Here is a 66,275-nt window from a genome sequence, read left to right as displayed (position 1 = left end):
TAATCCCGCCCTCCCCAAGAGGACAGATCAAACCAGTCGATGTGCATAATCTACATCAGCCAAAGTAAGCATGATCACTCCCCAGGCCATCTTGTTACCCCAGCTGGGGTCTGTGGAAGATTCTGACCCCCACACCCTGCCTGTGGGTTGCCTCCCCTTGGCCCCAGACTCAGGGGACCGCATAGGCGGACGTTGGGAACACTTCCTGTGTGGTGGCCGGTGGTGCCCGCTGGACCAGGTGGGCCAACGGGGGAACACAGCTGGGGCCGCCTCACTTCCTGCCTCAGGAGGAGGCACCTCTCAAGGTCTCTTGCCCCCACCCCCAAAATAACACCCCCGGAAACAAAGCTGCCCTCACCAGCTGCAGCCTCCAACTCAGGGGACGCAGGACAAGGGGGGGGGGGCGGGCGCAGCTGCCACTGTGGCGCCTGCCCCGCTGGGAATCACCCCCACCCCCTCCGCTGCCACCTCCCCGGCATTCCAATCCCCAAGGGAGTGACCCGCTGCCCCAGGGTCCCAGACGCCCGCTGAGCGCCTGCAGACCTGCTGGGGGAGGGGGCGCTTTGCGAGGTTGGGTGACAGGGACCCTCTGGCTCCCAAGGTGCCTCCAGTTTCACCTCTAGTGACTGTTTTTTGGGAAAGGGCTGGTTGCCAGGACAACAGCCCCCACCTCCACCCAGGAACAAAGGGGCAGCCAGGAGAGCCAAGAACGGCATGTTCTGTCCCCGCCAACGTGACTGCCACATCCTGGCAGCTGGCATTCGGAGGGCTGTGCCCTGAGCCGCCAGGCCTGGCCACCCCAGACAAGGCTACAGGGTGTGGGGGCGGTTGGGTGGGCAGCCACAGCCCAAGGGATTTAGTTCCTGGTCAGCCTGCCCAGGGCCTCTGTTCTTCCTGTACATTCTGACAAGGAAGTCGCCCGCTCTGCCTGCAGGACTTCAGGGGAGGGGTCAGACTTCCCTGCTGGATGGGCCGCCACGGCCTGGGGTCGGGGGGACAAAGGCCATGTGGCGCCTCCCTGCTCTCCAGACTCTGGACCGGGCATTCCAGGGCTGGGGGTGCCCATTGGGTCCCGCCTGGCCCAGAACAGGACAGCCCAGGGGACACTGGGTCTCAGAGTAGCTCCCCTCCCCCAAACCCGCCACCACTGCAGCCATGGGGGGGGGGGGCAGCTGGCAGCTGGCGCCACGAGGGCTGGGGGTGGGGACGGGCCAGGGTCTGCATGTTAAAAGACCCCTGGCTTCCTGCAGCGATGGGCCTGGAGGACAAAACCTGGCCTTCTTTGCCTCTGGCCATGCAGCCACAGTTGGTCGGACTGTCCACTGACCGACTGGAGCTGCAGTGTGGGGAAAGACAAGAGCAGGCCTGTCCTGGCCTGGATTTAAGACTGCCAGAAAAAATACAGGACATGCAGGTAAATCACTCATTTTTTTAGCATAAGTACGTCCTTTGTGATATTTGGGATATACTTATGTTTTTAAAATTATGTTTCTGGGCCTCCCCGGTGGTGCAGCGGGTTGAGCGCAGCACCATGAAGCTGTCCACAGCCTCTGCAGCACGGGTTCAATTCCCAGCTGGCCAGGCAGAAACCCACATGGCGCGGCAGACCTCTCCTGCCTTGCCTGCTGCTCCCCTCAGCAGTGTCTTTGGTCCATCTGCCTGTTCTGTTCCCTGTTCTGTCCCTGGTGAATTCTCTCACCCTCCCGCGCCTCTTACCTGTACCCCAGCTCTTGTATATTTATATAAATATATAAATCTTTAAAAAAAATTATGTTTCTGAAAGTGACATTTAAGTGGTGTCCTGTATGTTTTTTGAGAAATCTGCCGTCCTAGGCCAAGGACTCAGGGAGATGCAAAACAGCTCATCCTTGTGCCCACACACTTCTGCTCTGCTGTTCCCAGCTTACGGATGCCCTGCTATCTACTCCCCGATCTCCAGGTCTCTCATGCTGGAGCCCCAGGCAGAGGCCTGAATTAACCACCACCTCTGAACCATGGCCTGACTGTTCTTTCTGCAGTCTCTCTCCCAAGACCCCATCACTTGCAGACCTGACCACAGCCATCAGCTCCCACCTGCCCATGCCTACCTATATCTATACCCATCCTGCTTCCATGAGGCACCACTCCTTCTCCAGAATCCAAAAATTGCTCTCTTCTGCTCCTACAATAAAGGCCAAAAGCCTGCACCCCTTCCCCAGGGGCTCAAACCAGCCCTTATTTCCAAACCCCAGCCCCGGTGGTTTCCCACATATATCCTGCTCTCTTGTCCTCAGGCATGGGCCACTGCATCAGCCAGTCAGGTCCACTCTTCCCCTGCCCATAGCTTTCCAGGCCTCCTACTTCCTTCCAAGAGAAACCCAGGTCTTCTCCACCACCCACAAGGCCCTGCACAACCTATCTCTGTCCCCTTCCTATGCTCACATCCTCCCTCTCTCCCCCTTGCTCACTCTGCCCCAGCCACATGGGCCTCCTGGTTCCTCCAATTCATCAGGCATGGTTCTGTCCCAGGACCTTTGCATGTACTGCTGCCTGGAGCACACCTCCTCCAAACACATGGTTCAACAGCCTCCCCTACTCCAGGTCTCAGTTCAAATGTCACCTCCTTGGTGACAACCCAAGAGATCTTTCAAATGTTCTAACCTGCCCTTGCTAATCCTGCTCCAGAACCTTCTGCAGTACCTCAGAGCCCTCAGGACTCTGTCAGCCTACTCCTTCCAGCCTAATTCTATCTCCGTCTCGCTTTCCTGACATCCACCCCATGTTGTCCCTTCCAGCTCCCTACATCTATGTACTCTTTGTTCCCTCTGCCTGGAACAGCTCTCCAGCACCTTCACCTGCCTGATAACTAGCTCCTTCCTTCCCCACATTCATATTTTAGGCCTCAGATTAGATATAATTTCCTCAGGGAAGCCTTCTAGGAACACCCCCACCCCTGCACCTGGGTGCCTCTGCACCCTCCCATCATAGGCCTGGTCAATGTCCATTTTATCCACCTGGTCATTAGTCTGCTCCTCCTTCAGACACAAGAGATCCAGGGCCCACAACACTTTTAGGGATCCACAAATAATTTTATTTAAATTTCTCTTAAAACCAGGGCATCCCTGGTGGCGCAGGGGTTAAGACACAATCTATGAAGCTGTCCGCAGCCACTGCAGCACGAGTTCGATTTCCAGCCAGCCGGGGAGCTACCCACATGGCACAGCAGACCTCTCCTGACTTGCCCTGCTGCTCCCCTCCGCAGTGTGCTTCAGTCAATCTGCCTGTTCTGTTCCCCACTCTGTCTCTGGTGAATCCTCTCACCCCCCACACCTCTGGCCTGTTCCCCAGATCTTGTATGCATAAATAAACAAATCTTTAAAAAAATAAAAATAAATTTCTCTTAAAACCAGAAGAAAAAAAGAAACCACCAATGCAGTTGTAAAAGATCGTTTGTAATATTTTTTTTTTCATTGAGAGAAAGGCTTTAAATGGCAAAAGTGCTTTGGGCTCGCAAAAATCTTAATATGGTCCCTATGGTCCCATTTGCCTCCCCACAGGACTACGAGTGCGGTGAGGGTGAAGGTCCAGACAGGGTCCCTAGGGCTCATTAGCATGGGCCCAGCACACAGCACCCACAGCAGGTGCATAATATGACTGTGCAGCCAGTGAATCATAGGGGTCTCACGGTCACTTCTGTCCCGGCTCGCACATAATAGGAGATGCCTGATAAATGTTTGGATGCAAGGACGGAGGGACGGTCAGAGGACACATGGCCGGACACCTGGATCAGGAAGAAAACAATTTGGGATCAAGCAGCGCCATCTTGTGGCTAATGCTCTCCTGCTTGCCCCTCTCCTAGGCTGGGAAGGAAAGTTAGGTTTTCAGAGCACTCTGACCCTGGTGGAGAGAAAGAGAGTGATGGGGCTAAAGAGGGAGAGGGAAGTGAGAGATTATGTCAGAAACAAAAATCTGGAAGACAGACAACGCAGAGCCCAAATCCCGTGGCACCCACTTAAGTAAGAGCAAGTTACATCGCCTCTGATCCTCAGCTTTGTCATCCAGAAAATGGGGAAAATCATTATCAGGCCTTAGAAATTTAAGAAATAGCTCAAGATAACGTATAGCCTCCTGCTCTGGGGCTCTTACACAGGTGTGTGACCCTCAAGGAGCCACTCCCCCCACCCCAATGGGAGATGGTGGTCTCCCTGTCAACAAGACTGGGGCAGAGAAAAGGACAGGGGTTTTTGGGGTAAGGTCATCATCAGATTGAGCAAAAACAAAAATAACCAAAGAAAAGAATGTCCAATTCAATTTAAATTTCAGATCAACAGAATCGTTTTCCAGTATATCCCAAATATTGCATGGAATACATTTATTAGCCAAAAATTAAATTCAAATTTAATTAAGCATCCTGTATTTTATTTGGCAACCTTAGCCTGGGTGACAAACAGGTGATGCCACTTCACCCCAAGGGTTAGATACAGTCCTAGTTGGGTTTTATTTGGTCCAATAGTTTTCTAACAGGTTACTTCCACACTCTGGAATCCCCTTAGATCTTGGAATCTCTGAGGTTTTGGTTTATAGACCAAGAATATAAAGAATACTTGAGGGGGATGGGGGATTACAAGTAGTAGCAGCTTCAGGAAGAGGTTGATCCAGGAGTCAGAGAGCCTGAGGGTTAGTCCCTGCACTGCCCCTGGCTGACCATCTCTGGGTCTCAGTTTTTGTTTTTTTTTTTTTTTTAATTTAAGATTTATTTATTTATGTATACAAGAGCTGGGGTACAGGCCAGATGTGTGAGAGGGTGAGAGGATCCACCAGAGACAGAGTGGGGAACAGAACAGGCAGCCTGACTGAAATACACTGCCGAGGGGAGCAGCGGGGGGAGACAGGAGAGGTCTGCTGTGCCATGTGGGTTGCTCCCTGGCTGGCCGGGAATCGAACTCGTGCTGCAGAGGCTGCGGATAGCTTCATAGTGCGGTGCTTAACCCCTTAACCCCGGGTCTCAGTTCTCACGAGTAACATGGGGATGGTAAAGGTAGATGTAGTGTTGGGAAGGTTAAGTGGCCCAAAGTGGGCCAGGAGGGCAGAAGGCACCCTGGATATCACTGCACTTCGGTGATTAAAGTTACTCATAAAGCTGGGTCAGGTTTGGCTCCAGCAACCCCAGGCCGGGGGGCAGAGGCACAGGCCTCCGACGCCGCGGGGCCGACATCAAGCGACCATGTCTGTTCTCGCAAATTCAGTTTGGCCACTACAGAAAGGGGGGCCAGGGAAACCCAGATCTCTTATCGTATTCCCCTCCAGGACCGCACTGCTGGGGCCCCTAGATGGGGAGGGGAGTCCTAGGCTGGATTAGGGGTCGTCCAGGGGTCTCCTCGGGGGCGCGAGGGGGAGCGCGGGGCCCCGGGTCCCGCCCTCTTTGGACTCTCTGGCTGCTGCACGTCCCGAGCCCGGGGGGGCGGGGCCCGGGGCGGCACCCCCACCCCCGGGATTGGCCTTCCGGTTAGTCACGACCACGTGCCGGTCCCCGGCGCATAAAACCCGCCCTCGCCCCGCCCGGAGGTTTCCAAGTTGTCCTGAGGCTCTGCGCGCGCGCCCCGAGCGTCCCGTCCTGCGGTGAGAGCCCGGGGTGTCCGCTGGCCGTGTCGGGGCGGGGCCGACTAGTCCTGAGCCCCCCACCCCGGGGAGGGCCTTCGGGGGGTTTCGACTGGGGTCTGCGGCCTGGGGGTGGGTCTTCAGCCCGGGCTGTACCCCCCTTTCTGCACCGCCCCTGGCCCCTGCCAGCCGCCTGCCCAACTTCTGAATCAGGCTCAGACTTTCACACCCAATTCCTGGGACTTTCGCGGCTGGGCGGGGGGAGGGGCCGGGGTGGGGGTCGTGGGTCGGGGTCGGGGGGCAGGGGAGGGGGTTGGGGGGCTGGAATCGGCAGAGGGCGCCAAAGTTCCCCTCGGAACTGATAGTCTCCAGGGTTGAGGGCTGTATCCTTCATCCCAAGTCACAGCCCTTTGAATGTGAAGTGTGCGGCTTTGCCAGCGCAGTTGGGAGGCTGGAAACCTTCCTTCCATCCGTACAGGATTCCACCTCCTTGAGCCTTCGGAGAAAAGACCCCCTTCCCACTCCGACCAGGGGCCGCCCCTTCTGCCCAGCAAAGCCATCCTCCTCCAAGGGGTCTTGCCCCCGGGATCCTGGTCCTCCCCTCCTCACCTTCGGGCCCCCTGGCTGACTCTGGAGAGGTCATGGGCAAACCCCGCCCCTTCCCTTTGGCGGGTGTGGCCAGGGGATTGCACAAGGCTGGCAATGTAAGGTCTACCCTTTATCTGAGTCCTTGGGACCTTTGTCAGGACTAGATGAGGGGCCTCGGTCCCCAGGAACTTTGGAAGTTGGATCTCAGCAAGCCCTGGCCGCAGCTGGGTGATTGCTGGTGCCACCCAGCCCCAGCTAGCTCTCGCTGCGCTAGCAGCAGGCTGCCCACCCTAAGGATTTTAATGGAGTGCTGAAATCTGCAGTGGCCGCTCTTGGTTAAGCTAGTTCCAGGAGGAGTTGATGGACACAGGGGTGGGAGGAAGGGCCTCCATGTCCTGCCCAAGCAAGCTCAGACTCCAAGGAAGGTGAGAAGAATAATAGGACTCAGGTGATGATCCCCAGGGCAGGTGTGCCTCCTGGACCCATATCCCAGTTGGGGGGGGTGGTCTCTGTAACAAGCAGGAAGCTCATCCCTGGGTGACTTCACATGTCTGCTACAGTGAAGTGTTCTCTTTGTTAAGCATCCGCTATGTGCTAGGCATGACACTGAACACCACACATGAGCTTCTTTAATCTGCAGGATTCTGCCTGGAATAGTTACCCCCATTTTACAGATGCAGCAGGTTAAACTCCGGGGTGGGGGAGCTGTCTTCCCAGGCTCCCCCTCCTAGTGAATTGCAAACTCAGGGGTAAAAAACCTGCTTTGAACTCCAGAACCAGTTCCCTCACAATATCAGTTTGCTTGGATCCACTTGGAAATTGCAATACCACCGCCAGGAGCCGGACTCCCTTTCTCTGGAAGGAAATGCTCAGAATCAAGGACGGAGGGTCTGTATAGGCTCACCCCAGAATTGTGTGAGGAACCAGCCTTCGAGGCAGGTTCTTTAGCCTTAGGCTAAGCACCACCTTTAGCCTTGTTTTACAGGTGAGAGGAAGCTCTTTGCACATTGCATGGGTATGGAATCAAGTCTGATCATGCCAGGCTGATCTCACCTCACCTGGCCAGGAAATGGAGTATACTGGTGACTCCCATCTCACCTGAGCCTTAGATTTGCTCACACCTGCATTCAATTCACCCAAACAACCTCCTGAGCTCTTTGGGGTCTGAGTCAGACGAGACCCCTAGTCTGACTTGATTGGGGCCAGGTATGGTAAGCTCAGCGTTTTTGGGGGGAACAGGTAATATTATATACCTGATTGAAAAATCAGAGACCTGCCCTAGCCACCTGATCTTTCTCCCTGAAAGGTGGGCACTGTTCAGTTTCCTGTTTCTTTAACAATTCTGTGCAAATACAAGCAAAAACTTCCTATTCATACTTTTGGCTCTTTTTTTTTTTATAGAGGACAGGTTTACTAGGAAAGGAAGGAGGAAGAAAAAGGAGTGGCACCAGCCTGTCACAGGCAGGCAGGAGATTCATACCTTTTGTCTCTTACCAGTGTCTTAGTCTTGTCGATTACATTAACTTTCTATACTTTAGACACCTCTGTCGGCTACACTGTTATCCCCTTCTGTTGGGGCAAACAGGTTGTTTCCAGTGCCTTGTGACACATGTATGCACATCCCTGCCACGTGGCAGCATAGGTGTGGGGTGGCTCCCCAAGGGAGCTTTCTGGGTCAAAGGGGAGATGCCTCTTTGGTAGCTTATTGGCAAACTGCTCGCCACAGAGGTTTTGTACCAAACATAGGTGACTCCCCTGACGGTTGATTGGGTGAATGGTTGGAGGGCTGTGCTCAGACTTTGCCCCTCAAGTGTGGCCCTAGAATCAGCTGCTTCAGCTCCACCTGGGAGCATGATAGAGCTGCTCTGCCCGGCCCCTCTGCCACATAAGCCCCCGCCCTGGAACAGCCCTCCGGTGCATGTCAACGGTTGAGCGGCCCAACTCTAGGAAACAGGGGTTCAGCAGGCAGGTGTGGGCCCTGGCTTCTGCTGGAGGGTGGGACAAGAGTGGTCTACCCTGACGAGTCCATCTATCCGCAGTGCCTGCTTCTGAGAAATGTCTTCCAACGAGGCAGAGGCCACTGCCAGCGCTCATGTGACAGCCGAAGAACCGGCGCAGCAGGTGAGGGAGCTGTGGGATCTGTGGAATGAAGCCTGCATGCCAGGGTGCCCTGGCAGGGGGCCAGGGAGCTGCTGGCAGCCTTTGGAGGTCAAAGGTATCTTTTTAAATAGTTGGGGGAAGAACCATCATACGAACCGCTAACAGGGACCCCACCAGCAGACAGGGATGTGAGAATTGGGAACCTCGAAGGCTCTTCGACTGCAGGGGCACAGCTCTGTGAAACTGCCTGTCTGCCCCCCAGCCAGATGTTCAGTGTCTGAAGTTTCCTTTGGGGTCCTCCTAGGAAGTTGGTCCCTAGTCTCCCTCCCCATTTAAATAAAGGCCCCTTTTAATAAATACATTTATGCAGGCACATGTCATTCATATACCATAAAATGTACATGATAAAGGGTAAGGCTTTAGGAAGCTTTGCCAAGTTGTGCCCCCACCATACAGCTGTGAGCTATTTTTCACCTGCATAGAGGGAGGCCCGCCCGTCCCCATTACTGCCTCTCCCCAACCTGCACCCTGCCACTGCTCTTGCTCTCTGTCACTGTGGATTTGCCTGCTCTGGGCATCTCACATGAATAGAGACACATGATGTAGCTGGCTTCTTTCACCAAGCACAGTTTTGAGGTTTATCCACCCTATAGCAGGTGTCAGTGCTTCACTCCTTTTTAAAAAATACAGCAAAAATTTTATCCATTTTGAAATGTACATTTCAGCAACACTAATAGGGTCCATTCACAATGGTGTGCCACCATCCCACCAAGTCTAGAACTTTTTACCAACCCAAATGGAAACCCCATAATCCTTGATAGCTACTCCCTTCTCCCTGCAACCACCAATAAGTAGAACCATAAAATAATTTTATAAAAGTGGAACCTTCTATTGTGGGGACCTCTGGTGAGTGGACTCACATGGTATTTGTCCTTTGTGTCTGGCTTCTTTCTTTCTTTTTTTCATTTTTTTTTTTAAAGATTTATTTATTTATATAAGAACCGGGGTACAGGCCAGATTCACAGGAGAGTGAGAGGATCCACCAGAGACAGAGTGGGGAACAGAACAGGCAGACTGACAAAATACACTGCTGAGGGGAGCAGCGGGCATGACAGGAGAGGTCTGCTGCGCCATGTGAGACCCTCGCAGGCTGGCTGGGATTGAACTGGCGCTGCAGAGGCTGCGGACAGCTCCACAGCGCTGCGCCCAACTGCCTGCGCTACCAGGGGAGGCCCTGGCTTCTTTATTTTAAAAAAAAATATTTTTTATTTGTTTATGAATACAAGAGCTGGGGTGTAGGCCAGAGGTGCGGGAGGTGAGAGGATTCACCATAAACAGTGGGGAGCAGAACAGGCAGATCTACTGAAATACACTGCTGAGGGGAGTAGCAGGCAAGACAGGAAAGGTCTGCCTGCACCATGAGGGTCACCTCCCTGGCAGGGGATCAAACTCATGCCTCGGTGGCTGGGATAGCTTGATAATGCTGAGACTTTAACCCCTGTGCCACCAGGGAGGCCCTGTGTGTGGTTTCTTTCACTCAGCACATTGTCCTCAGGTCCAACTGTCAGATTTTCCTTCCTCTTTAAGGCTGAATAATATTTTACTGTTGCACCACATTTTGCTTATTCATTCATCCATTGATGGACACTTAGGTGGCTTCTACATTTTAGCTACTGTGAATCATGCTTTGTGAACATGGGTGTGCAAATATCATTTCAAGACTCTGCTTTCAATTATTTTGGCTTTCTACCCACAAGGGAAATTGCTGGATCTTATGATAATTCTATTTTTAACTTTTTGAGCAAGCACCATGCTGTTTTCCACCACAGCTGCACCATTGAACCTTCCTTCCAGCCCTTGCACTGGTCTTCCCTTTTCTCCATCTTTACTCTTGTTAATTCTGGTTTTTGATAGTTGTCTAAAGGGCATGACGTGATGTATCACTGTGGTTTTATCCACATTTCCAGAAGGACTGGTGATGTGGCATCTTTTCACGTACCTATTGGCTACTTGGAGGCTGTGTTTTTTCAATATAGTGATACCCCTTTTTCTTTATCCATTCACTAGTTGATGAACTGTTCCCACTTTGGCATTATGAAAAGGCTGCCACAGACAAACGCTTTTACACTAATGTCATGCAGACATTGGTCTTTCTGTCTGCAGGGTAGATTCCTAGGAGTGAAATTGCTGGATCATATGTCAACTTATGATTAACTTCTGAAGAGACCATGTAACTTTATGGATAAACCCTGGAGGCACAGTCCAAATCTGTCACTTGCTGGTTGTGTGACCTTGGGTGACTTCCTTAAATCACTCTATACCTCAGTTTACCTCCCATAAAAATTGGACTAACTCTCTTCCAGGACTGGAGATTAAGCAGCTTAAAATAAATTCTGATAACAGTGAAGTTAACTCTTTTGCCAGGGTTTCTGCGCACATCATCTTTAAAATGGGTAGGAAGAAAGATTTCCCCGTCTACGGAGGAGGGAACGAGGCTCCAAAGGGTTGCCTGGCCATTCAGCAACTCTCCCGTGCAGTGAGAGCCGCCTTTTTCAATATGTAAATGAGCAGGTGTGGCCGTGTGTCAGGAAAACTTTATTTACAAGATCAGGTGTCTGGAATATAGTTCAGTCATATAAAGGAATGAAGTTCCCACACACGCTGCAACCTCAGTGCACTCAGGACTGATGCTCGTGAAACAAGCCAGACACAGAAGAACACACAGAGTGTGACCCACTCCCAGGAGGCCCCTGGAGTCACATCCATAGAGACAGGAGTAGATGGCAGGTGCCAGGGGCGGGGGGGAGGGGAGGGGAGTTGAGTTAGTGTTTAATGGAAACAGAGCTCCACTTGGGCAAGAGGAGAAAGTTCTGGAGCTGGAGGGTGGGGAGGGTCGCACAACGGTGGGAATGTGCTTGATGCCACTGAGCTGTGCCCCTGAAAATAGTGAAAATGGTAAATTTTGTTATGTGGATTTTACCAAAATTAAAACAAACGAAGTACTGGCACATGTGACCGGATGGATGAAACCAGGGAGGGGAGCCGGGTGCAGGGGACCACGTGGGCGACGCTGTTGGCGTGAAATGTCCAGAAAAGAAAATCCATAGGCACAGGCAGCAGATTAGTAGTTCCCGGGGTCGGCAGGAGGGGAGAAACAGATGTGGGGTTTCTTTCTGGGGTGATGCAGAAGTCCTGGAACTTCTGCAGGGGGTGTCTGCACAGCTCTGTGACTACAGACACACCTCAGCTCTTTCGGGTCCGGACCTGTGAAATGAACACCCCCATAAAGTGGGTCACGAATACCAGGGATTTGCAGTCTATGTAGAAGTTAGGTTTCTGCTGGAGTCTATGACGTGTGCAGTAGCATATATCTAAAAAGCGACGTACACCCTAATTAAGGATGACATGGATGTGAAGCGGACAAGGGCTGTCACGATAAGGGTGCCACCGGCTTGCTGGATGCAGGGTTGCACAAGCCTTCAATTTGTGGGGGAAAAAAAAAAGGCCTAGATATCTGCAAAGTGTAACAAAATGAGGTCTGGTCATACACTGAAAACCATTTGGCTGCCTTTCAATTTTTTCCCTTATATTTTTCTTTTTAAAAATGTTAGGATTTTAAAATTTTCTGATTTTTGTTATTCTAAAATTTTAAAAAACTTTTCTGTCCTTTTCTGAATTTTTTTTTTTTTTTTGGAACTATGCGCTTTAAAAATGATGACATTTTGAATGCATGAGCTGTATCGCCAAGCTGTTAGGGAAAATAAGGATAGAAAAAAATCAGGTGACGGGCCATACCTGGGCTGCTGGCTCTAGAGTGCTGCCCCAGTTTGAGCCCTGAGCTTGTGGTGGGGAGTGGGGATGGATTGGGGCTGAGGATGGGTCCTTGTCTCTTGCCCTGCCTGGTGCTCTGTGGCTGTGCAAAATAAATGAAATGCAGGAAGTATGTGACCAAACCTTGGAGTTCCTAACTTGTGCAATTGTGTGGGTGCAGAGTAAGAGTGAGCCGAGCTTTCTTCAGTCTGGAAAGGGACCAAAACTGTGGGGCACCCCAAGTTTCGGTCCCAAGCCTGAGCTGCTTCTTCCTGCAGCCCAGCGTGGTGGACCGCGTGGCCAACATGCCCCTGATTAGCTCCACCTGCAACATGGTGTCCGCTGCCTACACCTCCACCAAGGAGAGCTACCCCCACGTCAAGACTGTCTGTGATGTGGCAGAGAAAGGGGTGAAGACACTCACAGCAGCTGCTGTCAGTGGGGCACAGCCCATCCTCTCCAAGCTGGAACCCCAGAGTGAGTAAAGACCTTCCATGGCTGTTTCGGGGGGTCTGCCCCAACCTCAACCCCTGGCCCTGTTCTCCCAAACCAATACTAGCTAGCTTTCCCTGAGGGATACTCATGGGCAGGGGTGCATACCGGGTAATAATGGCCAGTTTCTGTCTTGCCCGTCTCCTGCAGTTACTTCAGCCAGTGGATATGCCCACAGGGGGCTGGACAAGCTGGAAGAGAATCTGCCCATCCTGCAGCAGCAATCAGAGAAGGTAACTGACAGCCCCAGTTAGGAGCTCTGGGGTGGCGGCTCAGCTGAGCCGGGACCATCCTAGTCCACTTTCACTCTAGTGGACCAGTGTGATAGCTTCCTCCCTGACCCCCTCTGTCTGTCCCTACCCTCCCTGAACCTACTCCCCTCTGGGCAGCCCTATGAATTGTCAAAGTGCTAACCAGATCTTCTCCAACCCTCCTTGTGTTTCCTGCCTTGCCCAGAACAAAAGCCAAAGCTCTCCGCCTTGATTGTCCACTCCAGCCACGCTGGCCTCTGTCCTCTTTGCTCATAAGTACCAATCACGGTGATGAAAGCAGAGTCCTTGCCCTTGTGGGACTTTCATTCCAGGAAGTCAGGGAAGCAAAGATAACTAACAGTCCTACCCCAGGACCTTTGCACAGGTGGTTCTTTCTTGGAGAGTCAGTCTTTCAGGTCTGTTTTAACCTCGCCTCCTTAGAGCCCTTCCCTTCTCACTGAAAGAGGTCCCTCTAGCTCAGTCCTGTTCAGGAGGACTTTCTCTGGTGCACATGTTCTTCCTGTGCATCTTCCACTATGGAAACCACTAGCCACATGTGGCTACTGTGCCCTTTAGAATGTGACCAAGGGGCCTCCCTTGTGGCACAAGGGGTTAAAACATAACCTATGAAGCTATCCACAGCCACTGCATCACGAGTTCGATCCCTGGGCAGGGAGATACCCACATGGCACAGCAGACCTCTTCTGGCTCGCCTGCTGCTCCCCTTAGTAGTTCTTGTATGCATAAATAAATCTTTAAAAAAAGAATAGAATGTGACCAAGAAACTCAGTTACTAATTTTAATTATTTTAAATAGCTAACATGTTTTTTTTTAAGATTTATTTTATTTATTTATGCATACAAGAGCTGGAGTGTAGGCCAGAGCTGCAGGGGTGAGAGGACTCACCAGAGACAGAATGGGGAGCAGAACAGGTGGATTGACTGAAATACACTACTGAAGGGAGCAGCGAGGAGACAGGAGAGGTCTGCTGCACCATGTGGGTATCTCCCTGGCCTGGGATCGAACTTGTGCTGCAGTGGCTGTGGACAGCTTCATAGTGCTGAGACTTAACCCCTTGCGCTACCAGGGAGGCCCAGCTAACTAATGTATTTTAAATAGCTAATTTTAATTATTTCAAATGAAATAGCCGAATGTAACAGTGGCTCCTGTGTTAGGCAGCACGCTGCTAGCATGCCACATCAGATGTTTTGCTCAATAGCCTCACTGAGCTGTGATTCACATGTATTTAGGGTCTACAGTTCAGTGCTTTAGTATATTCAGATTGCCTAACTATCACATTAATTTTAGAACCTCTCATCACCCCAAAATGAGGCCCCAGACCTCTTCGCTATTATTCTCCTTCCCACCAAATACCCCCGCCCCTGACAACCACTCATCTCCTTCCTGTCTGTCTGCGCCTGTCCTGGACATGTCTCCTCAGTGGACTCACACCCCGTGTGGCCTCGTGTGTCTGGCTTCGCTCCCTGAACATTGTGTGCTCCAGGCCCAGTCACACTGTAGCTGTGACAGCATTTCTTGCCCTTTTTTTTTTTTTTTGTGGGACCCTCGCTAGTGGCGGGGGGAACGAACCGGCGCTGCAGAGGCTGCGGGCAGCCTCGCAGTCCGGCGCTCAACTGCTGCACCACCAGGGGAGGCCCATTTCTCGCCTTTTTAAGGCTGGATGTTACCCCAGTGTCTGGAGGGGCCACCTTCTGCTTATTCATTCGTCATGGACACCTGGGTTGCACCTTCCTCTGACCACTGTGAATCACGCTGCAGTGAGCAGGGCATACAGGTCACACTGGCTTTTCAGGAACACTGCAGATAGCAGGGGGCTTGACTGCTTGTCTCCCCGCTGGGGTGAGACTCTGCTATGTGCTCTGTCTGCCCCCCCTCACGCAGCCTGGCCCAGTGAGACAGACGGTCATGCTAGATATGCCTACTTGTGTTCCCTCGACGGGGAAAGGCCAGCCGCCACTCCTGTTCCTCCAGGCTTTCCGCTGAGACCACCAGGCGGTGGTGGCCCTGTTGGCCGAGGACATCCAGGCATGTCCCCTGGCAACATCCTGTCTATGCAGAGACAGACTCAGCTAGAAAGAGTGGAGCAGGATTTGAACCCAGAGTCTCCGGGGTGGGGGTGTGTCCTGGCACTATGGGGTGTTGGGCAGTATCCCTGGTCCCGCCCACTCAATGCCAAGAGCACCCCCAATGAAAGAAATGTCTCCCAACATTGTCAAGTATTCTCTGGGGGAAAACCCTCGCCCTGTTGGAAACCATTGTTCTAATTGACTTCATGATCAGTGTGCTCCCGGGTTACTGACTTGCCAGGAGTGGGCCCTCATTCTGCCGTCACGATGATGCAGTGCTTGGGCCAAACCTTGTCCTACGCCGTGTCTTAGTCAGCTCGGCTGTTGTAATCAAGTGCCACACGCGGGTGGCCTCGGCAGCAGACATTTATTTCTTGCAGTTCTGGAGACTGAGAGTCCAAGGTCAAGGTGTGGGCGGGGCTGGCTTCTCCTGAGGCCTCCCCCTTGCTGGCTGTCTTCCCGTGTCCACTCTTGGTTGTCCCTGTGCGCCCGTGTCCTCACTTCTTTTTTTTTAAAGATTTATTTATTTATGCATACAAGAACTGGGGTGCAGGCCAGAGGTGGGAGGGCTGAGAGGATTCACCAGAGACAGAGTGGGGAGCAGAACAGGCAGACTGACTGAAATACACTCTGAGGGGAGCAGCGGGCTAGTCAGAAGAGGTCTGCTGTGCCATGGGGGTAGCTCCCTAGCTGGGGATCAAACTCATGCTGCAGTGGCTGGTAATAGCTTGATAGTGCTGTGTCTTTAACCCCTGCACCACCAGGAAAGCCCCATGTCCTCACTTCTTATCAGGACACCAGTCACACTGGATTAGTATGACCTCATTGAGCCTTACTAGCCCCTTTAAAGACCTCATTACCAAATGAAGTCACATCCTATGCTCCTGGACTTGGGGTTTCAACATGGCTTAGCCCACAGTGGTACCAACAGCTGGAGGCACAGAGAGGGGGTGGCCTGGTTGCCCAAGACATGCAGCCGGAAGATTCAAGCCAGGGGTTGGACCCAGACCATAAGCTCCGGAGGGCTTGGTCTTAACTGAGACACCAGACTTGATCTTGATCCTTGGGGTCACTCTGGAGCTGGAACCCCTCCCTTCAGCCGTCCTGGATGAAGGGGTGTGAGGCCAGGGCACCCGGTGCAAAGGGAGGGCAGAGATGCTAAAGCTGCCTCCCCTTCCTGCAGGTCCTGGCAGACACCAAGGAGCTTGTGTCATCCAAGGTGTTGGGGGCCCGAGAGGCGGTGTCCAGCACAGTGTCCAGTGCCAAGGACACTGTGGCCACCCGCATGACAGAAGCAGTGGACATGACGCGGAGCACGGTGCAGAGTGGTGTGGACATGACCAAGTCCGTGGTGACCAGTGGTGTCCACTCGGTCATGGGCTCCCGCATGGGCCAGATGGTGCTGAGCGGAGTGGACACAGTTCTGGGCAAGTCTGAGACATGGGTGGACAACCACCTGCCCATGACAGACGCCGAGCTGGGTGAGTGTGGCCCATGGGCCTGGGTCCCCTCTCCGCGCTTTCCAACTTGGGGATTCTCCCAGTGGCCACCGGGAGGCTGTCACTGGCTGCCCTCTTGTGCCTGTCAGCTGTCCTGGCTTCTAGCCCACAGGGACCAGTTCAGTCTCCTCCCCTTGGGGGCCCCCAAGTCTGTCCTTCCCACAGATGCCATTAGAGGGCACCTGGGAGCTTCTTCACAGTCAGTCTTCCCTGCAACAACCACCAGAGGGCACCTGCCAGCTCCTGAGTCAGGACCCCCCCCACCTCCGACCACAGCCTCCCAGGGGTCCCACCTACCTCCTGGTAAAAGCCCAAGTGTTCCAGGAGATCCTCTTATATTTGTGGGACTCCCCTCGTTCATCCAGCCTCACTGGCCTCCTTACAGACCCTTGACCCTGCTTCTGCCCCAAGACCTTTACACTAGCTGGTCCCTCTACCAGCAACATTTTTCTCCTAGACATCCAGAGGGGCTTCCTCCCTTCTGCTCTAGCTCTGTGCTCAAATGCCCCTCCCACTGAGGCCTTTGTTCTCTAAAATTATCGCCTCCCTCATGTGTGTGTATCCATCCATACTGTGCACTGACCCTGAATCCCCCCCTCCACTCCTGCCCAGCTCTCTCTTCTCTTCACGCTCATCAGTGACTTTGTAAAGCAAAGCTTCCGTCTTGGTCACTGCTGTGTCCCCAAGTCTAGAGCGGGGCCCGGCTCTTAGCAGGTGCTCACGTTCTTGAATAAAATCACACAAACCACCACCTTTCTATACCCCTCACCCATAGAAACCTATTTGTTCATTCAGATGCCCTCACCGAACTCAGGCTGAAATATATGGAAGTCAGGATGCAGGAGAGAATTCAAGGGGAGAACTGGGTAGATGTGTCTGAGGTGAGGTGACTGGAACGCCAGTGGAGGGAGGAGGGACTGAGTCATGCAGGAGTCAGGGAAACAGGAGTCAGCCCTGGGTGATGGGGGTCTTGTGAGGAGGGAGGAGGTGAGGGCGGGGTGGGTGGGCAGGTGCTGCAGGGGCGTGCTGGCCGGGCGTGATGTGGGTGCTCACCCTGGGGAGATGGGCGTGGGGGAGGCCTGTGGGCAGCAGAGGGGCAGGACCTCACTCGGTGCTCTCTGGAGGTTGCTGTGGGAGGCACAGACTTGGGGTGGGGGGCGAATGTGAGTAGGGGGACCATGGTGGAGGGGCTCCTGTGCTCCAGGTAAGCAAAGGTGGGGACTGGGCAGGGTGTGGCAGCAGCGAAGAGAGGTTGACAGACTGGGAAGTACTAAAACAAAAGCGGCCGGCCCTCCTCGGGTCTGGCCAGCGGCCTTGACTCCACCTGTGCAGCTGCCCCCAGCTCGCGTGCGATGACTTCCTGCTGGACTTGCAGCTCCAGTCTGCACGTCAGCCAGCCCGAGGGGCTGTGTTACTAGACACGCACTTCTCCCGGGGGGGGTGCACCAGGGCTCCAGCCGGCTTTGGCCAGAGCTGCTTGATTTGAACTAAACATTTGGGACAACTGGGAAAAGTTGAAAACAGATGAGGTCAAGGTTCCCAGCAGCAGCACTGCTGACAGTCAGGGCTGGGTGTCCTTAGCGGGTGTCCCAGCCTCTGTTGGGGGAGGGTTGTGAAGCAGGCTCCTTGCCCCCCCCCCAATTCCTGGAGCACCTCCACTTGGGACAACCACAGATGTCCCCAGATGTCCCCCAGTGTTCCCCCATTTCCCCAGGCGGGAGAGAACCACCGCTTTGCCTGTTCTAGAACCTCATCTAAATGGGATCTGCAGGCCCCTGTGCTGGGAGCAGAGCTGATCGTGAGCCCCCACTCATTCCGTGCGCTGCTTAGTACTAAGGATCATTTCTTCCCGTGTTAGCTGGAAAACTTCCCTGGAGAAAGTTTTTTGCAATTTTGATAACTCTGAGTACAGTTTGTGGTGGTTAAATAGCTCACTTCCTCTTTCAATTTTTTTTTTTTTTTTGGCATGGGGGAGTGATTAGCCCCCTCCAGGGGTTAATAGTGAGGTTTTCCCCACATCCTAGGTTTGAGTGTGTGGCTTAACACAACATATTCCAATTGGATGCATTTATTTCATTGACACATCATTTGCCCCATCATTTTTCACTGCCTGGAGCTACCTTAGAGTTGACTCTCAAGCCCCATGATTCTCCTTGGGACTTCGCGAGGAAAGTGGTGGTCCATTGCTGTCTGGAGAAACTCGATGTTCCAGGGATGAAGGTCTTAGGCCCTGCAGTGGTCACTGGCGCGTACATGTCACTTGTCCTTTGAGTTTGCAAAACATAACTCTGAACCTCTTGCTGGAAGGGACCTGGCTGATGTGTTCCCTGCCTTACTCCAAGTTCAGTGTCTGCTGGCCCGTAGCAGGCGCTGAGATCGAGTGAGACTCAGTGTGGGGTCTAAGCCCCTGAAGGCAGGAGGAGAAGCAGGGTTGCTGGCAGCCATGGCAGAGAACAGACCCGCCTGCCAGCTGACTTTCTGTGCTTGTCCGTTGTGTTCTCAGTCTAGATGAGATCACTCTGCACAGGGTGGCCTGTGGGTAAAGGGATGATGAGCTGTTGTAGGGCTGTGTTAGAATTAGGCCAGGCCTGCTGCTTCCTGGCTCAGAGGGGAGCAGGTCTCTTCCCCCTCCCTCCAGGCTCTGCCCTCTGCATGGGCCATGGGGCCCTGCCACCTTGCTCAGACACGCCCAGACTCTCCGGGACATCCTTGGCCGAAATAACTGGGCTGCTTTCACTTCCATGGGCAGAGCTCAGAATGTCACTGCTTTTGGGTTAGGCTTTGCAAACTTGCCTGTGGTGGGAGAATGGGGTAGAATCTTTTTTTCTCAAAATGGAGGTTTTCATTTTTGCTCTATCTAAATGCCCCCCCATTTTGCTTTTTTGGTTCAGTTTTTTAAATGTCAGGGTCAAGTGACTCTTTCCTGACATCTTCCCTGGCCCAATGATTTTGTAAATAAAGTTTTATTGGTACACAGCCACACCCATTCATTTACTTATCACTACAGCCCAAGTCTGAGCTGCCCAAAGTATGAAGTTTAGACAGCTTTGTTCTGGAAAAGGTATCCAAAGGAGCTTTTAGTTATTTTTATTATCTATTTGTAGCAGATTATGCAGCCTTCTGTAATAAAGTTTGCTTTCTAAACAAATCTGGAAAAGTTGATTTAAAAGAGATCAAGCAGGACAGGGAACACAAGCATATGCTCAAGATAACTTGAAGATACCCAGAACAGCAGAGGCATTCTGCTGATTGAGTGAGCTCCCCATTTTAGTCACATATCTGGGCATCTGCTCAGGGTTAGACACTGCCCCAAGAACCAAAGGCAGCAGAGTCCTTCATCTAGTCTTCGGCCTTTGCTTGGTCAAGGCAAACCTTTGATCAGGGGAATACAGTTGTTTTTACAAACATTACACAATTCTGGGATTTCAGAGGTTGGTGAACTTTCAGAGGTTGGTGAACCAGGCAGTCAATTTTTGGGGCTCTGCAGGACTTACACCCCTGCTGATGTAACAGGAAAGCACAGGCAGTAGGGAATGCCTGGGTGTGACTGTGTGTCAATAAAGCTTTAGAAAGCAGGTGACATTTCATCCAGAGGCCGCTGTTTGCTCCCCTGCCGCAGAGCACTGGAGAGCCCGTGAGTTCGTAGGTTGGGATTCAAACCCAGATCAGGTTGCTTGCAGAGCTCAACCTATTACTGCTATATTCATGTTTAAATGCAACAGGATAAAATTGTCAGGACAGGAGTTTTCTGTCCCGCTGCCTTGTAATTTTCTGAGCACTTTCCTGGGCCACGTCGTCCTGACTTTTCTTTGCTCCTGGTTAAAATGGTTCTTGTATGATTCAGACTTCTCCCATCGAGTCTCAAGGTTAAGAACCTCATGGGGTCCGAGGGTCTGGCTGCAAATCCTGATTTGTGACCCTGGGCAAATCATTCAGCTACTCTGAGCCCCACTTTCCTCATCTGTAAAGATGGGGTGATGATGCCTCTTTTGTAGTGTTAAGATCTAATAAGGACACATGTGAAGCACCTAGAACATTGTGGAAGATTGTGCCAGCTGCTAATACAGGATCAGCCATTTTTCTCTTAAGGACCAGATAATGAATACTTGAGTCTCTGGAGACTGAGGGTCATTATATAGATCTTCCTCACCTTACTGTGGGGGTGCATCCCAAATGTAAGTTCAAAAATTGAAAATGCTTTTAGCACTCCTAACCTACCTAGTGTCATAGGTCAGCCTAGGTCAGCCTAGCCTCCCTTCAACCTGTTCCATACACTTAACTTTTACCTACAGTTGGGCAGAATCACCTAAAACAGGGCCTATATGAAGTTGTGAACATGTCAAGTCCAGAGGGCTGTTTTGTAGACATGATGGAAGGTGAAGACCTAAAACACAACATCCAAAGCACCCCACCACCACCACCACCACAGTGTGCTGTAGAGTATTGCTTGCTTATGTGCCTAATCATTTGACTGGTTCCGGTGATTTACCATGTTGCTTACCCAGAAAACAATCAAAATATAAAAGCTGAAGTAAGGTTTCTATTGAATGCATATTGGGTTCCCTTCATTGCAAAGCTGAAAGATTGTAAGTTTTGAGTCATCCTAAGTCAGATATTTATACTTTGAAAGCTGTCCTATTTAACAGACATGCTTGGATGTATTAGTGTTTCGTACAAAACTGGAGGGGGGTCGAATGTGGCCTAAGGGCCATAGTTTGTGAACCCTCGTGCTAGCCTAAGGCTTCCTAATTCTGGAAGGCTTGGGTCCTGTTATACCCATTTTGCAGATAGGGAAAACCAAGGCAGGGACAGCCTTTTCTCTGAGGCCTCACAGCTTGCATGAAGGGCCACGAGCTCTGGCAGGAGCCCCCCATGCCGCAGTCCACTCCGCTCTGCTCCAGGCCTGACCCTCACGTGCCCCTGCCTCCCTCCGCAGCCCGCCTCGCCACGTCCCTGGAGGGCTTCGACATGGCTACCGTGCAGCAGCAGCGGCAGGAGCAGAGCTACTTCGTGCGTCTGGGCTCCTTGTCAGAGCGGCTGCGGCAACGGGCCTACGAACACTCGCTGGGGAAGCTGCAGCACACGAGGCAGCGGGCCCAGGAGGCCCTGCTGCAGCTGACGCAGGCCCTCAGCCTGGTGAGCCTGGGCGCGTGGGGTCCCTCCTGCAGCTTCACTAACCAACCCCCCACACCCAGGGGCTTATCCTTCGTGTGCTGCAGGCCTGCCCAGACCGGCCTGGGGCACTGTGGTCAGGTGACTGCTGGGACTGCTGGAATAAACATAGTCTGAGCTACAGGAACTTACAGTCTCCTAGTGCCTGAGGCTGAGAGCCCAAGATGATGCTGTCAGTGGGGTTGGCCTTTCCTGAGGCCTCTCCCCTTGGCCTGCAGGCGACTGCCTTCTCCCTGTGTCCCTCATGGTGTCCTCTGTGCCCATGTGCCCTCATCTCTTCTTAGAAGGAAACTGATCAGATGGGATTAGGGTCCATCCCAGTGGCCCTGTTTTAACTTAAACACTCCTTAAAGACCCTCTACCAATAGCTCCGACCGAAGGTCCCGGGTTTCGGCTCCACCATAGGACTTAGCAGAGGACACATCTGGCCTGTGGGGTGGGGGCTGGAGGCTGGGCTCTTGCTTGGTGCCTCCCTCCCACCCCCTCCACCCCTGCCATGAGCTGGCTTTGCTCTTCCCTACCCTGGTCATCCTGCGGGGTCCCCTGCACAGCACACAAAGCTCAAGTGGAGAAGGCGTTGAAGCACTTGAGTTTTTGTTTAAAGCCAGTTTTATTGAGGTATAATTTATACTCAATAAAAATTACCCTTTTTAAAGTGTGCTGGGGGGTCAAGGGGTTGTCAATATAGACATGTAACTACTCCCAACATCAAGATAGGGGGATTTTCTATTCTCTAAAAAGTTAACTGTTTATTTTTTCCCTCTTTGCTTAGCTTCCTTCTTAGTACTGTCTCCTCCATCTATTTTTGTAAATTGTTTTTACTGATGATAAATCCACATGAGATCAGATGTACCGCCCTAACCATTTTTAAGTGTATAGCTCAGTGGCATTAGCTACAACCATCCTCACCCTCATCTCTAGCACTTTCTCATCTTCCCAAACTAAAACTCTGTTCCCACTAAACAGTAAACCCCTCCCCTCGGGGTGTGTGGGGGCACCAGGGGTCAAATGCCCAGGCAGCTTGGTTCTCTCTCACGGCACTCTCTTGCCCTAGATGGAAACTGTCAAGCAGGGAGTTGACCAGAAGCTGATAGAGGGTCAGGAGAAACTACACCAGATGTGGCTCAGCTGGAACCAGAAGGAGCTCCTGGGCAAGGAGAAGGATGCAGCCAAGCCAGAGGTACCCCCAGGGAGTGGCAGGAGGTGTTGGGACCCTGAGCGCCATGAACCTAACTGCCTGGAGTGCTTTCTCCTCTCACCTCCCATTATTGCTGTCAGGATGCCAAGACACCTCCTCCAGGAAGCCTGACTTGTTTTCTGCTGTTGGGTGTGTTGGGTGTGTTGCTGCTGAATCTGGAACGCAGGGCAGTCTCAGCCTGCTAAATTCTATGCCTACATGTCGTTTACCTCGAGTCATTTTATTCTAGCTGTCCTAGTGGGGAGCAGTGGTGGATCTTTGTGGGTCTGTATTTCCCTGATGGCTAGTGAGGCTGAGTGTCTTGCACCTGCCATCTGCTTATCTACTTGAGAGATGTCTCTGCCTTTTTTTCACTTTGACTGTAGTGTATCTCACACAGATCAAAACTCAAAGAGCAGGTGTTCCAAGCTACCCTTCTAGGTGGTCTCACCCACGGAAAGGTTTTTCTGAAGGTGAACGGTAAATCCCCATTTGCTTTTATAAATAAGATCCCTTACACCCACAACAAATGGCCCCTCCCCTCTCAGCAGGTGGAGTCCCAGGCGCTCACCATGGTCCGTGACATCGCCCAGCAGCTGCAGGCCACCTGCGCCTCCCTGGGCTCCAGCATCCAGGGGCTGCCCGCCCACGTGAAAGACCAGGCCCAGCAGGCGCGCCGCCAGGTGGAGGATCTCCAGGCCACCTTTTCCGGCATCCACTCCTTCCAGGACCTGTCCAGCAGCGTCCTGACGCAAAGCCGCGAACGGGCAGCCAAGGCCCGAGAGGCCCTGGACCACATGGTGGAATATGTGGCCCAGAACACACCCGTCACGTGGCTGGTGGGGCCCTTTGCCCCAGGAGTTACTGAGAAAAAACCAGAAGAGAAGAAGTAGGATAGACAGGGAACTCGGGGTTCCCAGCCCTGCCTGACTGGCCACATTATGTCCCAGCCTCCCTTGGAGCAAACATTTCTAACCACTTCTCCCCGTTTGTCTCACCTTGGGAACCCAAGGTCCTCAAACCCGACCTGTCCTCACCTCCTGAGCTGGGGGAAGTGTGTTCTCAAGCCCTGCAGTCACTTGGGCAGTTTCCAGAAAAGTATTCTCTAAAAGTTTCCCAAGTATTTTTCTTACAATCAGGGATATTGTCCTTATGTCCCTCTTCCTTTTGTATGTCATGGCCTCGAGTGTTAGCCTTTTGCAAATGAACTTGGACCCAAGGTCTGCAAGGTGGGGTGAAGATGGAGCTGCTGAAACTCTAGAGCAGAAGGGGCCACGCCTTGGGGGCCTGCCTGGCAAGCCTTGGGGACCTTGGTGTTTCATTGTTGCCTTAATAAATTTTACCTGCAGCCAAGTACAGGCTGTGTGCGCGTGTGTGTGGGGTGGGGGGTGTGTGGGTGTGTTTGTTTCCTAGCAGCTGAGCAGCTGTCTGTGCGGCTTTGTCAGCTGCTGTGACTGCGGCAGGACCAGACCTGCTAATGGGCCTGAAGTGCCTTCAAAGGGCCCATCTTGATTGTCAGACATGCTCACTGCACTTGCTTGGTCTCTAGTCTTCAAATTAGATCCTGGACGTTGCAGAGAAGAGCCGAGCATGAAGGACTTTTCATTCCTGCCCCAGGTACCACGGCCTCACCTTGTGGGTATCCGGCAGAGCCAAGGAGACGGCTGCTCTCCCGCGCCCAGCTGCCTCGGTGCGTGGGATGGGACGGCAAGCAGCAACGATCCTTTCAGAAATGTGGCCATTCTACTGCTGGGGCCTAGAGCTGCTTGCCTCCATGGTGAGGGCCCTTGCAAATGGGATATGGTCAGGCATCTGGAGACGGGAGTGATCTGGGATCATTAGGGGCTCTAAAAGTCATCACAAGAGTCCTCAGAAGAGGGGGAACCAGTTGGAGGGGACAGAGATTACAAAGTTATATTGATGGGCAGGTGCTGTTCTCTCTGGAGGTGGAGAATGGGGCCAGGAAGCTGGGGATGCAGGCAACGAGCAAAGATAAATCACTGGCCTCTGCAGCAATGGGGTAGCTAGGCATGACGTTGACTAAAAGAACCAGACAGAAAAGAAGCCAGACTCTGACTGCATCTAGATGAAGCTTCAACACAGGAGAAGCGATGGTGGGAGAAATCTGAAAAGAGGTTGCTTGGTGGGTAATGATGGAAAGGACCTGGACCTTGACCTGGGTGTGTTAACTCCAGGAGCATGTGCCTGTGTAACAGTCCCCTGAGTCATCCATTGAAGATTTGCATGCAGTAGACCCATGAATGACAGGGTTGGAGCTGTGCGGGTGCACTTCTATTTGCGGGTTCCACATTCTCAGATTCAACCAAACCGGGTGTGGCCTCAGTGACTCGGCAGATCTGCAGTATTAAATTTGGAGGACTGATTCCAAGCTGGATGGGGGTCTGCGACATGGCAGGGGTTGGTGCCCCTAACCCTCTTGTTGCTCAAGGGTTCACTGTGCTTTAGTGCCTATGTAGTCTACTTCCACTAAGAAAGAGAAAGTGGTAGGTGGGGCCGAGAGGGGAATTGAACCCCTGTTCTCTTGTGGTGGGAGCACAGACAGACCATTAATTTGGAGAACAATTTAGTAAAAGTGAGACTACTACTCTATCTCTTAGGAGAAGTCCCAGAAGTTCCCCTTCCTTGCAGCTACCCTAGAGAAATACTTATTAAGTCACGTTATCCTATGGCAGTCCCAGAAGGTACATGCCATCTCCAGGTTACAAGGGAGAGAAACTGAGGCTCAGCTCAGCAGGCTCACCTTGGGCTCCACAACTAGTAAATGTCACAGTGAGCATTTGAACCCAGAACTCAGGTTTCCCCCCACTGTGTTCATATCACCATGATGTAAGGTGGCGATGCCTGTTTTGAGGGTAATAGCATCCAGTACGACCAGCGATAGGGGGCTTGTTAAATCGTGATCCAGCCACGCTTGGAGAGACAGTAACATTTACAGTGATGAAGCTGGGCTAACTGCGTCAGCTTAGAAAATGTCAAAGACGCGTTGTCCATGGGCTAAAGGTAAATATCGGTACGATTTGTGTCTGGGGTCAATGAACTACTGGCTTCACGCCAGCTCAGGGCCACAGCCTGGCTTTGTAGATGAGGTTTTATTGTCACCCAGCTGCATCCACTTATGGATGTATCACCTGGGCCTGATTTCCAGCTGCGCCGGCAGCGGCATTGAGCAGCTTTGCCTTCGGCAGTCTGGCCAGGAACGACAAAGATGTTTACTATATGGAGCCTTCCAGAAAAAAAGTTTGCTGATTTGTGGCAAATGCGACTTCAAAAGCAAAACCACAGCAACAAAGTCTAAATATCACATTCATGATGTCAACCAAGAAAAACCTGACGATGTTCAAGTGAAATAATGGTGTTTTTCTTTGGGGGGTGTCTGAGGTTTGCACTTTGGGGAGCACCCATTCAGGCATCAGTCAGCCCAAATGGTATCCCTTTGGGTCTGTGTTCAAGGGAATGTTAAGAGGAAAAGATGGAGGGAAGAAGAATAGAATCAACCAAGAACTAGGATTGATTATAAATTACATTCTAGAGCATTAACTCTTAGTCAAGTTGGCCTTCGTTGCCATAGAGTAGAAAAAGGAAAAAAAAAAATGTTTACACAGTTCGCAGAGAAGCTGTGCCCAGTAGAAACAGGATCCTGCTAGTCAGTAAATATTAATAGATTGTAAAAAGTTAAAAGTCCAGTAAGATGGCTTCTCGGGCACAAGATGGCGTCAGCTCCATCAGCCTTAATGTCCATTTGCACAGTGGACATGTGATGTGAGCAAAGGTGGAAGATGCAGTGTGTAAGCTCCCCGGTGGGGGACGCCCCAGCTCACTCCGGGATGGGATAGGAATCGACCTCCACTGCAATATTTTCTCTTTCTTTGAGGGGAAGGCTGTGACTGCACCTGTCTGGGGCTTAATTTATCCACTGCAGTGCAGAGGTCACCTGGAAGCTGGACTCTCTGTTTTCTACCTTCTCTGAACCTTAGTTGTCTTACCTGTTCAATTGTTCAAAGGGCATCTGCAAACCTACCTGGGAGAGGTTCCTTTTTTTTTTTTTAACTTTTCCAGTAAAAATGAAAGAATTTTAACTTCCAAGTCTTTATTTGAGATGCAAAATTAATGCAACCTAGGCCTCCCCAGTGGTGCAGCGGTTGAGCACTGGGCTGCGAAGCTGCCTGCAGCCACTGCAGCGCCCGTTTGATCCCCGGCTGCTCCCCGGCCACCAGAGGAGGGTCCCACATGGCGCGCAGACCTCTCCTGCCACCCGCTGCTCCCCTCAGCAGTGTGCTTCGGTCCTTCTGCCTGCTCTGCTCCCCGCTCTGGCTCTGGTGAATTCTCTCACCCTCCTGCGCTTCTGACTGTACCCAGTGCTTGTATAAATAAATAAATAAATAAATAAACAAATAAATAAATCTTTAAAAATAAATAAATTAATTAATTAAATAAAATAAAAAATTAATGCAACCTATGTCAGAACATCTAATGGACAAAATTAACTGTGGGTCTGCTAGACTTAAGCGGCCTGCTCAGCCACCATCATGGTTCCCTGCAGTTCTGCGTTCCTATACAAGGTCAGAACTGTCCAGTCACAGTCGTATGAGCCACACCTTGCAAGGTGCCTTTCATATCAAGCAAGAGCAGAAAGCTTGATCACTCTGAGAAGGGTATGCATCAAGAGGTATGACCAGGAATGCCCGGTCCCGGGGGGCCAAGGACTGATATATGACAAGGGACCCCAGAAGCCAATCAGTGGAATGCCTTGCTGATAAGATTAGGACTGTGGCCTGGGGTCTGGGGTGTAGTTTCGATGACAACACTTGGTCATCAAGCTGATAACATGGTCAGCAGACTCGTGTCCCCCAAGCCCTAGATGATATTCCTGAGTTTCACCATCCTGTTCTCCTTGTCCTCCTAACGCACGTAGCTGATGCTCTGTAATATTTCTATCAATAAAAACAGCCAGGATCTTGCTTTCAGCAGCATCCTGCCTTGTGCAGCCTGCTCCACGACTCCCATGCCTTTATCAGTGTGGTGTTGCTCGACACAACAATTAACAATGTAATTCTGTTACATTAATTAACCCACTTATTAGCAATGTTAGCAATGTTTCAAATGGGGGCGCTTCTGCTGGTCCCTCAGGTCCTCGGGCCCCTGGCGGCAGCTCTACTGCCCAGCGCCACCAGCCCCTGTTGTCATGCAGCGGCCACGGTGCCAGTTCCCCACGGCTCACCTCTCCATCTTGGTTTTGCCACAGGAAGAGCAAATGAATTTGGCGTGTTGCCTGGTTTCAATTTTCTTTGCCATTTTCCTGGGGGAGGCACTAGAACAGGTTCTGTATTTACCCCCATCTGGACCTTGGTGTGTCTGGCAACTAGGTCAGCACCCAGTAGCCCAAGTGTTGTTTTAAGACGTGGGTCCTGGGGTCTAGCACCCCACCCCTACAGAAGGAACAGGGCTCGGGGGCTGGATCATGAATGCCCACCGTTGGGGAGGGTAGAACATTCCTGTGGTGGGAGAGGGGTTCCAGAAGCCCACAAGAGCTGTCTGGCACAGGGACAGGGACCTGGTGGGCGCTCTGAAAATAGTTGATGGAGAGGTGTGGAGAGGGGCCTGGGAAGATTCATTTAATGACCTCTCCCCTCTAAATTTTCTTTCTTCCTCCCCGATGTATCCCCATAGCCGATACGTGCCTGGCATACAGTAGGAGCTCAATAAACTTTCTCCCTCAAGGAGGCAAGGGACTAAGAGATCCAGAGGAGGGGGGCAGTTAGCAACCATGTAACTTCCATTTGCCTCCCCTCCCAAGATTCTTCAAGGATTTGGGAGGACCTGATGATAGAATTTAGGGTGTCTAAGAACTGATGGGAAAAACATAACACATCTTTATTTTCACTGACTCCTATTGATTTGTACCATTTCCTCAATTATGAATAAAGGGAACAGGACTAGTGACTCTGTCCTCAGTAGAAAACCACAGATATTTTCATATTGCATTGCTGCCAGCAGCTCGAAATACGCTGACACTCGTCACTGTCACCAGGGTTATTAGCTCTTATTATTTAATGTGGCGATAAATATAAAAATATATCACTAGGTGTTGATTATTGGCTTTGGTATAGTTCTATTCCAAAGTGTATTTTTAAAGGTGTTATCTTATGAGTATTAAAAAAAAAAACTGTGGCGCAGGGGTTAAAGACAGACTGTCAAGCTATGGCCAGCCACCACAGCACAGCCAGTGTGAATTCGATCCCCACCAGCCAGGGAGCAACCCACATGGCGCAGCAACCTCTCCTGCCTCGACCGCTGCTCCCCTCAGCAGTGTAGTTTGGTCAGTCTGCCTGTTCTGTTCCCTGCTCTGTCTCTGGTGAATGATTTTACCCCCCCTCCCTGCACCTTTGGCCTACACCCCAAGTCTTGAATGCATAAATAAAATAATTTTTTAAATTTAAAAACTGTGGTTAAAAAAAGCAACATAAAATTTACCTTTTAACCATTTTTAAGCATAAAGCACTTTCTAAGAAAAAGCATTTTAAAGTCTTCACGATCCATCTACGTTGTAGCTTGTGTCCCGATTTCTTTCCTGTTTACGACTGAACGCCATTCCCTTGTCTGGATGGACGCCTTGTGCTGATCCATTCATCCAAAGCTGGATAGCTAAATTGTTTTAAAAATTTTTTCAATAAATGTATTTCATCAGAATGGACTTTCCTGTACTCTCTGCATCTGGACTTACTCATCTAAAATATGGAAGTTAGAAAAAGGGCCCCAGCTTCTCCAGGCGTCCAAAGGGGCCCAGTTAAGGCATTTGGGGTCTCTCTCTTCTATTTAAAAAAATCACATTTTATGACTGCGCTGGTATAAAGACGAATGTAATCCAAGCTGGATTATAGTCATGATTTCCTTCTTGGTTTTGAAAGAAAAACATTCAGGCTGGATATATCAGGTCTGGGTCCAGGTTAACTCAAAAAGCCAGGCAGGCCCCTGGGAATTTTGACAGGTAGCTGGCGGCTTCAACACAGGCCCTGCTGCTCCTCTTCCAAAGTGCTGCGACCCGCCGGCCCTTCAGAGCGCCAAGATCCCTTCCTCACGATTTCCTCCCCTGCCCCTTCCGTGTTTCCTGGAAAGCACAGGTAACTAATGATCTCACCTGAAGGCTGTGGGTACTTTCTATTAGACGGTGCGCCCCCCAGGACAGGGGTTTCGTCTCTTCTGGGGCCCTCCCCGGCATCCAGTGCGCGCTCCCGGTAGGTGCCCAAACTTGAACTTGGCAGCCTGCCCGGAGGTGGGGGCGTGTCTGCGGGGCGCGGGGACTTTCCCCCTTGGGCTGAGCGTGACCTCCCTTCCTCCCTCGGGCCTACGCGGAAGGGGCGGGCACAGGCCCGCGGGGTGGAGGAGCCCGCGCGCCCACTGCGCCGCGTCCGTGGGCACAGCCCGGGCCTTCTGCTGCGCCCCAAGAACTCCAGCGGCCTGGCCGGCGCCCCCGGGATCCCTGGTAGGTGGGGAAGGGGTGAGGCCGGTGGGGGAGGGTCGGGCCAGACCCGCAGGCCTGCAGGTAGCCGGTGCAGCCAGCCTGAGCAGGCGGCCGGTCGCCGCCCTTCGAACGTCTGACATCCGCGAAGAGGGTTCGATACTCCCCTCCCCGGGACGCGCCGGCCCCCTCCCCGACACGCTGGAGCCCTTTGCACCCCCAACACCGGGAATTCCTCCACACCCCTGATCCTCGCCAACACCCTGATTCTGTCCAACACCGCATATTCCTCAACACTCCCCACTCCCCGTGTGTCTGATTTCTTCCCAAAGCTGGGGGCTTTGCCTCGGCTCCTGTGCCGCCTGCCCCGCCCTCGCCCCCATCAGCCCCCATCCACAGCTCCTCCCCCTCGGAATCGTCACTTCTAGAAACCCTCTCTCACCGTGGGAAGTTCTACCCACCCCCACCCCCAACCGCGGGCATCTGAGATCCAGTCTCCAACCCAGCCCATTTCTTCTGTAGGGGTGGGGTGCTGGAGCCCAGGAACCCCAGCAAGTGTGCCCAGTACTAACACCCACCCCACCCCCACAGCTCAGAACCTGGTGCCTCGGCCATCCTCATGGCACCTCCATTTTTTCCTTCTCCCTGTGGCTGAGGCAGTGGAATGGGGGAGGGGCACCCCAGTGTGACCCAGGCAGGCTGCAGCTCTGGGCAGGGGAGTTTGAGGGTGTGTAGATGTGTGGGGGCAAGCTCCCCAACCTGCCTGGGGAGGCCTCTGTTCCTTTTTCTGAACAAGGAACATTCATTCATTCTTCAACATTCTTCAAGAAGCATTTATGGAGCACTTGCTGTGCACCAGGAAACACTGCCTAGCACACAGTAGGCGTCAAGTAGGGCCCTCCTGGAGCCCACAGAAAGAATGAGCAAAAATTGAATGGCCAAGTGTAAGGGCAGATACCAGTGGCTTCCCCATTGACCTGGCTTGAGGCTTCCTTAAATCCAAACCTGGGGGCCTCCCCGGTGGTGCAGCGGTTGAGCGCTGGGTTGCGAAGCTGCCCGCAGCCTCTGCAGTGCCGGTTCGATCCCCGGCTGCTCCCCGGCCACTGGAGGAGTGTCCCACATGGCGCGCAGACCTCTCCTGCCGCCCGCTGCTCCCCTCAGCAGTGTACCTCGGTCCTTCTGCCTGCTCTGCTCCCCGCTCTGGCTCTGGTGAATTCTCTCACCCTCCTGCGCTTCTGACTGTACCCAGTGCTTGTATAAATAAATAAATCTTTAAAAAAAAAAAATCCAAACCTGGGAGGGACTGCACATAGTAGGTGCTCAGTGAGTAAGTGCAGGAGCCCTGGAGCCAGGCTTCTTGGTTTCAATCCCTGCCCCTTGACTTTCCACCTGCATGACCCAGAGCAAATCCCTCTACCTCTCTGTCTCCCTTTCTCATCAGTAAACAGGCAGTCAAATGTCCTAACTCCCGGGGCTGTCATTTGCTTCACATAGTGCCTGGCATACAGCAGGTCCTTCATAAATACTTGCTGAATAAATGTCCCTAATACACATTTTTTCTGAGACAGGTTGGCCATGAATCACCTTTGATGTTTTGTAATATTTCTTAGTTAACCAAAATAGGTGAATTGTGCTCCTGGTGGGAGCAGATTAGATTTATTGACTTGTTGGGGAGAGGATGCAGAAGTAGGAAACATTTATTGAGTGTTTACCGTATACCAGGTGCTATTCTATTTGTTCGTTGATTTATTCAATTAGTATCTATTTATTTATAAAGATTTATTTATGCATACAAGAACTGGGGTACAGGCCAGAGGTGTGGGGGTGAAAAGATTCACCAGAGACAGAGTGGGGAGCAGAACAGGCAGATCCACTGAAATACACTGCTGAAGGGAGCAGTGGGGAGACCGGAGAGGTCTGCTGCACCATGTGGGCAGCATCCTGGCCGGGGATCTCCACTCGTGCTGCAGTGGCTGAGGATGCTTCATAGTGCTGAGGCTTAACCCCTTGTGCCACCAGGGAGGCCCCTGATTTATTCAACTAGTATTTATTATGCAGCTACTATGTACCAGTCCCTGGACACTCAGCTGTGAACAATGGGGTTCACTCCCTTGGGAAGCAATGGATATTCATCAAAGTAAATAAGTAAAATTGATAGTGTCAAATGGGAAAAGTTGAAAGGGGGAAAATAAAGTAAGAGTGTGTGGGAGTGGGCTGTAATTTTAAACAGGCTGCTAAGGTCAACCTTGATGGAGAGATGGCATTTGAGACCCAAAACAGGGGAGCGAACGGGCATAAGGAATCTGGGGAGAGGTGTCCCAGGCTAAGGTAGCAGCCAGTGTAAAGGCTCTGAGGCAGGCCTGGTGTGTTTGAGGAACGGGTGGCTAGAGGTGAGGTCATGCATGTCATGGGGGCCTCTAGGGTGAACTGTATTGAATGAGTCATGCCTGCAAATGCTTGATTGTTGCCTTCTGATCCCAAGCCTGTTCCTTCCTCTCCCCTCCAGCATTCAGGCCTGAAGTCCAGGCCTTCTCCTTGCCTCCTTTTGCTCTTCTTCTGTCTTAAATTATCCACAAATCCAGCCACTCCCCTCCTTCCTGGAGACAATCATCATTACTCCCATGAGCCAATGAATGATCCCCTCCAGCCCCCGCACCCCCTCCCAGTCTGTCATCCCCACAGGAGCCACCCGAGGGCACCTGAATCAGCCCCACCCCTCCTGCCCACGGTCTTTCTGGGGTAAAAGCCCAGTGTTCCCCGAGGCTCCACTTCAGCCCCCAGGGCCTCCTTCCTGTCCCCCCCACCACACCAGCTGCCATCCTGCCCCGGATGTTTGCGGAGGGCTGTGCCTTCTGCCCGGAGGCACTTGCCCCAAGTCTCACCTGAGCTGCTACCCTACCTCCTTCAGGTCTCAGCTCAGATGTCTCCTTCAGAGGCCTCCCTGGACCCGCAGGCTTTTCTCCAGCTGCCCACTGTCCCACGACACCACCCTGGCGCGTTGTCTTCCCGGCACATCTCATTCTCTGCAGTGGGCGGATTTCTCACTGAGTACGGGTCTCCCCCAAGTAGGCTGTGCGCTCCCTGGGGGCAGGGACCTGCCCATCCGAGTCTGAGGCAGCGCCTGGAGCAGCTGAGCACGTACAGGTGTTCAGTAGATATTTATGGGAAGAGGCCATCCGAGAGTATAGGAGGGACTGAGTCGGGGAGAAGAGAAAGGGCGTGTTCCAGCGATGGTTAAAAAGAAAAGAGATCAGGGAGAGAAAACATAAACCCTGCCAGTGTGTAGTCTTTTTTTTTTTTTTTTTTAAAGATTTGTTTATTTATTTATTTATACAAGCACTGGGTACAGTCAGAAGCGCGGGAGGGTGAGAGAATTCACCAGAGCCAGAGCGGGGAGCAGAGCAGGCAGAAGGACCGAAGTACACTGCTGAGGGGAGCAGCGGGCGGCAGGAGAGGTCTGCGCGCCATGTGGGACCCTCCTCTGGTGGCCGGGCAGCAGCCGGGGATCGAACCGGTGCTGCAGAAGCTGCTGGCAGCTTCACAACCCAGCGCTCAACCGCTGCGCCACGGGGGAGGCTGAGTATGTAGTCTCATGCTTTATTATAGTATAATCCTGAGCCCCTGCCTGCTCCGGCCACTGTCCTAAGCTCTTCATTCAACTTTCATCGCGAATCTTGGGGACAGACTCACGTTCGTGTCCACTGCCACCTCCACACTGGCTTTACAGTGAGGAAACAGCCGGAGAAGCGAGTCCCACCCACCGGCAAGGGGGCAAAGTAGGGGTCCACACTGCTGTGGGTGCTTTTGTGCCACCAGACTCCTACCCTTCAGGGTGGACTTTGTCCTGGAGGCCAGGGAACGTGGAGCAGAGAGAAAGGCGGGTTCCCCAGAGTTGGGGTGTAGCTAGGAGGGGCTATGAGTGGACTCGGACGCACAGAGGCCTGGCATCTGGGGAGGGGGCAAGGCTGGCGCAGTCACGGAGTCGGAGTGCGGGTCTCTGAGTGGGGAGGTGGACAGGAGTGTTATTTAGATACAGTCGCGCGTTGCTTAGTGACATGTTCTGAGAAACACGCCATCGGGCGACTCTGCATTGTGCGAGTGTCAGCACGTCAGGACACAGCAGGGATGTCCAGCCACTGCCTCGACCACCCATGGCATGCTCTGTGGCTCAGCCTTGGGATCGCTGTCCTGGCTGCCTTCCTTGCTGATGGCCACAGGCCTGGTCAAGGTCATGGTCTTCAGTGGAAGAGCAAGTTGAACCCCAAGGCCGTGTTCCCTCCAGCCGCTCTCGCTTGCCCTGGAGGCAACTTTCCGGGGTGGGCACAGTGCAGGGGGCAGCTTTGGCTCTGGGACAGCAGCAGGCCACACTGTTTTGTCAGTGGCTGTCTGAATTCCGAGAGAATCCAGAACACTGGGGTTTTACACAGAATCTCTTTTGTTCAGTATTGGCAACTAATTCAAAAACCATTTGCTTCTCACGTTGCTGCCAGTTGGATAGTCTGGGAGTTGGCGAACATTTTTCCCTTTTAGTATTTTATTGACGTCTAACCTGAATTCTGAAGAGGACCCAAGGCCCAAATATTGAACTTGATGAAATTTAAGAGTGAACACAGCCTGAAACGACGTGACGTCTAGCCCACTCACGCCCCGTTCCAGGCCCTTCCCTTCACATTTTATCAGCTGTGCCCTTTGTCCACTCAGAATTGGAGGGCAGTGGTCAACGAATCTGTGACGAAGGGGCAAAGAACATACGCTGGAGCAAGGAAAGCCTCTTCAGTAAAGAAAACTGAGAAAACTGGACTGCCACCTGCAGAAGAATGAAACCAGATTGCCATCTCACACCAGACACAAAAACAACTCAAAATGGCTAAAAGATCTGAATGTAAGACTGAAGCCATAAAATACATAGACAAAAACATAGGCAAAACACTCCATGACATACAACTCGGAAACATCTTTGAGGACTCATCTCCAGAAGCAAAGAAAGAGAAGGAAAAGATAAACAGCTGGGGCGACATCAAACTGAAAAACTTCTATACAGCAAGAGAGACAATAACCAAAACAAAGAGACTCCCTACTGATTGGGAGGAAGAAACCTGCACTCCATACAGGTGATAAGGGACTGATTTGAAAAGATCTAAACCGAGCTCATAGGACTCAGCAACAACAAAGCAAACAAGTCAGTTAGAAAATGGGCAGAGAGCTAAAAAGACACTTCTCCAAAGAGGAAATGCAAATGGACAGCAGGCTTATGAAGAAATGCTCAACACCACTTATCAGGGAAATGCAAATCAAAACGAGATACCACCTTACACCAGTGAGAAGGGCCCATATTAAAAAAACTGGCAACAGGGCCTCCCCTGGTGGTGCAGTGGTTGAGAGCTGGTCTGCGAGGCTGCCTGCAGCCTCTGCAGCGCTGGTTCATTCCCTGGCCAACAGGGAGGGCCCCACAAAACAAAACAAAGCAAAACAAACAAACAAAAAAACTGGCAACAACAAATGCTGGTGAGGATGTGGAGAAAAAGGAACTCTCCTGCTTTGCTGGTGGGAGTGCAAACTGGCCCAACCACTATGAAGAGCTGTGTGCAGGTTTCTCAAAATGGATCTGCCTTATGGTCCAGCGATTCCACTCCTAGGAATCTACCCAAAGAACACCAAAAACACTAATTTGAAAGGAAACCTGCACCCCTGTGTTTATTGTAGCACTGTTAATAATAGCTAAGATGTGGAAACAACCCAAATGCCCAAAATAGATGGCTGGATCAAGAAGATGTGGTATATGCACAATGGAATACTACTCAGCAATCAAAAAGGATAAACTCCTGCCATTGCAGCCACATGGATGGAGCTGGAAGGGATCGTGCAAAGTAAATAAGTCAGAAGGAAAAAGATAACTATCAGATGGTTTTCCCTATAGGAGGAATATAGAGAAACCAAACAAGAGTCAGGAAAAAGACCAGCCTCACAGGCTGGCTGCAGATATGAGGCAAACAGCAGGGCGGGGAGGGGTCAGAGCAGGGGTGGGAAGAGCACAAGGGACTGTGGTGACTTAAGCTCACTTAAGATACAGAAGTTCCCACCTTTGAGTCTTGGCTACTGCACGTATTTATTTATTTATTTTAAAGCTCTATTTATGCATACAGCGGTGCAGGGAGTGAGAGGATTCACCAGAGACAGTGGGGAACAGAACAGGCGGATCCACTGAAACAACACACTGCTGAGGGGAGCAGCGGGGAGACAGGAGAGGTCTGCGGCGCCATGTGGGTCAGCTCCCTGGCCGGGGATCAAATTCGTGCTGCAGATAGCTTCATAGTGCTAAGACTGAACCCCTTGTGCCACCAGGGAGGCCCCCTACTGCACACCTTTAGACAGGACAAGAGGGTTCTAGTTTTGCAAGCCAGTCCGCTCTTAGGGTAGAAGCCCAGGTTCTCCCCACTGTCCTTGAGGCCCCCAGGACCTGCACTGTCCCCTCCCAGCCTCCACCACCTCCTCTCTGCTCTCGCTCACCCCGCAGCCACCTGGGCCCCCTCGCCGTTCCCTGTGCGCCTGCTGGTGGAGGGCTCCATTCCCTGCCGCACGAGCTGCCCTGAAGGCTGCTCCCAGCACAGCGGGCAGAGTTACCGCGAGGACAGCCCGTGTCTCTTACCACCCGAAGTCATCAGTGACTCCAGCCATTGCTGCCTTGTGCTGTCAATCACATAAATGCTGGCACTACAGCGAAAGGGTTACCCAAGACTGTGAACGCCAGGAGGTGGGGGTCATTGGAGACCATCTAGGGGACCGACGACCTCCCTAGGAAGGGATGAGGACCCCAGGGACGTCTAGTCACAGGGCTGCCAACTTTCCATAGGTCAATGCAACTCGATTTACGGAAATAATCCTGTAAGTGGGCTTCTCATTACCCTGGCGGGCAGTGGATTCTCGTGTTTAGGCAGAGAGCCGCTGGGGCCCGACTTCTTGGTTCAAGTCCTAGCTCTGTCACGCACCGGCTGTGCACCTCTGGGTAAGCGATCTCTTCTGTCCGGCTCCCTTTTGTGGTGGGTAAATGGGGAAATACCATTCACCCCCGAACGCCATGGGGTTAGGAATGGTGATATTGGAGAAAATCGGTGTGTAACTATTGACGCCACAAAAACTTGACCACCAATAATAGCCCGCTGGTAACCAGAAGCCTCACCAAAAATGTCAGTGAACACATTTTGTATGTGCTATGGACTGGGCTTTACAATAAAGTAAGCTAGAGAAAAGAAAATGTTCTTCAGAAAACCATGAGGAGGGCCTCCCTGGTGGCGCAAGGGGTTAAGACGCAACCTATGAAGCTGTCCACAGTTACTGCAGCATAAGTTCGATCCCCCGGCCATCCAGGGAGCAACCCACATGGCGCAGCAGACCTCTCCTGTCTCGCCTGCTGCTCCCCTCAGCAGTGTATTTCAGTGGATCCGCCTGTTCTGCTCCCCACTCTGTCTCTGGTGAATCCTCTCACCCCACCCCCTGCACCTCTGGACTGTACCCCAGCTCTTGTATGCATAAATAAATAAATCTTTAAAAAAAAAGAAAGAAAATCCTGAGGAAGGAAAACTGTATTTGCAGTAGAGTGCTGTATGTGTTGACAGCATGAGTTCACTAGTCTGTTTATGAGAAAATCCACGTAGAAGTGGATCCACACAGTTCAAACCAGTGTTGTTCAACGTGAACGGTGGTCGTGCCTACCTCTTGGGTGACTATGCTTTGGCGATGGGAGAAACAGATTGTGAGGTGACACATTTCGCCCAAGATCACCCTGATAGGTTATGACACTTGAAGGCAGGCGGGAAGGCCAGGCCACCTCCCAGAGCTGTCTCTTTCTTGTGGTAACTTGTCTCTCCTGCTTCACAGGTCTGCTCTGGTTGCCCCCAAGACACCTGGTATGGTGAACAGGTAGGGGACACCAGGTGCCAGGAAGGGGGGCAGTGTGGAATATGCCTCCACCACCCAGCACTTCTGCCTCTGCAGGCCACGCCCACTGGTGCCCATGGCCAGCAAGGAACCATCGCTCTCGGATGCCTTTGGCATTCTGGAGGCAGCAGGCGAGGGCAAACTCATGCATCTTAAGCACAAGCTGAAGACCCTGCGCCCGGGCTGCCCGAGGGTGGGCCTCCTGCACGCCATGGTGCTGCTGAAACTGGGGCAGGAGACGGAGGCCAGGATCTCCCTGGATGCGCTGAAGATGGACTCGGTGGCCCAGTTTGTAGCCCGCCAGTGGGCTGGTGTGGACAGTGCCGAGGCCTCAGAGGAGCCCTGGGATATGTCCTGGGCCATTGCTCAGGTGTGCCACCTGCTCGCGGAGGAGAAGTTGTGCCCGGCCGCCACGCGGGACCTGGCCTACCGGGCAGCCCTCCGGGTCTTCAGCTCCAGGGAAGACCACCGACTGGGGGATCTCCAGGAGGAGGCCCGGGACCGTTGCGGATGGGACATCATCAGGGACCCGGGGGGCTTCCAGCCCCTCCATTCTGATCTGGGGTGCCTTCCACCGTCCTCAGCATCACCCTCCAGAACCCGCAGCCTTCCGCAGCCCATTGAGAACCTGTCAGGGTGGAGCAGAGGGGGCTCCCTGAAGTCCACAGACAGCCCCGCCTCTGTGGTCAGTGACTTGGAAATTAGCCAGTCACCCACCATGCCCTTCCTCAGCCTGCCCCTCAGCAACCCTGGGCCCAGCAAGCTGTGTGTGCAGCCCCAGCCCAGATCGGTGCCCGAGCCCGCCTGCCAGCAACCCGAGGAGATGAGCTGGCCCCCAACAGTGGAGCCTGCCAGCCCCCAGGCACCGCCAGACAGCCCACCCCCCAGGCTTCCTGAGGTGCCCCCAGATGCCAGCCTTGTGGGCCTGCCCGATCCCTCAGAAGCTCCAGAAACGAGTCCCCACTACTCTGTGGAGTGCACAGAAGTACCTGTGGCCCCCAAATCTCTCCCCTCACCCCCCAGAAGCACTAGCTCTGTCACGGACCAGACACCACTCCAGCTTCCTGAAGAAGACACTACTCCCCCCTCGGCCCCCCAAACATCCCCTCCCTGCCCTTCCCCGTCAGCCCCTTCTTCAGCTCACCCAGGATCCTCGAGGCCCTGCCCTCCACCTTCCAAGGTGGAGTTGCCGGAACAGAAATTCTATAACTTTGTGGTCCTGCATGCCCGGGCTGACGAGCACGTGGCTCTGCGCGTGAAGGAGAAGCTGGAGGGTCTCGGGGTGTCGGACGGGGCCACTTTCTGCGAGGAGTTCCAGGTGCCGGGGCGCGGCGAGCTGCACTGCCTGCAGGATGCCCTCGACCACTCGGCCTTCGCCATCCTGCTGCTCACCCCCAACTTCGACTGCCGCCTGAGCCTGTACCAGGTGAACCAGTCGGTGATGAGCAGCCTCAGGCGGCACGACTGGCAGGACAGCGTGATCCCCTTCCTGCCCGGGGAGACCTCCCGGGACCAGCTGAGCCCCGAAACCTCCAGCCTGCTCAGCAGCATGGTGTGGCTGGATGAGAGCTCTCCGGTCTTCCACAGGAAGGTCGCCAACACCTTCAAGTCCCAGAAGCTGCAGCTCCGCCGGGACCTCTGGAGGAAGGAGCAGGACACCCGGGCCCTGCGGGAGCAGCAGCAGCGCCTGGACCGGGAGCGGCTGCGTGTGGGCAACCTGAGCTCCGCCTACTCCTCCTACATGCAGAGCCAGCGCGCCCTGTGGGCACAGATGGAGCAGTTCCAGGCCACCTTTGCCAATTTCATGCCCTTTGGGGCTCAGGCTGCTTCTGGGGCTCAGGTGCCCCTGGGAGGCCCGCCACCTTTTCCCACCTGGCCCAACCTGCAGCCACCACACATGCCTTCCTGGCCAACTGGCATCCCCCCGCCGCCGCCGGCCTTCCAGGAGCCCCCCACCTTTCCGCAGCCCTCGCCTGTGCCCCCTCAGAGCCCTGGGCAGCAGCCTCTGATCATCCACCATGCCCACATGGTGCAGCTGGGACTCAACAACCACATGTGGAACCAGAGAGCGACCCCGGTGCCTGAAGACAACATTCAGGAGGCAGAATGACCGAGTCTGGGGCTGATGACCTTGGCGCCGGCCTCGGGCTTTGGAGAACACCCCATCTCCAGGGACAGCAGGTGGGGCATGGGGTCTTCTGCCACTCTTAGGACATTGCTTGGGAGACCTTCATCTCTTAGGAAGTCATGCAAGATGGGCTTCTAGGACTTTCTGGCTTTGGAGTGGCCAGAATTGGACATGGCATTGACAGATTCTCTCTCTGGATGGTGGTGTTGGGGGAGGGGCTGGGTATTTTAATTATAATAAATATTTATTGACTGCTGCTCCAGGGCCACTGTCCTCTGGGAGACCTCCGTGAGTTGTAGCGACAAAAACATGGCTATGTTGCCACCCCCCCCTACCACCCAGCTGCATCTCTTCCCCCCTCCAAAAAAAGAAACCAGGAGGAAGAAGGTTGCTTCTCCCTTGAGTGGTGTGAGCTGGAAGTTGTGCACTTTTGTTCTTATCTCATTGGCCAGAACCGGTCACAGGACCTCTCCAACCACAAAGCAATATGGGAAATGTAATCTTTTAATGGGCCTTGGGCCTTGTTAAAAGCCCTATTTCTAACCAGGGAGAGAGGAGGATATTGCGGGACATTAGCAGTTTCTGCTGTTGCTCTTTTTTTTTTTTGAGGAGGGATGGAGGGCATTTACCTTGATGCCCCACCAAAGCTAGGCAAGCGTCTTCACTCTGCAGGCTCTGCTTTCTAATCCGGGTTCTTGATCTGGGTTGATCTGGGTTTATGATGCCAGATTTCAGACCATCAGCGTCACGTGCATAGCACCCCAGGGAGTGAGCACGTGCCCTTTCAGGTGCGCCCCGCCTGGAGGGGAATCCTCTTCCTTGGGACTGCAGATCTTCTGAGAATGAAAGAACTGACATTTGCTGAACTGTCACCATTGATCAATTCTGAAAGCTTTATTAAAACATTTTAATCCTCAAAAATGACCCCCCAGGTAGGTGCTGCTATTGTTGGGTCCATTTTACAGAAGGGAAAAACTGAGACCCAAAGAGGTGAATTCTTACTTCCAAAGACACACAGATGGGAAGTGAGGTGATTATAATAGGAGAAACTGGGGTCTCCCTGATGGCACAAGGGGTTAAGTCTCACCACTATGAAGCGCAGTTTCTCCTATTATAATCGCCTCGCTTCCCATCTGTGTGTCTTTGGAAGCAAAGAGGAAATGGAGGAAGAATTTTTTTTTTAAGATTTATTTTTATTTATGCATACAAGAACTGAGGTGCAGGCCGGAGGTATGGGGGAGGGTGGTGCTGAGAGGACTCACCAGAGACAGTGGGGAGCAGAACAAGCAGATCCACTGAAATGCACTGCTGAGGGGAGCAGCGGGGAGACAGGAGAGGTCTGCTGCGCCATGTGGGCCAGCTCCCCTGGCCCGGGATCAAACTCATGCCATCAAACTCATGTCCAGTGGCTGCGGACAGCTTCATAATGCTGAGACTTAAGTCCTGTGCCACCAGGGAGGTCCATGGAGGGAGAATTTGAGCAAACTGAGCCTGGATGCTCAAGCCCCCGGCTGGGCTTGAGTCTGTTTACTCTTTACTCCATTTTACTCCATGACTGTGGGCCTGGAAGGGCGGACGTGGCGTGAGTCACCCAGGGCAGCCAGGTTGCTTGTACCCTTTGCTCTTTTAGTCCCTGACTTAGTTGCTATCAGGGCCGCCTCCCCGCCCCCCCCTGCCCTGCTGAGGTGAAGTCTGGTGGAATGCCGCAAGTTAGATTCCAGGATGGGGTGTGTGGGATGTGGATGTGGAAACGATCTCTGAGCATTGAGGTGTTGTCCAAATACCTAGGCAGTCACGGAGAAGTGACCTTCTGCCATCTGAAGGCACCCACGCTGCCAGGACTATCTCGGACACTGGGGTATGTGCACTGGGGTGAAGACAGCTCTGCTCTTCGCTGATAATTTATTGCCTCAATTTTTTTAGTTATATTCTTGCTCATTTTGTTTTCTTGATGGCTTCCCACCACACCCTGCCTGCCCTGAGAGGTCTGGGTGGAGCTGTTTGGGTCACTTGGGTGTTTTCAAATCCCAGCACAGGACAGGGCACATAATAAACGCTCAGTAATTGAACCCCTTTGGTGAACAGTTTCTGAGCGCCTGCTGCGTGCGCGCCTGTGCTAGGTGCCAGGGGCACAGACCTCTTGCCTGCCTTCGTGGAGTTCCCTGGTCAGTGAGTAGGAAGGACATGGACTCGCCTAACTATTTACTCAGCCGCATTTACAAAGCTCTTACTGCATGCAGCCCAGTGGGTACAGTGATGGCCGAGTGGTTAGCCCCACACCCCAGGCGACCCAGGACAACTCTGTCCCATCTGTTCAGGGCTCCTGGCTCAATGATGGAGACAAAGAGAGTTTTGGGTGGTCAGGTCTGTGATGTGGGAAAAGTAGCCCAAGGGGAACCCCTGAGCAGCTGGAGGGATTGTTTCTGGAAAGAGTAGCTAAACTGAGGTGTAAATTGGAATGAGCTATGGACTAGGAAAATTTTCCTAGAAGCAGGCACAGGCCTAGAGGGGATATCAGGCAGGGAGATGGAGCAACTTGGGGAGGGGGCCGCAATCCCCCAGTTAGGGGCTTAGTCACAATTCCTGCTGCTCCAGCACCCCCTGGTGGCCACCACCGTCTGGGAGGCCAGCCCACCTCACGTGGCCACATGGGCAAGCGTGTGGCCAGGGAAAGTCCCTTGACCCCTCTAGGAGGAACAACCTTCAAGAAAAATAGGGAGAAAAATTAGAAAAATTCCCCCTTCTTTAAAAGTTGTAAAATGTGAATAGCTAGCAGATTTCCCAAGGTCAATATGTGTGCCCCTGCGCGTAATGTCTTGTGAGCTGGTTGGATGTTTTGCAAATATTCCCTGGGCACAGAGAGGGCAGTGCCTTGCCTAGAGGCACACAGCAAGCGAACAGGTGCAGCTCAGCCAGGGCAGAAGGAGAGACACAATGGTCGGATCTTGCAAATCTACGTTTCTATCGTGTTCTGGATGCCCCCTGTCTGCCGAGACAAGAGGTAGGTGATGGCATCTGCTCACTGTGCCCCCCATTTTCCCTCCTCCCAGCAACGTGGCACTGCAGGCAAATGCACAATCAACAGGTGTGTATTTAATATCCTTTTTTGAACAAGAAATACATTCTTGTGGTTCAAAATTCAAACTAAAAGTACCAAAGAGCAGTTGGGGTTAACCTCCCTGTTCCCAGCCACCCAGCTCTTCCCAGAGACAACACTTGCGATCACTCTGCTGCCACATGGGTCTCCTCACTGGTCCTCTGACACACCACACCTGATCCTGCCCCGGGGCCTTTGCACAGGCTGTGCTCTCACCCTCCCCCAGACACCTCCTTAACTCTAAGCTCCCTAACGCCTGCAGGACACTGCCCAAATGTCACTTTCTCAATGAAATCTTTGAGCACTTAAAAATTGTTTTAAATTGCCCCCACCCAACTCCCACTCTACTCTGATTTATTTTATATAAGACAGCTAACAACCATAAATACTTTGAGAGCATTTTCTTCAGGCCAAGGATTGGTCTAAGAGCTTTCCATGTAATCTTCACCAGACCCTCACAACATACTTCAGAGGTGGGTTTCATTATTCCCATTTTACAGAGGAGGAAACTGAGGCTCAGAGAGGTTAAGTAATCTAGCTAAGGTTACACAGCTTATGACAATTATGTTACTTTTTTAATAAAAAAAGGAAACAAATTTAAAGAAAAATATCGGAAATAGTCTGAAAAGATTATTAAAGCAAATTAACTCCTGAAAGAGTTCTGTGTTGGTGATCACATTTATTGATTGGAAAAAAATATAAATGCTGTAATTTAAGAATTTCAGAATCACACCCAGTGTGGCCTTTTGTGTCTGGCTTCTCCCCAAGAGCATCACATGAATATATGTTCCCATATTCACCCGGATCTGCTCCATCCAGAGCATCTGTCACTCTGGCACAAAAGTGTGCCCTCCTTTTTCATGGCCTCATAGTTTTCCTCCAGAGGATCCCTTCATAACCAGAATGAAAAACACCCTTGGAATCTGTGTTGCTAGAGCAGTGGGGTGCCTTGCAATCAACGAAGAAGCAGGAAGAAAATATGAGAAATTCTACTTTTCTTTGAAAAGATGCTTCTCTGATTTTCCCATCCATAATCAGCGGTTGCCATAGAATGTCCAGTGTCTCAGGTTAGAGCGCTTTACCAACACATGGAGCGCAGCAGTGGGGCTGAGGGCAGTGCTCACACTGGGGTTTGCAGATGGCTGGTGAGGAACAAGCTGGTGTCTGTTTATTCTCAGTTTCTTCTAGAAGCATCTGCTTCCCCTGGGCCTTTGCCAGGGTTACCCTGACACTGAAGACAAAGGTTAGAATGATCCAGTCCCAGCCACACAGGGCCTGGTACAGGGAACCAAAAGTCCAGCAGAGCCAGAAAGGAGGAAGTTTGTGCAGGTGGCAAGGCCAGGCCCTCAGAGCCCCTCTGTCCTTACGAGATAAAGAGGGCCTCTGGGAAGGTAAGGGTAACCCAGAGTGGGCCAAGATGGGACAATTTCCTGCAGGGTTTTCCCCAGAATGTAATTTATGGAAGTCCTCCAGCCCAGCCCCTGTACCCTCACCACCACACTTCCCCTCAGAGCTTCAGAAACCGCCCTCGTCAACGTCAGTGGCAACTTCATGTTAAGCCCAGTGGTGACGTCTCAGTCCTCCTACGCCTTCTCTAGGCAGTGGCTGACTCGGCTTCTCTGCCCTCCTCCTGGGAGCTCCTCAGGGACCCCCACACTCCTCTGGCTGGCCTCCCACCTTTCTGCCTCCCTTCCCCTGTCCCGCACTCACACTCCAGGCTCTTACCCCTGCCTGCACCTCAGATGATGCCCACAGTCCTGTCTTGAGCCCCTGCTTCCCTTGAGCACCACACTTGGGTCCAGCTGCCCTTGGCATCTCCACACAGAGGGCCTCGGGGGTCTCATATCCAACATGCCACACTGTGCCCGCCCAACTGGCCTCCAAACTTACTTCCCCAGTCACCCCATGTTTCCGGAGGAAACTCCTTGTACCTGCTCGGCTAGAATTTAGGAAATCACCGTGGACTGATCTGTCAGCCAGTCCTGATTCTCCTTTCTAAAATATGTCCATGATGTGCTCATTTCCCCTTGCTCTTGTACCCCTACTGATTCCGCGCCCCCATCCTTGCTAACTTGGGCCAGCACAGTCACCTCCACCCAAGTCTCTGATTCCTGCCTCCTGGAGGGAAGAGGGCAGGCAAGGTCTCTTCTCCCCACAGCAGCCACCAGAGGGCTCTGTGGCCGTCCTCCCTGTCCTCACCTCCCCTCTCCCATTCACTCTGCTCCAACCACACAGGCCCCACTGTTCCTCCAATCCGCTGTTCCTGCCCCAGGGCCTTTGCATGGGCTGTCTTCTGCTCGGAATGCCCTTCCTGCAGATCCCTGCCTAGCTCCCTCCTCACCGCCTACAGATTTTTTTTTTAATTTGTTACTTTTTTAAAGATTTATTTATTTATTTATACAAGCACTGGGTACAGTCAGAAGCGCGGGAGGGTGAGAGGATTCACCAGAGCCAGAGCGGGGAATAGAACAGGCAGACTGATGAAACACACTGCTGAGGGGAGCAGTGGGCGCGGCAGGAGAGGTCTGTGGGCCATGTGGGACCCTCACCGGTGCCCGGGGATCGAACCAGCGCTGCAGAGGCTGCAGGCAGCTTCGCAACACAGCATTCAACTACTGCACCACTGGGGAGGCCCCCTCCTACAGATCTTTCTTTAAATGTCACGCTCTCACTGGAGGCTTCCCTAAACACCCCATTTAAAATTCATTTATTACAGCACCCAACTCTGCTTTATTTTTCCGTAACACTTAGCATTTTAGACAAGCTCACTGCCGTGTGCCTTTCCTGTGGACAGGAATTTCTTATGTTGACTTCACTGGTGGATGCCAGTGCCTGGCACACAGCAGGTGCTCCAAAAATGAGTTTGAATTAATGCTCAAGTCTTTTTCTTTAAATAGCCTCTTGACTGCACATTCGCTTCCTGCCTGCTGGTGAATGTTCCATTCATTTCTTCATTCGTTTATTTGTTCACGGAGCAGTATGCATGGAGTACCTACTGCAGGCCAGGGACTTGGGTCTCAGGTAGAGACACAGGATTAGGTGTTTGCAACTGGGGTGGTCCTGGGTGTGCCACGTTCTGCGGCACACTGTGGGGGCTAGGAGGCCTCCTGGAGAAAGAATAGGGTAAGACAGGCCGTGGGTACACCCCAGGCAGAGCCCCGATGGTGGGAGGAAGCTTGGCGCCTCCGGAAGACAGGTGTGGCGGAGCGGGACACAGGGCGGGTGGCTTCTGGAGAGTAGACACCTAAGAGGACGTGCTTTTCATTTGTGGAGATTCGGAAGGTGCAGTGAGCATTCATCGCCACTAGGGGGAGCCATCTGCCAGCAGTTCCAGGCTGTCCCTGCTGTGGCTGAGGCTGAGGTTCCTCCCAAGAGTCCAGAAGGGATACGACCCCGAAAGTGCCAAAGTGGCACCGACAGCCCCTCCTTTCCACTTACGGCTTCTGCAGATGGCAGCAGCAGGGTCCTTGCATATCCTCATAAACTGGGTCTTTGGAAACCTCCCGGTCTAACACTGCTGGGGGCGGGAGCCCGAGGTGGGCAGACACCGGCTTTAGGTCACACAGCACATGCCAGCCCGCCGCAGTGCCTCCTCCCAGCCCCAAATGCCCCTGGGTTGGGATCTTTTATTTTTAACCTGCTCAGTGGACACTTGACTTTTTATAGTTCTGGGAGGCTGCCTGGGTTTCCAATTTCCAAGGGAAGTTAAAATTGTTCTCTTCCCCAGGAGCTGACAGCTGGGGCGAGGTGGGGGGGAGGGTCTTGCCCAATCTCCTGTGTGCCCTAAGGCTCCCCCTGGGGTCCATCAGCCCCTCACCGGGCTCATTTATCCCTTCATGCCTCGTTAGCAGCAGCTGGTACCATGACCCCACTCATGGATGAGAAAACTGAGGCTGTGGCGGGGCAGTGGCGGGCCTAAGGCCGCATGGCCTCTGTCCCAACTGCCACCCCACACGGCCCAGCGGCCATGATCCTTCTGGAATGAGACTGGGCTAAACCAGAAGATTAACTGCAAGTTGGGGGCCCCGATCCCCCATGTGCTGTACTCAACTTTATTACTTTTAAATTTTGATTTTTTTTTTATTTTAAGTTTTGATTTTTACCCATTGTCCATTTCTATGTCACTGATTTCCACACTTTTATTCTCTCCTTGCTTCCACTTACTTTGGGTTTAATTTGTGCTTATTTTTCTAACTTCCTAAAGTGAAACTTTAGAGCAGGGGTTGGCACGCCTGGTCCGCAAAGAGCTAAACAGAAACTATTTCAGACCTTGGGAGCCAAGTGGTCTGTCATGTGGAAGCAGCCCCCGGGAGCCGTGCACACTCTGCAAGGAGGGTGGCTCTGGCCCACGGGTGCAGTCTGCAGGCTCCACACTGATTTTCACTTTCCCTCTGCTCCAGTGTGAACATTCAGGGCACGTGCAGTGCTTCAGTGGCACTGAGCGTTTTCACGTTGCATTACTGAATGCTCAGTTCAAAATACTTTCTAGCTTTTTCTGTGACTTTGACTGAACCTGGGTCAGTTAAAACCCCACTGGCTCCACCCAAAAACCTAGGTCAGTGTTGACACCTCTTGTTTCATTCTCTAGCCCCAAATCATCCGTCTTGCCAGCCTGAAGAGCTACAATTGTCAGCTTCTTTCCATTCCAGCTCTTACTCCCCCACATTCATCTGGAAACCTCTGTAATCCCCCAGTCTCCACCATCTACCCCAGGCTCCTGCCAATCTCTTCCCTGACACAGCTGGAGGCTTAGATAGGGTCACTTCTTTCCTTAGCTTGAAATTCTATAGCACCTGCCCGCAGGCCTAAAGGCCCACCGGGGTGTAACGGTCCTGTGCCAGCTGCCTCCCGTCTCCCATACCCCCCACGGGTCACTCTCACTGCCCTGGCTAGGCAGGCCTCCTGACAGCCTGAGAGCTCACTTATTCACTCCACACACACTACTGTGCGGCAGGTCCTCTTCAAAGCACTGGGGACACAGCAGGAACAAGCTTGTGCAGGTGACGTTCCAGGGAAGGGGATAAGATGAATAAACAAGAAAACAAGGAAAAGGCAATTAGAGGGGTTCGGGTGATAAAGGCTGGGAAGCAATGACCCCGGGGGCACGTTCAAGACAGCTGGGGCTGTGCTCCTGGTGACCCAGGAAGGCATCCGGGGGTTGGTGACACATGATCCCTCCCTCACTGCTTCACAGGCGTCAAGGACACGGGGCAGGAAGCGGGCTGCACTGGGGGATCGCAAACGTCCCATATAACAGTCAAGTCAGCGTCTCTTCTGTGACTTATGGGAAATACAGGTGCCCGGGTCAGGGGCGGGGACATTCTACCCCTGCAGGGTCTCGCCTGGCACACGCATGACAAGCACTTGTCCAGTCCTAACCAAATGTCCCGCAGGAATCCACACCCCGACCCCACCTTTCCCCAGGGACACAGCGCCGCGCCCTGCTGCAGTGGGGCCCCGAGTGCAGTGGTCCAAGGGGCTGCTCATCTCGCCTTTCTGGGCTGACGTGGTTCCAAGCTGCGCTATCTTTAACCTTGGGCCCTGTAAACACCGCTCAGATGACAGTTCTGGAATCCGGTGCGGGCGGCGGGTTGCCGGTGGCCAAGCCATCAGGGACTGCTCTGTTACCCCAGCTGCGGCCCCCAGCAGAGGCAGCCCCAACTCCTCATGAGGCACTTGCTCACTCACCCGCTCCTTTACTTGCTCAAGACGCTGGTCACTCAGCGAGGGCCGAGACCCTCAGAGCTCTCCAGCTCTGCGGCTTCAACCTAGCAGACAGCTCCAGGCAGCCTTGTTCCGTGGGGGCAGGAAGCGGGGAGGGGAGTGGCCGTGAGTGGGTTGCATACCTTTGGACACCTCGAACTCGGGTTTCTGCTGCCACCCTGACACCCCCTGGCTGGGTGAGCTCGGCGGTGGCAACAGCCGTGGTCATCTGGCAGGGGCCGTGGGGCCGGCCACGGGGCCTGTGCGCGCGTCCCCTGATGAATGGCAGGCAATGACCGCACTATTGCGGCCCCCGTGCCATCCTCCACAGCATCGATAGCCCCACTTTAGGCCAATCCCGATTTCCCTTGGGTTACAGGTTTTGGGGAGGTGGCCGCCTCCCCGTCCCCTCCAAGGTGACTCAGCGCAGGCTGAACTACACCCCCACTCCTGGGCGACAAGCAGACCCACAGGAGCGCGCCTTAGCCTGACTGGGATGAAGATCCTCTCCCTACTGCTGCCTGTCACCCTGGGGCCCTCGAAGGAAGCAGGTCACTTGTATGTTGACAGCTGGAAGAAGCCTCACCTGAAACCAGCTGAGCTTGAAGAGCTTTCAGTGGAAAGTCCAAGCTAGTCACAATGCTCAGGTCTGCGTTTTCAGAAAGCATTTGGGCTCGATCAGTTTTCCTCATTGCAAGTCTTTTGTACCAACTCTGAATCACCTCAGGTTCCCCCACCTGCAAAGCACGAAGGCCTGCCCTACAGGGCCGCTGTGAGCAGCGAGGTGGCCCATCCAGGCGCCTCCTGGGGGCCTGCTGAGAGCAGCGCCAGCTCAGGAGCCACTCCTTCAGGGCCACGACATACTCAGGATGCGGCCTTGGGTGTGGCTGTTCACCCAACTGTTGGGCCCCCAGTGAAAACAGAACCTTCCAAGCCCCAGCACTGCTGGGAGGGCCCTCAAGGCCCAGCCCCCACCACCACAGGAGGTGAGAACATGGGCTGTAAGTGACCTCAACAGCTGGCTCCATCCTGCCCCAGGAGCTGAGCAGGCTTGGCATAGCAGGAGCTCAGGAAACACAAGGAACCAACTAAGGGCAGGTGCTTTCAGGTGGGCTGGGCTCTGCTGGCTGGAGAAGACCGGAACTGCAGCCATGAGTGCCATGGCAGAAGAGGGGAGGGGAGCCAGCGCCAGGAAAGCCAAGTTCACGGACAGGCTGCTGGGGCCAGGGCTGGGCCAGGCTCCCTCACCGGGTCTCACGTGAGGCAAGGCTCAGTCAGGGGTCGCCTGCTTCCCCTCACCTTCCTCACCTTTGAGGAGGGCCGAGACAGGCCCTTTCTGCGGCAACCCTACCAGAAGGCAGGGGCTTGGTTTTTACCTTTATTTTTAAAACGGTAAAATGCCACTTTCCAAATACAACCTTCCACAAGGCCCCACCACACGAGCAGAAACTCCTCCGGCCAGAGCAGGCGGCCGGGGGACGGAGACACGGCCTGCCCCAGCAAGAACCTACCCCAAGGACCGCCGGGCCGCTCTCTTCCAACGGCGTCTTTTTAACGACTTAAACATCAGCCCCGAGACGCGCGTCAATGGCCTCATTGCTTTATTCCATGCTTTGGGAGGGTCGGAACTGCGTTTTCCCATCTTGCCGGAAGGTAAAATGTGGCCTTGCCAATAAATACCAGCCTAACTAACACTGCAAATCCAAACTGGACCTGGTTTCCACGGAGGGGCAGGGGACGCCGTCCAGGGACCTCTGGGTTCCCGAAGGCTGAGGAGTCACAATGCTCCCCCAACGCGTCTTCTCTCCTGAGCTGTGGGGGCAGCTGCGCCCATTCCCTCCCTAGTCTCTGCTCTCCAAGGAGGCCAAGACTAATCTCCTGCTGCCTGCCAGGCGCTCGGAGGGTCAGAAGCCTCAGGGAGGCCAGCTGTCTAGCTCGGGCACTTTATACCCCAGGTGCCGGGAAGCCAAGACTCAGTCCCACCTCAGCCGGCCACTAGTTCTTGACATTCACGTAGCTCATCTGCTGACTGCTTGGGCTTTTCTCGGGAAGACCTGGATTTGGGTCCTTGAGCAGCTACAGTGGCTGGAGCCACCGGGGAAGCCCAGGCGTGTATGAGAGGCTGAAGCGGCCTGCAGCTTTAACTCAGAAACTGTAAAAACTAAACGCCAAGGGACCATGCTAGCTGCTGCGCAGCAGATGCTGGCGTCATGCCTGCTCCTTAGGCGCTGTTCAGAGAAAACTTCTCTTTCTAATGAGAGTGGAGAGTCAGCAGGTCCAAGCCAAAGGCAATCGAGTGAAATTTTAAGAAATGCAGTCACTCCTGAATTAGGGATCAACACCATTAACTTTTTAGCCCCCTCGCCAAGTTTTTCACACAACAAAGCTCATTCTTGATGGCCCTGGCCATCTCAGGCACAGCAAAACCCTCACTGCATGAAAGTAACTGATCAAGTCTGACAACTTAAGGAAAAGAAAAATTATGGCAGCAAAACTTCAGGACTCCTGTGCAACGCTCGTGACCTGCCCACTGGTTAAATAAACAGAACACCAATCAACTGAAAGCTATGCAAGTGGCAGACTGCCCTGGGCAAGACTCCCACCCTCGAGGCCAGTGACTGGCAGCGAGGGAGGAATCAGAGTGCAACTGAGCTGGAAGAACTGAGAGGTGGTCTTGCTTCTTGTGTCTTGAATGTCCAACCTCGGGAGTCTCCAGTCCTAACACTGCATCTTGTGGTTGGATTTACCCCGCCACGTGAGGGGCCAAGAGAGGCCAGACCCAATTCTCAGCTTCTTCCCTTGTTTCCTGCAGGGTAGGAAGGCAATGGCTTCAATCCCTCCACGCTAGGTGAGAAGGCAAAGGCCCCCAAACCCAAGAAGACAGGAGGGGCGGAAGGCTGTGTCTTTTCCCAAGTCGGGGTGGGTGTGTGGTCATCACGTGATCCTGATGGCTCCTAGCACCAACAGCTGCTCTGGAGGCAAAACAGCCCTTCTCCCGTTTAGTGCCATCGGAAGTGCTCAACAAGAGGTGAGGGTGTTGGCCACACCCTCTGCTTTCTCCCACCTGGGAACTCTGTCAGTGCAGCTCGATGAAAGCCTCCAGCTCTTCCGGGATGAAACCTTTGTAGGGGATCTTATTCTTGTCAAGGGCGCGGGCTGCAAGGCACTGCAGGGTGAGATAATTGAAGGGCTGAATGGTGCTCTTGGCGAGCAGCTTCTCATCCAGCAGCTCATAGGCTGTTTTCTTGAAGGCATTGGTGGCATCCATGTGGGCTCCAGCCTCGATGAGGGCGTTCATGATTCCCGGGCAGTTGTTCTGGGCTGCCACGTGCAATGGGGTGTTGTTGTCAAAGTCCCGGCTGTCTGGGTCAGCCCCGCAGTCGAGCAGCACCTTGACCACCTGGAGGGAGGGGAACCTGCCCACTGGGTATCGGCCCACATTTGTGGTCTCCTTGTCCACAGCCATGTGCAAAGGGGTGAAGCCGTTCTTGCCGCGGGGGGCACACTTCAGCAGCCGGTAGACGGTCTGGTGCTTCAGGTGCTCCTGCTCCGGTGTGCACTCCACTTTCTCCAACAGGTAGAGCAGGTGGAGAATGATGGCCAGAGCCTTGGTGAACTGCGTGGAGTCCCCAGGCTCTTTGGGTAGCTGCAGGGCCCGTTCCACTTCCCGGACCCCTTTGCAGAGCACCCCCATGAGGTCTGCAAAGCCGATCTGGGTGCCCAAGTTGCCCTTGGCCGCCCGGTCCTGGAGCACATAAGAGAAGAGTTCGGCAAAGGAGAGGAAGCTACTGGCTGTCATGGGGCTCAGCGGCTCCAGGTTGTTCTGCTGCATGTCCAGGGCATACTTCCACAAACGGATGCAGCGCTCAAAATTGCCAGAGTCAGCGTACACTGCACCCCTGTAACGGATATAATAAGAAGTGTCTGGATGAGAAGGACCCAGAATGCGCTCTCGGATCAACAGCGCCTGCATGCGCATCTCATCCGGGTCGGTTATAAGAGCTTCCAATTCCTCTGCTGTGTTCACCTCCCTGGAATAGTCATAGGCCAGGACCAGCTGTGGGGGCTCTGGTTTGGGCAGATAGGCACCCCCCTGGTGACGCAGCTCCATAGCCCGCCTCCAATGTTTCAGGGCCCCAAGCAGGTCCCGCTTCTTATCCACGTAGGTGGCTCCCAACAATTCCAAGGCTTCCACCGCAGCTTCCCGGCTGGTGGGGCAACAACTTTCGTAAGTTTCACCACTGAGTGGTTCCTCTGGGAAGGAGCTGCAGCAGTGGGCGCCCTGGGGTTGCGCACACACCGGGCCGGTGGAGGGGCCTTCGAGCGACAGCCCCGGCCGCGCTTCCTCCCCAGCAGGCTGCTCCTGGATGAGGTACTCCACGATGTTGGTGTGGCCCGTCACGCTGGCCGCCAGCAGCGGGGTCATGCCGTAGCCGTCGCGTTCCATGCGGGCATTGCACCCGAGCAGCAGCTGCAGGATCTCCAGGCTGCCGGACTCGGCGCAGTCGTGCAGGGCTGTGTTGCCTTTGGCGCTGCGCCGGTTCACCTGCGCGCCCTGCTCCAGCAGGTAGCGGGCGATCTCGCGGTGGCCCTTATAGCAGGAGATCATGAGGCACGTGTGCCCGTGCCGGTTGGCCACCTCCAGGTCGGCCTGGTGCTCACCCACCAGGTAGCGCACCACCTCCAGGTGCCCGTCGAAGCAGGCGGCGCGCAGGGGCGTGGAGTTGGTGCGCGTGGTGCGGTTCACTGAGGCCCCGCGGCGCAGCAGGCTCCGCACCACGTCCAGGTGGCCGGCTGCCGAGGCGGCCCACAGGGGCGGCGCGCCCTCGATGGTCTCGCCATCGAAGTGGACCGACCCGCCCGCCTCCACGCTCGCGCCGCACCGGTCCACCAGGTACTCGACCACGTCCAGGTGGCCGTAGCGGGCGGCGATCAGCAGCGGCGTCCCCCCGCCGGGCACCTCACCCGTCAGCTCGTCCAGCTCCTCCCGGCTCCGGCCGCTGAGCAGCTTCTGCAGCAGCTGCAGCTTGCCGTCGCGAGCGGCGTTGTACACGGCGGTGCGGAGGTCCATGGTCCGGGTCTCCGCCAGGCCATGGGCCGGCCGCCGGGGGACGGGGAAACGGCGGACTAAAGCCTGGAGGCGGCGACTGCAACCTTCACCGTCTCCCCCGCCGCCATCTTAGGGGTTCTTCGGGCGGAACAAAATGGCGGCCGGGGCCTGGTGCCGTTGGGGAATGGGGATGCGCAGGGAAATGTAGTCCTCTGGGCCGGCCCACTCCATAGGTCTTAGGCTAGAGAAAGTTTCGAGACTCCACATCCCAGAAGAGCGCGGGGCAGTCGTGGTGAACCGGGAGCACGGTGCATTGTGGGAATCGTCCCAATCCTAGGTGATTCTGTTGGAAAAGGGCCACTTCCGGACTACACTTCCCGTCATGCAATGTCACCGCGATGGTTTGTGGGACTCCAGGAAGTTTGCGTACGTATTTCCTGTGTTTGGGTCAGTGCCTCGCGAGCAAGACTACATTGCCAAAAAGGCATCGCGAGTGACTCCGCCCCAGCTGGGGAGGAGTCTTCAGGACCGAGAACGAAGACTAAAAGAGAGAGCGGTGGGGTCTGATTCCGGTCTGATCAGTTAGTCTGATCGGTTAACTGGCAGGGGGCGCTGGGGAGAGGTGGAAAGCCGGGCAGAGTGGAGGTCTGTGGGGGAGCAGGGAGTAAGGTCACTCTCCAGAGCTTGTTCACACCTTATTCATCCGTTACTTCTGCATTCGTTCACTCAGGCATATGTTTATTTACTCACTCTAATACACTAAAAGCTAAAAATTTAACTTTCTGGACTCTAGAAATATAGATTTATCATGGAACCGAGGGTAAAAAATTGCAGAGCTTATGTAAAAAACTGCTCATAATATTTACTAATATAATTTTGAGATTTCTACATGGAAATGGACTATTTGAAATAAAGCAAAAAAAACAACAAAAAGCAAAAAGCAGCAAATAAAGCAAAAACATTAAGAAACCTTATCCCGGGCCTCCCCGGTGGCGCAGCGGTTGAGCGCTGGGTTGCGAAGCTGCCCGCAGCTTCTGCAGCGCCTGTTCGATCCCCGGCTGCTCCCCGGCCACCGGAGGAGGGTCCCGCATGGCGCGCAGACCTCTCCTGCCGCCCGCTGCTCCCCTCAGCAGTGTATTTCGGTCCTTCTGCCTGCTCTGCTCCCCGCTCTGGCTCTGGTGAATTCTCTCACCCTCCCGCACTTCTGACTGTACCCAGTGCTTGTATAAATAATAAATAAATAAATCTTTAAACAAAAAAAAACAAAACAAAAACCTTTTCCCCTTTTTAAACAATTCTTATGGTAAATTACATCTTTTTGTGAATAGAACGGAAAACATTTGCTTTTCTCTACTTAACACCAAAATATTTTATTAAATATTAATTTCCTTCAACTTCAATACCTTCAATGCAAAATAAAGATTCATTTGCCTAAGCCCTTGGCATCGGACCTGGTAACTTTTCCAATATCATTGGGGCGTGGCCTCCAAGCCCCCAGCAAGTCTTCACTCTGGGCTGCTTTTGCTCGTCTTTCTCCTCTTCTCTCTCCTGTTCTTCTCCTGCTTCTGCTTCTCTTGGTGACTATCTCAATACTGAGTCATGGCCCACAGAAGTAAACAACACAACTTATAAAAATATCACAAATGCAGGTGCCCCATCAGGCAGGGCAATCCTAATGGCAGGAGGGCAGAAAAGCCTGAAAACCATTTATCCCTACACAATTATCAGCCCAAGGAAATAGTGTAAGTAAAAAGCAAGGTCAGCTTTTGAACCCAGTACAAAAGGAAAACGTGCAACCCCTCCCTTGTTCAAAAAAAGATCAAGAATTGTCCCTGTGGAGATAGCAGAGCATTAAACCTGTGCTGCATGCAAGCTGCAAGTTGACACCCATGATGATGATGAAACCTGAGCCCCATACCCTGAGACCTTTACCTCAACCCTCCCCAACCCCTCCATTTTCTCCTGCTGCCTGCCCCAGAGTTACTGAGAATTATGGGAAAGATAAAGGATGTTGGCATGCCCATGAAGGTTCAAGTGTTCTCTTACACCTCCCTCACTTTTGCATGTGCTTTCCCTCTGCTTAGAACACTGTTCACACCCCCTTTGCTTAGCTGCCTCTTGAACCTTCTTCAAATCTCATTCAGGACTCTGGTCTTCCTGGGGGATTCCTGGACCTCCTTCCTCAAAGATCCCCCCTCATGACCATATTGAAACATGACCTTCTAAGGGCCCTGGGCCTCCTAATACTATACCATGGGGCTAGGGCTGCAGCTTGTGACTTTTGGGGGGTGGGTGCCAAATGTTTAGTCCATAACTCGCTCCCAAATGGCATTCTGAGATTAAGGGGTTGATAACGAAATTCCTCACTTGCTCCAAATCAAGGAGGGAGAAGGACTGTGAACTCCCAGGAGGGAAGGGTCAAGGACAATCCCTCTCACAGGGAGTAGTTCCATCACTTGGGTCAAGTAGCCATTCCTGACCCCACCCCGCCCCCCTAGTCTTTGTTGATTAAGAATAAATTTGCCATATACTTTTGTGTACGGCACAGGTCTTTCTTCATGTGAAAATCCATGAATTTTTATGTACAGGTCTTTGTGTGAAAATATGCTTTCCTTTCTCTTGGGTAAATACATAGGAGTGGAATTATTCCTTAATTTTTTTATTCCACATATAAGTGAGATCTTACAATATTTGTCTTTCACTGACTTATTTCACTTAGTAAAATGACCCCAAATGGCAGAATTTCCTTCTTTTTTTATGGTTGAATAGCATTCCTCTCTCTTCTCTCTCTCTCTCTCTCTTCTCTCTCTCTCTCTCTCTCTCTCTCCACTTCTAAAAAAGCCATTCACCCATTAATGGACATTTATGTTGCTCCCATGTCTCAGCTATTATAAGTAGTGCTGCAATGGGTGCAGATAGCTCTTTGGGTTAGTGATTTAATCTCCTTTTGGAGAACACTCATAGGTAATTGCTGAGTCATACGGAACTTCTCTTCTTAATGATTTGAGGAACCTCCGTACTATTTTTCCAAAATGGCTGCACCAATTTATACAAATACAACAGCAGGCTTCCCTTTTCTCCGCATCCTTGTTAGTACTTGCTATCTCTGGTCTATATGATCATAGACATTCAAAGTATATGCTGATATGGTGATATATCATTGGAATTATTCTTTAATTTTTGAGGCATTTTTTTAATTTTTCACATATTCCCCTTTCCTTCCCCAGCCAAACTGGGAAGTCCTTGAAGATTCAGGCCAGCGTGTGTCAAGTTGAGAAAATCCAAGTTACTGATTTTTTTGAGACTCTCTGAATGCTCTAAAATGAAGAAATGCTCCGGGCCTCCCCGGTGGCGCAGCAGATTGAGCGCAGCGCTGTGAAGCTGTCTGCAGCCTCTGCAGCGTGGGTTCGATTCCCAGCCAGCCAAGGAGATACCCAGCAGCAGACCTCTCCTGTCTCACCCACTGCTCCCCTCAGCAGTGCTTTCGGTCCATCTGCCTGTTCTGCTCCCCACTCTGTCTCTAGTGAATCCTCTCATCCTCCCACGCTTCTGACCTGTACCCCAGCTCTTGTATAAATAAATAAATCTTTAAAAAAAAAAAAGAAGAAATTAGGATTTGATAGCAGATTTGAAATGTTGGTAATAAAGAGATTAAATTGTTTATAATACACATACATGTACACCCCACAAAGGAATTTTTTTTTTGCACGTAAAGAGCTTAAGATAAAATATTTTCACAATTTTTCTACAGTGAAATAAGAACATTTACAAAACAGAACACTAAACTCAGTGATGATTTGAAGGTTGCCTGTATGTTTGAGGGCCTAAAGGCTTCATCGTGTTTTAAACGTCACTCCACAGATGGCAATGTCCTACAATATAATTGTCCGCTCACAAGGTAATCACAATATTTATTAAAGAAATTAATTCACTAGAGGGAGTGAGGTCTGGTAATGGGACAACAGCTTAAAGTTGCATGTTAAACAGCTTCTCTTGAGGCTGCAGAGTACACCTGGGACTAGGTATGAGAGGGTTTAGGAACATTTGCGGCTCAGCCAGATGATCACCCGCTGTACATCTCTTTGTGTACCCTTACAACGTTTTGTGCTGCTGAGCAGCTAAGTAGGCTTGGTTTTTTTTTTTTTTTCTCCTTCAATTGAAAACATGTTCTTATCTGCCTCTCAACACAACTAAGGGGTTAATTCTGGAACTTGAATTCGCCAGTTTAGCAACTAGTCCACTATCAATCAGCTGTGGGGCCTGTGCCAGTTGTTCAACCTCTCTGACCTCAGCTTTCTAATCCATAAAACGGGAGTTCAAGTTTTATGGCACAAAGGGAAAAATATGTCAATATGAGCTTTGTAAATACAAATGTGCAAGGTGTTGGGGAAGGCAGGTGAACACACACCATAGCAATATTGCAAACCTCAATGAACGATGAGATGCCTATTAAAAAAAACAGGGCCCAGCAGAGGAGGATCCCCCCTGTTGAGCCCCTCCAGCTGCAGTCCCACCATTGCCGCCATTATCGCCATCATCACCATCATCATGATCAGCGGCACTCTAGTGACTGGGTTTCAATTTAGTTCATAAAAGCATGGCTTCTTATTCTAGAAGGCTGGAAAGTTGGATGCAACAGCTGTGGGAGGAGTATTTTTTCCTTTTTCAGGAAGGGGGCTCTGATGCCCTCCAAGGGGACTCAGAAATGACTGGGGTTTCCATCACAAGTGCCACAGTCCTGGTGAGAAATTCTTAAATGTCTCCCTTGCCACGGGGCACACCCAGGCCACAGCCCCCCTCTTTTCCCAGGCTGACTGGAGAGTATTGGATGTCCAGCCCTATTGTGTTCCTCATTTCCTCCCTCTGCCCTGCCTGGCCCTCACCTTCCACATCCTTCCTCCTTTATGCCCAAACAAAATCAAATTTAGCTAGACAAATAAACAATCCCCATCAGCTCACACAAATTCCCCTGCAGCTCACACACACGACTCAGGACGTTGGGTCCTCGGGGGTCACCATGAATTGATTTCATCCAATTAGTCAAGTCAATTTCCATTTCAAAGTCCTGTTGCTATTTATTTGGGGTCTGAATAAAAATTTTCACAACACAAGATGAAAATCCCAAACAAGGAAAAGCGTTGACCCCATCTCTGTGATACAAAATGCCATAAAGAGAAGGGGGCCAAGACTTGCAGACATGTTGATGCTACAAGGTCCTCATCATGATCCTTGGCTTGTGACCCCTGAGAATTTCTCCTACTATCCCCTACTTCTGGGTCAGCCCCAGAAAATGCTTTAGGCATTCAACGTTATTTATTTGACACCTACTAAGTGCTAGGCACAGGAGCTGAGTGAGGGGATATGACTGTGAATAGAACAGATCAAGTTCCCGTTCTCATGTTCAGATGGGGTGCTTTAGAAGATATGGTAATTATGTGGTGTTAGCTAACGTGGTGGTCATCATTTTGTAATGTACACGTATATCAAATCAACGCTGGGTACACCTTACATTTACATAATGTTGTATGTCAATTATATCAGGATAAACCCGGGAAAATGGAAGCAGACTCACACAGATACATACAAAAAGAAAAAAAGAAAAGTTACATTTTTTAAAAAAAGTAAAGAATAGATACCTTTGGCTACAAGTCAATCCATCAATGATAAATTCTCAAGTTTAATGTGCAATTTAATCATCAATTTAATTCTCCAGTTTAGTAAGAAATTCAAAGTAGGTGACACCAGGTTGTCCATTCAGCTCAGTGATTTCAACAAGAACCTAAATTTTTCTAACATCCAGAGCTTTGTCGTCCTTAGTCTCCCTCATAGGGTCACAATAGCTGCCATAATTCCAAACATCACACCCTCAGATGACGTTGTTTCACAGAAAGGTAGTTTTTGTAGAAACCCTAATTTCTTCTAGGTAGTTAAGGGAGTGGTGAAGGTTTCTCGTGAGCCTGCAGGGCCATGATTGAGCTCAGCTGGAACCAACCCACACGCCCAAGTGACCATCTCAGGGAGAGGTCTACATGGACACCTTGGGGAAGCCTATCCCATAGTGATACATATTCAAATGCTCATCACCTCCTAATTTATTACCTATTACCACAACCTATGCTTCCGGTGATGTACGCCCGCTGTATATACACGACAGGTGAACTACAGGTGACCCTTGAACAATATGGGTATCAATACACAAATTACAGTATGGAAATGTATTTTCTTTTTCCGACGATTTTTTTGAAACAATATTTCCTTTTCTCCAGCTTATTGTATTACAAGACTATATATGGCATACAAATATATGTTAATCAGGGGGCCTCCATGGTGGCCTAGAGCTTAAGTCTCTGTGCTACCACCACAAAGGCCCGGTGCCTGAGTTCAATCCCCAGCCAGGGAGCTGACCCACATGGCGCAGCAGACCTCTCCTGTCTTGCCCGCTGCTCCCCTCAGTAGTGTATTTCACTCGTCTGCCTGTTCTGCTCCCGACTCTGTCTCTGGTGAATCCTCTCACCCCCCCACATCTCTGGCCTGTACCCTACCTCTTATATGCATAAATAAATAAATCTTTAAAAAATATATACGTGTTAATCAACTCTTTATGCTACGGGTAAGGCTCAAGTCAATAGCAGGCTGTTAGCAATTCAGTTTGGGGAGAGTCAGAAGTTCTAAGTGGGTTCCCTAGGAGGCTGGGTGCCCGCAGCGTCAGCATCTGGCCCTCTCCACCCGTGCTCTTGTAGCCCTGCGCTTTGCCTTGTTGCAGAGCACCCCATCTCTTCCAAAGTCCTTTGTACCTCCAGTCTGGAGACTCTGCAATTCATCCTTGGGAGAAGGGTTTGCATCACGGATGTGGAAAAGCTCAAAGCCAAACTCTCCCCAGGCGCCCCGAATTCGCTCTATTTCCCCATCAGCACTGACTGCTAACCCACTCGAGAATCCACACTCGGAGGGCGTTTCTTCTCAGTCCGCCCTGCTGACAAGGTCAGCCCTGACAACGTGGGCATTTCCCCCCCTTGTGCTCACTGCTGTGTCCCTAGTTTCCAAAGCAGCGCCTGGCACACAGTAGGCACTCAGCAAATGTGAGTGGCAAGAACCCGGGAGCAGGGGCCCCGGAGGCAGACTCCCCGCAGCACCGCCTGCCCGAGGAAGACGGGGAAGCTTCCCTGCTGCAGAGACGCTGCTGCTTCTCTTCATCCCGAGTTTCTCCCGCGGCCTGGCAGGAAGGCAGCCGGCAGCAGGCGCGCGGGGGGCGGCTCCCCGGCCGCGACTGTCCCTCCCCTGTTCCTGCGCCCCCAGAAGCTTGTTCCTCTGCTACCTGCTCGGCCCCCGGCCCCGGCCCAGGAGGCCACAAACGGCGCGCGGCCATGCGCGGGCACACCCCGGCCGCCCGCCGGGCGCTCGCAGCGGGGTGGCATTAGCCGCAGCTTTTCCCCTCCCGCCGCCTAAACGGAGCCGCGGATGCGGGGCCACGGCCCGGCCACCTGCGCGGAGCCCGCGCCCCGGGCGCGCCGAGGGCCCCGGAGACGCCGCGGCCCACGGGGGCCCCCAAACCCAGCGGCGGGGCGGGGGGCGGGGGGCTGGGGGGCTCTCATTCTACCGCTTTAGAATCTTTTTCATACAAAAATCTTTTAAACATTCAGAAAAAAAAAAAAACAACAGAAAAGAAGATAATAGATCCGGAGACTTCAGATCCAAAGATTAGGCAGATTTCATTTAGGCCATAAATACTTGATGAGGTTGCGTGTGTTGGCTGTTTCCAGAGCTGGGACACAGCGGAGAAAAATAGACAAACTCCTTATCCCAGACTCTAGCATAGGTGAGGGAGGCTGGTGAGAGAATTAAAAAATAAGTGTATCCCTTTGCCAGGGCTGTGTTATGTCGGCCTGTTGTGCACACCCCGCCCCCCACGCTCCCACCCTCCCACCCCTGCAATTTCATATGTTTGAAAATCTAACCAGAAAAGGTGATGGTGTTAGGAGGTGGGGCTTTTGGGAGGTGATTGAATCATGAGGGTCACCCCTCCTGGATGTTATTTGGGTTAGTGAGAGCCCGCGGGAGGCTCTCTTATCTCTGCTCTGTGAGCTCTCAGAGCAAAGATTTCATCGACAGGCAGAAGGGAGCCCTCAGCCATCTGTACTGGCCTCTGATCGTGGACTTCACAGCCTCCTAAACGCCAGGAATAGAGTTCTGTTCATAAACCACCCAATCTGCTTAATTTTTTAAAAAAAAAGATTTTATTTATTTATACATACAAGAACTGGGGTACAGGCAAGAGTTGTGGGGGGTGAGAGGGTTCACCAGAGACAGAGCGGGGAACAGAACAGACAGATGTACTGGAATACACTGCTGAGGGGGACAGCGGGTGAGTCAGGAGAGGTCTGCCGTGCCATGTGGTTATCTCCCTGGCCGGGGATCAAACTTGTGGTACAGGGGTTGTGGCGAGTTTCATAGGTTGCGTCTTAACCCCTTACGCCACCAGGGAGGCCCTGTGGAATTTTATTATAGCAGCCTGAAGGGACTGATACAGGATGCCCTAACAAAACCCCACAAGAGGGGCAGAACAGCAACCACTTCCCCCCACCCTACCCCTTCTGGAGGCAGGAAGGCAGGAAGTCCCGGGTCAAGGACTCTGAAGGACTGGCTTCTCCTGTGGCCTCTCTCCTTGGCTTGCAGAAGGCAATTCTCTCCCTGGGTCCTCACATGGCTCTTCCCGTGTGTGTCTGTGCCCTAATGCCTTTTCATAAAGGCATTTAACCTTAATTAACTCTTTAAAGATCCTAGCTCCAGATAAGTCACATTCTAAGGTCCTGGGAATTAGGATATCAACATACGAATGGGGGGTATAATTCAGCCCATAACAATGAATAAAATAAAAGATGGGTCATGTAGTTATAAAAGGACTAAGGGAAAAGCTAAAGCAGAGAAGGTCGTCAAATGGGTTGTGCGGAGGGGATGTTGAAGTTGAAATCTTCACTGGGTTGGTATTTTTGGATTAAAGAGGATGAGAGGTGTGGGCAGTCTGGGGGAAAGAAGGAACAGATTATGCAAAGGCCCTGTGGCAGTTCTATGCACCGTGTGTTGGAGAGATGGAAGGAGGGACCACAGAATAGGTGGGCAGCAGAGCAGGGACTCAAGCCCAGGCTTCTCACTGGACCGCTCCTCCTCCTTCTCCTCCTGTGCCTCCTCCTCCTTGTGTTTGTGACACTTTTAAAACATGGCTCCCAAATCCTCTGATCCTCTTTCCATGGAGAGGTGTGGCCTATGTCCCCTTCCTTGACTATGGATGGACACATCACTATTGTACCCCATAAAGTAAGGCAGAATTGGCTTTGAGTTCTGAAGCTAGGGCATAAAGGTGACCAACACCCCCCTGGTTCTCTTGCAGTGCCCACTCTAGGAAGCAAGCTACCACAAAGGAAGCCAACAACTCAAGACCACCGTGCTGGCGAGACCACGTGCAGACCCTCCAGCCACCCTGGCAGCTAAGCCCAGGCCGTCTAGCCATGCCCTCCAGGATCTTCCCTCAGTGAACAAATCCATCTTGGACCTTCCAGAACAACTGGCATCACCCACAGGCAACCAAAAGAGCCCTCAACTGAAATCTGCCCAAAATCTTGACCTAGAGAGGCTGGGGTATAGTAAAAAAAGACGTGTTTGTTCTATGCCTGTATGTTTTAGGGCAGTTTGTGATGTGGCAATAGTAACTGGGACAGTGTTAAATGCTAGCTTGTGGCTTTAATTTGCATGCCTGTGATTACTAACCAAATCACACAGTTCCCCAAGAGTTTGTTTACTACGCCTGTTTCCTCTCCAGGGAACTGCCTGTTCATTGGGGAAACATGCCATAGTTTAGTTTCTAAGAAACTGACTCAACGTGTCTCCTCTTCCCTAAAGGGATCAGATAGATTTACGCTGCTTAGCATAGCCTGGGGTATTGCTATGTGTCTTTGTTTCATTAATTTAATCATAATTATTTGTACTCTAAGCATTTACTCTGAGCTGGAAGCTGGGGATGTAGCAGTGAACAAGACACTGATTTTGGAGGACAACTGTAGTCAGGCTATGCGGTCAGGGATGCAGGAACCCATCCTGTGTTGGCTGACACAGTCATGTGTTGCCTAACAATGGGGACACGTTCTGAGAAATGCGTCATTAGGCAATTCTGCCATTGTGCAAAAGTCATGGAGCGTAATTATACAAGACTGGGTGATTCAGCCCGCTCTACCACCAGGGCTCTATGGCACAGCCTGTTGGAACCACTGTCGATATGTGTCTGTCATTGACCAAAACATTGTTAAGTGACCCACGACTGTAGATTGTATCTGGCTGGGGAGAGAAGAAGAAAGTTGGGAGATGCTTCCTTCATAAGCAGGGAATTTTGGGGTAGACTTGTGGAAAGAAGCTGTGTTCCAGATCATTCTAGTTTTCTGCTACAGCTTACTAAACTACTTCAAGCTTGGTGATGCCTGTAGATTGAATCGTGTGTGTCCTCCAAAATTTCATGTGTTGAAGCCAAGTGGCCATGTGGCTATATTTGGAGATAGTTCAGGCAGAACCATGAGCCTCAGAAGTCACACAGACTCAGTCCTGCCCCATTCAGTCTGCTGGGAGAGAGTCACAACGTCTGACCCACTTCGAGGGGAGAGAATAAGGTGCCACTCTCTCAAAGGAAGGGAGACAGATGTAGGAGGGACGTTAATAACTCTGTCGGTGTGTTTTAAAACCACATGCGGGAGCAAAGTCCCAGAGGATGGGCCCACTCAATAGCTCCCTGAATCACTCCACACCCACGAGACAACGTTTTAAGGGACTTCACTGCCAAAGATGAGGGGACACTCCATTCTCTTTAAAAGTCCCTTAATTAATTATGCTTGGTTCTTTTTATAACCTAATGGGTGAATGATTCAGAGCTAACCGCATCAATCCAAAGGAAATTTCAACAAAATCCTCATAATTTCCCCCTCAAGATAAGACATTGCTGAGTAATAAACAGACGTTGTCCACACGGTTTTTTTAGTTATCCAAGGGGAAAATGTCTTTTTTTAATTACTGAGGACTGAACTGTGAAGACATTTCTCACTCCCACCTTGATATTTGGGGGTCGAGACAGGAGTCTTCTATTGTAGAGCACTGAGGAAGTGATGGCTTCTCGAAGCTTCTACAAACAGAGGTGACTGACATTTTGGTGTCCAATGAGATCTATATGTATAGTTTTTGTCATTGGTGTTGGTACCTTAAGAGAAAATCCTTGTTAGCCTGACAGGAATTTTATTGAGTGGTCAGAGTGCACAATTCTTATGACAACTAGCAAGAGTGTTTTGTGTCAGCAATTCTTTTAGTCAAAAAAAAAAAAATTAACCATGTTCAAGTGTGTCATTAAACATAAAGTAAGCCACGCCAGAGTGGACTATTCACTGGCAGTTAATGCATTTGACATAGACTTGTCAGATGGCCCAGTGATTCCTCTCCTCTGGGCATACCCAGAAGCCCATAGGGTATGTCATCTGAATGGTGGCCTGTCACCTGAATCTAGTTCTAAAATATTTTCATTCCTCCTCCCCCCACAAAGGAAACCTTGTTCCCTTTAGCAGTGAACCCCTCTCCCCCCGCCCAGTCCCTGGCACCAGAGGGTACACCCTCTGTGGCTGTGCTCGTTCTGGACGTTTCTTATCAGTGAACTCACACTCTGCATGGTCTCGTGAGTTTGGCTTCTCTCCCTGAGCATTGTGTGTTCAGGGTCCCTCCCCGTGGTGGCAAGTGTCAGAGTTGCCCCCTTTTTTTGTGGCTGAGTGATGATGTTCCCATGTGGGGAAGGACCACATTTTGTTCACACACTCACCAGCCAGTGGGCATTAGGGTTGTTTACACCTTTGCTTATTGTAGACAGCGCTGAAGTGAACAATCATGTATAAGTATTTGAGTCTCTGTTTTGAACTTTTTAGGTGTGCCCATAGGTGTGGACTCACTGGGTCATATGACAATTCTATGTTTAAATTTTGGAGGAGGGCCTCCTGGTGGTGCAAGGGGTTAAGACGCAAGCTATGAAGCTCTCTGCAGCTACTGCAGCACAAGTTCGATTCCCCGCGTCGGCCATGGAGCAACCCACATGGCGCAGCAGACCTCTCCTGACTC

At 52.2% G+C, this 66,275-nt stretch overlaps 3 protein-coding genes across 3 annotated transcripts; 2 read left to right on the top strand and 1 right to left on the bottom strand.

The window, feature by feature from the left end:
* Positions 1-8,220: 8,220 nt before the first annotated feature.
* PLIN3 (perilipin 3) lies at positions 8,221-23,646 on the top strand (the record flags this gene model as incomplete). Its single annotated transcript, XM_084249053.1, has 7 exons — positions 8,221-8,286; positions 12,354-12,552; positions 12,718-12,800; positions 16,089-16,386; positions 21,341-21,540; positions 22,631-22,756; positions 23,302-23,646. 7 exons carry the CDS (start codon positions 8,221-8,223, stop codon positions 23,644-23,646), a joined length of 1,317 nt encoding a protein of 438 aa, XP_084105179.1.
* Positions 23,647-38,241: 14,595 nt separating this feature from the next.
* Positions 38,242-40,316, top strand: TICAM1 (TIR domain containing adaptor molecule 1; the record flags this gene model as incomplete). Its single annotated transcript, XM_084248640.1, has 1 exon — positions 38,242-40,316. One exon carries the CDS (start codon positions 38,242-38,244, stop codon positions 40,273-40,275), a length of 2,034 nt encoding a protein of 677 aa, XP_084104766.1. The 3' UTR covers positions 40,276-40,316.
* Positions 40,317-52,169: 11,853 nt separating this feature from the next.
* Positions 52,170-54,164, bottom strand: FEM1A (fem-1 homolog A; the record flags this gene model as incomplete). The annotated part of the gene is made up of 1 exon (XM_084249398.1): positions 52,170-54,164. The coding sequence occupies one exon, from the start codon at positions 54,162-54,164 to the stop codon at positions 52,170-52,172; it is 1,995 nt and encodes a 664-aa protein (XP_084105524.1).
* Between the last annotated feature and the right edge of the window lie 12,111 nt (positions 54,165-66,275).

The sequence above is a fragment of the Talpa europaea genome (assembly GCF_964194135.1).
Source record: "Talpa europaea genome assembly, chromosome: 12".
NCBI lineage: Eukaryota > Metazoa > Chordata > Mammalia > Eulipotyphla > Talpidae > Talpa > Talpa europaea.
The sequence above is the reverse complement of the archived record's forward strand: the minus strand, read 5'-3'. Positions and strand labels throughout refer to the sequence as shown.